The following is a 63,681-nucleotide window of genomic DNA, read 5'->3' as shown; positions in this document are numbered from 1 at the left end:
GCCCGAGGGCTCACAGTCTCGAGCACAGGCCCGAGAGTCAGGAGGCCGTGAGTTCGAATCCCGGCTCCACCGCATTCATTCATCCAGGCGTACCCACTGAGTGCTTACCATGTGCAGAGCACCGTACTAAGCGCCTGTGGCTCCGTGGAGAAGAGCCCGGGCTCAGGAGCGAGAGGGCATGGGTTCTAATCCCGGTTCCGCCACCTGTCGGCTGTGCGCCTTCGGGCGAGTCGCCTGACCTCTCAGTGCCTCAGCGACCTCATCTGTAAAATGGGGATGAGGACCGGGAGCCTCACGTGGGACGACCCTGGATCTCCCCCAGCGCTTAGAACGGCGCTCGGCGCACAGGGAGCGCTTAGACGAATACCAACCTTGTTGTTACCGTTAAATGGGATTATAGACGTACCTTCAGCAAGGCTCCGAAGGAAGTAGGGGGAGAGTAATCTGAGAAGGAAGGGCGTTGCAGGCCGGAGGCCGGCCGGGGGCCGGCGGCGAGACGGACGAGGTGGAGGCCCGGCGGGGGGGGGGGGGGGGGTGAGCGGCGGCAGGGGAGCGGAGCGTGCGGGCTGGGAGGGAGAAGGAGAGAAGGGAGGGCAGGGAGGAGGGGGCGAGGGGACGGAGAACTCAACTTTAAAGGCAAGAGCGAGGGGTTTTCGGGTGATACGGAGGTGAACCGACAACCACTGGAGATTTTCACGGGAGGGGGGGTGACGCGTACCGAACGTTTCTGTAGAAAGGAGATCCGGGCAGCGTTGCCCTCTCCCAGCTGCTTAGCACAGTACTCCACACGCACAGGAAGGGCTCGGTAAATATGATCGGATTCGTTCATTCATTCAGTAGTATCAATTGAGCGCTTACTCTGTGCAGAGCACCGTACCAAGCGCTCGGAACGAACGAGTCGGCAACGGATAGAGACGGTCCCCGCCGTCCGACGGGCTCACGGTCCGATCGGGGGGAGACGGACGGACGAGGACGACGGCGACGACGAAGAGGGTCGAGGGGAAGACCGTCCCGTGAAAACGGCGGCGACTAAATAGAATCGAGGCCATGTGCATCTCGTTAACAGAATAAACAGGGTGATGAAAATAGATACGGTCGAGCGGACGGGTACGGTGCCGAGGGGACGGGGAGGGAGAAGGGGGGAAAAGAGGGTGTGGAGAGGTGAAAGGGGGCGGTAGAGGGAGTAGGGGGAGAAGGGGAGCTCGGCCTGGGAAGGCCTCTCGGAGGAGGTGAGTTTTAAGTAGGGTTTCGAAGAGGGGAAGAGAATCCGTTTGGCGGAGGCGAGGAGGGAGGGCGTCCCGGGACCGCGGGGGGACGCGGCCCGGGGGTCGACGGCGGGACGGGCGAGACCGGGGGACGGCGGAGGAGCGGAGCGGAGCGTGCGGGGTGGGCGGTGGAAAGAGAGAAGGGAGGAGAGGTGGGAAGGGGCGAGGCGACGGAGAGCCCCCAGGCCCAGAGTGAGGAGTTTCCGTTTGGAGCGGAGGTCGATGGGCGACCACCGGAGGTGTTCGAGAAGGGGAGTGACAGGCCCGCAGCGTTTCTGCGGGAAGATGAGCCGGGCGGCGGAGCGAAGAACAGACCGGAGCGGGGAGAGTCGGGAGGAAGGGAGATCGGAGAGCAGGCCGACACGGTGGTCTAGCCGGGATACGACGAGAGCCCGTAGCGGTAAGGTAGCCGTCCGGGTGGAGAGGAGAGGGCGGATCTTGGCGATATCGTAGAGGTGAGACCGGCGGGTCTCGGTGACGGATCGGATGCGCGGGGCGAACGAGAGAGACGAGTCAAAGGTGACGCCGGGGTCGCGGGCCCGCGAGACGGGAAGGACGGGGACGTCTGGGAGAGGACCGGGCTCGGGAGGGAAGATGAGGAGCTCGGTCTCCCTCGTGTCGAGTTTTAGGTGGCGGGCGGACATCCAGGCGGAGACGTGAAAAGGAGGGGCCGGACCGTGGCTGCCAGCGCCCAGCCAGGGGCCGCTGGCCTCTCACGTTCCTTGACAGAACGGGGGGGGGGAGAGGGATAACAGGCTGACCTAACGATAATAACGATCATCATCGTGATCCCTGGCTCACGTGGGGCTCACGGTCTCTTTACCTCAGGCCGCCGCACTTTCCCTTCCCTCCCATCGCAGCTCTGCCACCTGTCAGCTGTGTGACTTGGGGCGAGTCACTTCACTTCTCTGTACCTCAGCGGCCTCATCTGTAAAATGGGGATTAACCGTGAGCCTCACGTGGGACGACCCGATGACCCTGGATCTACCCCGGCGCTTAGAACGGTGCTCTGCACGTAGTAAGCGCCTGACAAGTACCGACGTTGTCATTCCTCCCTCTCCCCTCTCCCCTCTCCCCTCTCCTCCTTTTCCCTGCCGGAGGCCGCAGCTCGTGCTGTGAACGGATGTTAGTCAGCCGGTGGTATTTACGGAGCACTCGCTCGGCGCGGAGCACTGTACTAAGCGCTCGGGAGAGGACGAGACAACGATCTAACAGACGCGTTCCCTGCCCACAGTGAGCGGACGGTCTAGAAGGGGAGACGGACACGGACGTAAATAGATAAATTACGGATGCGGACGTGAGGGCTGCGGGGCCGGGAGCGGGAAAGGGGGAAAGACGGTGTCACGGTGACGACCCGGTCGTCTCGATGTGCAGTACTGTCACCCGGGGACGCCCAGGAAACTAGTAATTGTGGTATTCGTTGAGCACGTTTTATGTGCCAGGCACTGTACTGAGCGCCGAGGTAGATACAAGACGATCGGATTGGATTTGGTATTTAAGCGCTCACTTTGGGCCGAGCACTTTTCTAAGCCTGGGGTAGACGCCCTGTAATCGGGTTGTCCCACGTAGGGCTCTCGGCGGCGTGGCTCAGCGGAAGGAGTCCGAGGTCATGGGTTCGAATCCCCACTCCGCCGCTTGTCAGCCGTGTGACTGCGGGCGAGTCCCTTCGCTTCTCCGGGCCTCCGTTCCCCCATCTGTAAAATGGGGAGGAAGACCGTGAGCTTCACGTGGGACGACCTGATGACCCTGTATCTCCCCCAGCGCTTAGAACGGCGCGCTGCACGTAGTAAGTGCTTGGCAGATACCGACAGCATTATTATTGTTATTATTAGCCCCCATTTTCCAGGCGAGGTAACTGAGGCCCAGAGAAGTGAAGCGGCTAGCCCAGGGTCGCACGGCAGACAAGCGGCAGAGCCGGGATTAGAACCCACGGCCTCCGGCTCCCAGGCCCGGGCTCTTTTCACTGAGCCACGCTGCTTACGGTCCTTGTCCCACAGGGCGATCTCAGTCTCAGTCCCCAAGAGGTAACCGAGGCCCAGAGCAGTGAATCGACTTGCCCGACGTCGCCCGGCAGACAAGTGGCGGCGCCGGGATTAGAACCCGGGTCCTTCCGACCGCCGGTCCCGGACTCCAGCCACTCGGTAAAGCCGCCTCTCTGAGTCGCCGTGGTGAAGAAACGCGGCCCAGCCGCGGCTGCCCGGGGACGGGGTAGAAGCGTCGGGACCGGAGGTACTTAGTTACGGACGATAGATTGTAAATTACTTATTTACTGATCAGAATGGTGGTATTTGTTAAGCGCTTACTGCGTGCAGAGCACCGTTCTGAGCGCTTGGAATGGACGATTGGGCAACGGACCGAGACGATCCCCGCCCAACGACGGGCTCACGGTCCGGAAGCGGGGAGGCGGACGACAAAATAAGTAGAAAGGCATCAATAGCCTCAAAATAAAGAAATAAAATGCTAGATAACGCAGATTCCAATCTACCTCGTTTTCCCGAATCGTGTTGCAGCCACACCCCGTCACCCGTTAATAATACCGGTGGTATCTGTTAAGCGCTTACTATGTGCAAAGCACCGTTCTAAGCGCCGGGGCCGGGGGGGGGGGGGGATACAAGGCGATCGGGTCGTCCCACGTGGGGCTCACGGTTTTTAATCCCCATTTTACGGATGAGGGAACTGAGGCCCAGAGAAGGGAAGTGACTTGCCCAAAGTCACACAGCTGACACCCGTTAAGAAAGCTGGAGCCTTGGATTCCGTGGCTGGTGTGAAGGAATACCACCCCGCCACCAACTATAACTTCTTCTACAGGGAAGCAGGGCGGCTCAGTGGGAAGAGCCCGGGCTAGGGAGTCAGAGGTCGTGGGTTCTGATCCCGCCTCTGCCCACTTGTCAGCTGGGTGACTTTGTGGGCGAGTCACTTCACTTCTCGGGGCCTCAGTTCCCTCATCCGGAGAACGGGGGTGAAGACCGGGAGCCCCACGTGGGACGACCCGATGAGCTCGTATCTCCCCCGGCGCTCAGAACGGTGCTTGGCGTGGAGTAAGCGCTTAACAGATGCCATCGTCACGATAAATGGCTTCCGCTCCCCCCTTTCCGGGATGAGGTGGAGCCCCCTTTTTGGGCAACTCTGTCCGTCCTCAGCCGTGCAGATCTGTATTTGTATCGCGCTGAAACCTCCCCTATGCTGCGTTGCTGCGACTTGATTTTTTTTTTGGTCGGACTTGACGTATTCACGTCTGTGCCCCCCTCTGTACCGCAAGCTCGCTGTGGGCCGCGAATCAGTCTCCCGACTCTGTTGTACTGTACCCTCCCAAGCGTTTAGTACAGCGTCTGCACCCGGTAAGCGTAACTTAATGGAAAGAGCACAGGCCCGGGAGTCAGAAGACCTGGGTTCGAATCCCAACTCTGCCACTTGGCAGCTGTGTGACTGTGGGCAAGTCACTTCGCTTCTCTGGGCCTCCCTCATCTGGAAAATGGGGATGAAGACCGTGAGCCTCACGTGGGACGACCTGATGACGCTGTATCTCCCCCAGCGCTTAGAACGGTGCTCTGCACAGAGTAAGCGCTCAACAAATACCAACATTATTATTATTATTATTATTTCCCTCTCGCCGGGGCCCCACAGCCGTTTGGTTCAGGATGAAGTATTTTTAGCGGGCCGCTCCGCTGCCTCTCCCCAGTAGCTCAGGTTACCTGCACGAGGAGATGATGGGCTCGATTTCATTCGCACCCCCGTCTCCCGAGTGCAAGACGACCCGTCCCAGCCGCCGAGAGCGAGTCTTTCCGTTTTCGGGGCCCTAGGGCCGCAGCCTAGGGTTATCGCGTGGCCCGGCGGCGCTCGAAGCTTCCAGCCCCAGAGCACTTCAGCACGTAGCCGTCATTTTATTTATTCATTCGTTCATTCCGTCGTATTTACTGAGCGCTCACTACGTGCGGAGCACTGTGCTAAGCGCTTGGAAAGTACAGTTCGGCAACAGGGACGATCCCTGCCCAACAACGGGCTCGCAGTCTGGAATCGTTTATCCCTTTGCCCTTCCCCCTTCCCAGCCCCAAAGCGCTTATGTTCAGTGTACGTATGCACACGTGAAGCAGCGCGGCTCAGTGGAAAGAGCCCGGGGGTGGGAGTCAGGGGTCGTGGGTTCGAATCCCGGCCCCGCCACTCGTCTGCTGTGTGACTTTGGACAAGTCGCTTCACTTCTCTAGGCCTCGGGTCCCTCGTCTGTAAAATGGGCCTTAGACTGTGAGCCCCGCACGGGGCAACCTGATTACCTCGTATCTGCCCCGGTGCTTAGAACAGTGCTTGGCACACGGTAAGCGCTTAACCAATACCAGCGTCATTATATCTGTCGTTTTATTTATTTGTATTGATGCCTGTCTCCCCACCTCTAACTGGGAGCTCTCTGTGGGCGGGGATTGTCACTGTTTATTGTCGTATTGTACTCTCCCAAGCGCTTAGTACAGAGTTTTGCACACAGTAAGCGATCAATAAATGCAACTGAATGAGTTAATAGGGAGGGACTTAATAGTAGTATTAGTGGTAATAATAATGATGGTATTTGTTGAGCGCTTACTATGTGCCTCGCCCCGTTCCAAGCGCTGGGGTAGATGCGCGGTAATCGGGTTGTCCCCCGTGGGGCTCACGGTCTCCATCCCCATTTTACAGATGAGGTAACTGAGGCACAGAGAGGTTAAGTGGCTTGCCCAAGGTCACCCAGCAGACAAGCGGCAGAGCCGGGATTCGAACCCAAGGTCCTCTGACGCCCAAGCCCGGGCCCTTCCCTCTGAGCCACGCTGCTTCTTGGGCCGCACCGCTTGATATGTACCAAGAGCTTACTGTGTGCCGTGCGCTGTACTAAGCACTGGGGATGAATCGAGATAACTGGGTTGGACACGGTCTCTGTCCCGGTGGGGGTGAAGGGCCACGGAAGGAGTCAGCGGGGCCCCGACCCACCCCCTGCAAAGCCACCTTTTCTTTCCTCTGTTGGGCTGGGGGCTCCCTAGTTCTCTAGACTGTGAGCTCGTCGTGGGCAGGGAATAATAATAATAATAATAATAATAATGTTATTTGGTTAATAATAATAATAATAATAATAATGGTGGTATTTGTTAAGCGCTTACTATGTACAAAGCCACCGTTCTAAGCGCTGAGGTAGATACAGGGTCATCAGGTTGAGGCTCACAGTCTTAATCCCCATTTTACAGATAAGGGAACTGAGGCACAGAGAAGTGAAGCGACTTGCCCACAGTCACCCAGCTGAGAGGGATTCGAACCCGCGAGCTCCGACTCCCAGGCCCGGGCTCCTTCTACTGAGCCACGCTGGTTACCGTCGTATCATCCTCCCCCAAGCGCTTAGTACAGTGCTCTGCCCACAGTAAGGCCTCAGTCCACACCGCTGAATGAATGAATCCCCATTTTACAGATTAGGGAACTGAGAGACGGAGGAGTGAGGTGACCTGCCCGAGGTCACACAGCAGACGTGGGGCGGAGCCGGGATTAATGATGTTGCTGTTCGTTAAGCGCTTACTGTGTGCGCAGCGCCGTTCTAAGCGCTGGGGGAGATACGGGGTCATCGGGTTGGCCCACGCGAGGCTCACGGTCTTCATCCCCATTTTACAGACGAGGTAAAACCCTTCCGACCATGAGCTCCTCAGGGAACGTGTCCGGCTATTGTTGCATTATACTCTCCCGAGCGGTTAGTACAGTGCTCTGGCCACAGTAAGTAATCGATAAATACGAATGAAGACCTGTGCTTGATCATCACGCTGCCTCTCCAAGGATATTTCGAAATCTGGCTTTGCCAGTGGCGCCGTGGGACCCGAATCGAGTCAAGGACCGTCAGTGAACCCTCCCCGCGAGAGGAGGAGGGCGGGATACCATCTGGACACCTTTGTAGCAAGCAGGCTGTTAGGAGGACCTGCCTAGAATGGTGGTGATGATGATAATTATTCTCATGGCATTTGTTAAGCGCTTACTACGTTAGCAAAGCGCCGTTCGAAGCGCCGAGGTGGATACAAGGTAAGGACCGGATCTCTGCCAGATTGACCTTGCCCTCCTCTCTTGCAGTGGGGGGGTCCTCTCCCCTGTACTAAGCGCTGGGGTGGATGCAGGCTATAATGAGGTTGTCCCCCCGTGGGGCTCACGCTCTTCATCCCCACTGTACAGATGAGGTAACTGAGGCCCGGAGAAGTCAAGAGGCCTGCCGAAGGTCACACAGCAGATGAGCGGCGGAGCCGGGATTAGCCAAACTCTGGGATCACAGGGAAGCAGCAAGGCCTGGTGGATAAAGCCGGACCCCGGCTCCGCCGCTCGTCTGCTGTGTGACTTTGGGCAAGTCGCTTCACTTCTCTGGGCCTCAGTTTCCCAACTGCAAAATGGGGCTTGAATACCTAGTCTCCTGCCTACTTAGATAGTGAGCCCCACGTGGGCCAGGGACTGTATTTGGCCCGATTAACTTGTATCTCCCCCGGTACTTGGAACAGCGTTTGACACGTGGTAAATTCTTAACAAATTCCATAATAACACAAAGAAACAGGAGACCTCGGCCTTATTCCTATTTCTGTCACTGGCCCGCTGGATCATCTTGCAAAAATACCTTCATTTTTCTTTGACAGCGTGGCTCAGTGGAAGGAGCCCGGGGGTGGGAGTCAGGGGTCGTGGGTTCGAATCCCGGCCCCGCCGCTCGTCTGCTGTGTGACTTTGGGCAAGTCGCTTCACTTCTCTGGGCCTCAGTTACCTCGTCTGTATAACGGGGATTAACTGGGAGCCTCACGTGGGACAACCTGATTACCCAAATACCAATATTAATATAATTAATTAATATGGGCCCTACTTGTGGGGTGATCTGCTAGTTTTTCCAAAAACAAACCCGAAAAGCTTTATCAGACAAACAGTACGAGCTCTGGGTCGCAGCGGGTGCCGTAGAACTACGGAGTATTGAGCCTTACCTCGTGTCTGTTTCCAAAGCAGTGGAAACTCGTCTTCTCGTGTCACGCTACCGAGTCGTCTCCGACCCACGGCGACTCCATGGCCACATCTCTCCTAGAACGCCCCGCTGTCCATCTGCGATCGTTCCGGTGGTGGATCCGTTGAGCTTTCTCGGTCGAAATACGGAAGTGGTTTACCACCGTCTCCTTCCGCGCGGTCAACTCGAATCTCCGCCCTCGACTCTCTCCCGCGCCGCCGCCGCCGCCCGGCACGGGCGAGTTTTGACTCGTAGCCGACGGCCTTCCAGTCGCCAGCCACTGGCCAAGCCGGGAACGGAACGGACGCGCCTCTGCCTGACTCTCCCTCCCGTAGCCGAGACCGATAGAGGACTGGAAACGCTCCGGGTGCCGTCCTGAGAGGGTAATGGAAACTACGCTCCCGAAATGCTGAAAACCGAGGCATCTCAAATGTGACCACGTGCTGCCTGGAGAAAAAAAAATAAACTCAGTGAGATTTAGAAATAAATAAGCGTGGTACGCAATGGAGAAGGCCGGGGACTTCCTTTCAAGTCCAGTGCTTTGTGAGAATTTTATAAATTTTGGAGACTGTTTCCATCGAAGGAAACATTTTCTCCACCAAAAATCTCTCACCGTATTAAGAGAAGCGGCGTGGCTCAGTGGAAAGAGCACGGGCTTTGGAGTCAGAGGTCATGAGTTTGAATCCCAGCTCTGCCACTTGTCAGCCGTGTGACTGTGGGCGAGTCACTTAACTTCTCTGGGCCTCAGTTCCCTCATCTGTAAATTGGGGATGAAGACTGTGAGCCCCACGTGGGACATCCTGGTTCCCCCGTGTCCACCCCGGCGCTTAGAACGGTGCTCGGCACATAGTAAGCGCTTAACGAATACCAACATTATCATTATTATTACAAGGTATCAGCGCCGCCAGGCTAACTCTTCGGAGATCGACGTTTAAAAACGTTCTGATCATTTGTACACACGCGTGTAATCCTTGTGAGCTATGTTTGGAAGCACTGGCTATTAAAAGCCTTCGGCGGCGTGTCACCTCTCGGGGGGGGGAATTCAGATCTTCTGTCCCCGCTGTGGCCGCCGGTTCCGGAGAAGGAAGGTCATGGAGTCAGAATCGCTTTCTGTCGATCTTCTCGCTTCTCCCCCCGTGAAGGTGACGGGGGAGGCTTCCGCTCTGAGGTCCCTGAATGAGACGTTGAACAGGTGATGATGGTGGTATTGGTTAAGCGTTTACTCTGTGCCAAGCGCGGTTCTAAGCTCCGAGCACTGTTCTCAGCGCCGAGCACTGGGCCGGCGGGCGGAGGTTCTGCTTCGTTGGGGTGGGATAAGGGAGAGGAAGAGACAAATCCGCTCCGAGAGCTTCCCGTCAGCAAATTCAATCTCCCAGTTTTTCAAGAGGTGCTGTAATGCAGTTCAGGAGGCCCAGGACACATTCTGGGCTTCCGGGACACCTCAAGAAAAAAATATATATTATATATTTCCATATATAATAATAATGAGGGCATTTGTTAAGCACTTACTATGTGCAAAGCACTGTTCTAAGCACTGGGGAGGTTGCAAGGTGATCGGGTTGTCCCACGTGGGCTCACAGTCTTAATCCCGACTCTGCCCCTTGTCAGCTGTGCGACTGGGGGCCTTGACTCTATTTATCGCCATCGTTCTCGTCCGTCCGTCTCCCCCGATCAGACCGTGAGCCCGTCCAACGGCGGGGACCGTCTCTATCTGTTGCCGACTCGTTCATTCCAAGCGCTTAGTACAGTGCTCTGCACATAGTAAGCGCTCAATAAATACTATTGAATGAATGAATGAAAGTCACTTGACTTCTCTGTGCCTCAGTACCCTCATCTGTAAAATGGGGATGAAGACTGTGAGCCTCACGTGGGGCAACCTCATTCCCTTGTATCTACCCCAGTGCTTAGAACAGTGCTCTGCACATAGTAAGCGCTTAACAGATACCAACGTTATTATCATTATCATTATTACTATTAATAATAACAATCCCCATTTTACACTCGAGGGAACTGAGGCCCAGAGAAGTGAAGTGACTTGCCCAAAGTCACACAGCTGACAGGCAGCCGAGCCGGGATTTGAACCTATGACCTCTGCCTCCCCAGTCCGTGCTCTTTCCGCTAAGCCACGCTGCTTCTTCTGTTCATTAGCCCTACCACCAGAGGAGTGTGTGTGTCTTGTTTATAGTATTTATTAACTACGGAACAGGCACCTTACTAAGCGCTCATTCACTCGTATTTATTGAGCCCTTACTGTGTGCAGAGCACTGTACTAAGCGCTTAGCTATAAGCTAATCAGGTTGGACAAAGCCCAAGCCCCACATGGGAGAGTCTTCGTCCCCCCTCTGCCGATGAGGTAATGAAGATACAGAGAAGCGAAAGGACTTGCCCCAGGTCACACAACAGGTGAATGGTGGAGCTGGGATTAGAACCCAGGTCCTTCTGCCTCAGAGCCCGGGCCTGGGCTCTATCCACCAGGCCACGCCGCTCCTCGTGGTCTTCCGCCATATCCAGAGAGGATTTTCTAATACCCCGCCCCTCACCTCTCCTCAGCTAAGCCCCCTTTTCCCCCCTTTCCCTCTGCTCCTCCCCCCCTCCCTTCCCCTCCCCCCAGCCCTGTGCTCGTCCGCTCAACTGTATATATTTTCATTACCCTATTTATTTTGTTAACGAGATGCACATCACCTCGATTCTGTTTATTTGCTATTGTTTTAATGAGACGTTCATCCCCTCGATTCTGTTTATCGCCATCGTTCTCGTCTGCCCGTCTCCCCCGATTAGACCGTGAGCCCGTCAGAGGGCAGGGACCGTCTCCATCTGTTACCCGTTTGTCCATTCCCAGCGCTTAGTACGGCGCTCTGCACGTAGTAAGCGCTCAATAAATACGATTGAATGAATGAATGAATGAATTTTCTAATGGTGGTATTTCTGAATCAAAGCTCTTGATAAGTGGGCAATTGTGATTCAAAAATATGTTCAATACGCTCAGTTCTGCCCCTCTCAGGGTCGCACCTGGAGACTTTCCAGTCCTCTACCAGTCTCGCCTACGGAGGGAAGGTCAAGCAGAGATGTATCCATTCCATTAAAAATAATAAGGGGTATTTGTTAAGCACTGTACTAAGCACTGGGATGGACAGAAGCGAATCGGGTTGGACACAGTCCCTTCCCCCCCCTGGGGCTCCCAGTCTCGTTCCTCATTTTACAGATGAGGCAGCCGAGATCCAGGGAAGCGACTCGCCCAGGGTCACACAACAGACGAGCGACGGAGCCGGGATTAGAACCCCGGACCTTCTGGCTCCCGGGTCCGGACTCTATCCATTAGGCCACGCTGCTTCTCATTCCCAGCTTGGGCAGCGGCTGGCCGTCTCCTCCAAGCCAAAACTCCCCCGCGCTGGGCAGCAGCGGCCCGGGAGAGAGTCGAGGGCGGAGATTCAAGTTTACTGCACCAAAGAAGGCGACGGTCAACCGCTCGCGTATTTTGACCAAGAAAACGCTCCGCATCCACTTCCGGAACGATGTGGCGTTCTGGGAGAGATGTGGCCTTGGAGTCGCTGCGGGTCAGAAATGACTCGACGGCGTAAGACGAGACCAGACGGTCATTTCTGCCGGAATACGTGTTTCTGCTACGCGTGTTGGGCCGAACACGGTGGCAGAATTAGGCAACGTCCTTCCAACACCACGCTTCTGTCCGGACTGACCGTGACGTGGCACCAAGAGGAACGGATAACCTCCCACGCGTGACGTCGGACACGTTATAACGTGGGCCTTTCTGGTGGCCGGATTCGTCAGGGAAGCGGTGTGGCCCCGTGGTTAGAGCGCAGGCCTGGGAGTCAGAAGGACTTGGTTTCTCATCCCGGCTCTGCCACCTCTTTGCTGTGTGACCTCGGGCAAGTCGCTTCACTTCTCTATGCCTTGGTTACCCCGTCTGTAAAATAGGGATTAAGACCCTAAGCCCCGTGAGGGACGTGGACCGTGTCCAACCTGATTAATTTGTATTAATACGGTGCCTGCCACGCAGTAAGCTCTTAACCAAGACCGTTTAAAAACACGCACGCCCCCTCACCTCACAGGAGAATGGTGTCTACCTGATTTTCTTCGCTCTCACGCCCAACAAAAAATGCATTTTCCAGACTTTTTCCTCCTTCAAGAAAAAGGTATCGGCTGGGAGATTTTCGAGCCACTTCCCCCTTGGAGGCCCGTTCTCCATTCTTAGTCGGGCCCCACTGAGTGATTTCCCGAACGGCGGTTTTCTCTTGGCCACACTGTCTTTCCCCTTCGGTTCCTATAAGGTGAAGCGGCGGTAGGAATCTGGGGCCAGCACACGGCGTCGCTACGGGTCGGAGACGACTCGACGGCGTAAGACAAGACTCTCCCCGCCGAGGACAGGTTTATTCCAGACCCTCCAGGGTGTCACCTCACACCCGCAGAAACCTCGCAGAGCTTTCCGGTGATTTCGGGCCGGATTGGGAATCGGGCCCCATTTAAAGGAAGCGGACGACCATTGATTTTCATGAGGGAATTTGGACCTGACTTTGACCCCTGCCACCCGCAGAGTCGAGCGCAAGCTGGAAACCTTGGAGATTCAGTTCGGGGACCTGGATCGTGCCAAGGAAAACCTGACTCATAAATTTAAGCTTCACGGCGAGACCCTGAGGAGACGGGCGGCCCAGGACGAGATGTGGGTCGCGGTGCTGGACGATAGGTGAGGTCGCGGGAGAAACAGAAGTAGCTTTACCGCCCTCAGGAACCAGATCCGGGGCTTCGTCCGTCGATCGGTCAGTGGTATTTAAGCTCGTCGTGGGCGGGGAAGGCGGTCACCCACCTCTGTTGCTCTGTACTCTCAGTCATTCATTCAATAGTATTAATTGAGCGCTTACTATGTGCAGAGCACCGTACTAAGCGCTTGGAATGTACAAATCGCCAACAGATAGAGACCATCCCTGCCCAGTGACGCGCTCACGGTCTAATCGGGGGAGACGGGCAGACGAGAACGATGGCGATAAACAGAGTCGAGGGGAAGAACGTCTCGTAAAAACTGTGGCAAATAAATAGAATCGGGGTGATGTACATCTCATTAAACGAAATAAATAGGGTGATGAAGATATATACGGTCGAGCGGACGAGTACAGTGCCGAGGGAGTGGGACGGGAGAGGGGGAGGAGGAGAGGGAAACGGGGGAGGAGAGGGTTCAGCTGCGGAGAGGTGAAGGGGGGGGTAGAGGGAGCAGAGGGAAAAAGGGGGGAGCTCAGTCTGGGAAGGCCTCTCGGAGGAGGTGAGCTTTAAGTAGGGATTTGAAGAGGGGAAGAGAATCAGATTGACGGAGGTGAGGAGGGAGGGCGTTCCGGGACCGCGGGGGGACGCGGCCCGGGGGTCGACGGCGGGACGGGCGAGCCCGGGGGACGGCGAGGAGGAGGGCGGCGGAGGAGCGCAGCGTGCGGGCTGGACGGTAGAAAGAGAGGAGGGAGGAGAGGCAGGAAGGGGCGAAGTGACGGAGAGCCTCGAAGCCCAGAGTGAGGAGTTTCTGTTTGGAGCGGAGGTCGATAGGCGACCACCGGAGGTGTTCAAGAAGGGGAGTGACAGGCCCGGAGCGTTTCTGCGGGAAGATGAGCCGGGCGGCGGAGCGAAGAATAGACCGGAGCGGGGCGAGAGAGGAGGAAGGGAGGTCAGAGAGAAGGCCGACACGGTAGTGTAGCCGGGATATTACGTTCATCGATTGAATGTGTGTAGAGCTCTGTGCTAAGCGCTTGGGAACATAGAGCTCATCTCTAGACCGTGAGCTTGTTGTGGGCAGGGAATTTGTCGTTGTGCTGTCCCAACTGCCTTGGACAGTGCTTTGCACACAGTAAACTCTCAATAAATCAGATGGAATGAATGGAGAGAATACAATAGAATTGGAAATAATAATAATAATGATGATGATGTCATTTGTTAAGCGCTTACTACGTGCAAAGCACTGTTCTAAGCGCTGGGAAGGATACAAGGTGATCAGGTTGTCCCACGAGGGGTTCACAGTCTTAATCCCCATTTTAGGGTTGAGGGAACTGAGGCCCAGAGAATAATAATGTTGGTATTTGTTAAGCGCTTACTATGTGCAGAACACTGTTCTAAGCGCTGGGGTAGATACAGGGTCATCAGGTTGTCCCACGTGAGGCTCACAATTAATCTCCATTTTACAGATGAGGGAACTGAGGCACAGAGAAGTTAAGTGACTTGCCCACAGTCACACAGCTAAGTGGCAGAGCTGGGATTCGAACTCTTGACCCCTGGCTCCGAAGCCCGTGCTCTTTCCACTGAGTCACGCTGCTTCTCTCGTGAGAAGTGAAGTGATTTGCCCAAAGTCACACAGCTGACAAGCGGCGGAGGCAGGATTAGAACCCATGACCTCTTAGTCCCCAGCCCGGGCTCTTTCCACTGAGCCGCGATCCCCGCCAACAGGGAGCTCACAACCCAGCCGTCCTTCCCAATTTTGCTCCAAAAGAGGTCCCACTTTTTTTTATAGTATTTGTTAAACACTTATTCTGTGCCAAGCACGGTACTAAGCGCTGGGTTAGATAATGATAATAATAGTATTTATTAAGCACTCGCTATATGTCAGGGACCGTTCTAAGCGCTGGGGTAGATAATAATGCTAATAATAATGTTGGTATTTGTTAAGCGCTTGCTATGTGCAGAGCGCTGTTCTAAGCGCTGGGGTAGATAATAATACGAATAATAATGTTGGTATTTGTTAAGCGCTTACTATGTGCAGAGCGCTGTTCTAAGCGCTGGGGTAGATACAGGGTTGGTATTTGTTAAGCGCTTGCTACGTGCAGAGCGCTGTTCTCAGCGCTGGGGTAGATATAGGGTAATCAGGTTGTCCCACGTGAGGCTCACAGTTAATCCCCATTTGACAGATGAGGGAGCTGAGGCCCAGAGAAGGGAAGTGACTTGCCCACAGTCACACAGCTGACAAGTGGCAGAGCTGGGATTCGAACTCATGACCTCTGCCTCCCAAGCCCGTGCTCTTTCCACCGAGCCACGCCGCACAGTCCCTGTTGCACATGGGGCTCATAGTTTCAATCCCCATTTACCAGATGACGAAACTGAGGCACAGAGTCGCACACAGCAAACGAGCGGCGGAGACGGCGGCGGAACCCAGGTCCTGCTGACTCCCGGACCTGTGCTCTCTCCGCTAGGCCACGCTGCCTCTCGCCTTTTACCTTCCCTGAGTTAACTGAGGGCAGAACAATCCCTTTCTCCACTTGCCCCTTCTTAAAGTAAGCTTTGCCGCCACTGAGTGAGGCGGCTCAACGGCTCCTTTGACGTCGTAAGAGAGGGCGCCTTTCTCAAGTCGTCTCGACGCCCATCCGGCCGCCCGTCTCTCGGAACGAGTCCCGTCTCTCAAAGTCTTCTCCTTTTCAGGCTCGCAGCCCTGGAGCTGAACGTCTTGTACGGCTACGTCGTCGAGCTGTTTCACTACTTGCATTCCCAGGTGCTGGAGAAGGTCCCCGACCTGAGGGAGTCTCTTCCCACCTTCACCTCCATCCTCAGGCGCAAAGACAAGAACAGACGGATTGGCGACGTCTGGGAGTCGGTGCTGGAGGTCCTCGGGTGGCAGGAGGGACACGTTCGAGCTCTCTGCGCCTTCTTCGTCGCTCGCGGCCGCGAGGCCCGATACTGTCGCCCTAGTCGGAGGCTGTTGGCCGCGAGCGAGGTTACCGCCGTGATGACCGATGGGATAAAAAACCCACTTCTGCGAGAAAGTTTGCTCAGAGCCGTTCAAACTATAGAGAAGGGGAGAACGACCGGGGCCCCTATGTAGCAAAAGAGATCCCTAAAACCCGTGGTATCCGGAGCCCCAGTTTACCCTACCCGTTTGATAGGTTGGGGATCGTGCGTGTGTGTGTCCCCGTCTGTGTATTTTCCACCTTGCATCCGTCTCATACTGATAATAATAGTATCGGTATCTGTTAGGCGCTTACTGTGTGCCAGGCGCCGTCTGAAGCACTGGGGCGGATTCAGGCAAATGGAGTTGGACCCAGTCCGTGTCCCCTATGGGGCCCACAGGCTCCATCCCCGTTTTGCAGATGAGGGAACTGAGGCACAGAGAAGTGAAGGGATTTCCGCCGTCACCCGGCTCACGGCAGCACGAGTGACGGAACGGGGATTAGAACCCGTGACCTTCTGATTCCCAGGCCTCTGCTCTTCCCGCTGGGCTACGCTGCTTCTCGTATCTACCTGTATCTATGGACCTCATCTATCTCCCCTCCGGCCTCTTGCCCGTGTCCCGAACGCCTTCCCTCCTCATATCTGGCAGACGATGACTCTCCCCCCGCCCATCAAAACCTTATTGAAGGCCCACCTCCTCCAAGAGGCCTTCCCTGATTAAGCCCTCCTTTCCTCTTCTCCCCCTCCCTCCTGCCTCACCCTGACTCGCTCCCTTTCTTCATCCCCTCTCCCGACCCCTCAGCGCTCTGTCCGGATCGGGAATCGATCTATTTATAGTCACGTCTGCCTCCCGCTCTAGACTGTAAGCTCGCTGTGGGCAGAGAATTTGTCTGTTGTATGGTGATTTGGGGCTTTCCAAGCGCTCAGTATGGTGCTCTGCACACAGTAGGCGCTCAATAAATACGATTGACTGCCTGACTGACTATTTAGACCAACAAGCAAACTTTGGCACACATTTACCTTTTGAAATAACACGCACGTGTCTGGAGTGCAAGATAGATCCCACCGTAGAAGCAGCACAGAAGAAGCTTGGCCTAGTGGCTAGAGCCCGGGCCTGGGAGTCGGAAGGTCATGGGTTCTAATTCCGGCTCTGCCCTTTGTCTGCTGGGTGACCTCGGGCCAGTCACTTCACCTCTCTGGGCCTCAGTTCCCCCATCTGCAAAATGGAGATTAAGACTGTGATCCCCCCGTGGGACAGGGACAGTGTCCAATCCCATTACCTTGACTCTACCCCAGCGCCGAGAACGGGGCCCGGCACGTAGTAAGTGCTTAACCAATACCGTCATCATTATTATCATCACAGACGCCGTCTTGAGACGCCGGTCAGGATTCTCGTTCCCACGGTTTTGCAGCCGTCGGAGCACAACCCTCGTTTCCTCATCTAAAGCCTTTCGGTCCGGCCTGCCAGCTTCGTTCGAGCCGGGTCGCCACCGAGATCTGAGAGCGGCTGGGGCTGAAGAGCTGGAAAGATTCTAAAAGTCCGTAAAGCCCACGTGCCTCTCCCTCATTTCCTCTTCTCCCACTTCCTTCTGTGTCATCCTTGCAACTTGGATTTGCAACTCCCTCTATTCACCCTTCCCTCACCCCCACGGCACTGACGTCCGTTATCCGGAATTTATCCGTAGAGAAGCAGCGTAGCTTAGTGGCTCGAGCACGGGCCTGGGAGTCAGAGGACCTGAGTTCCGATCCCAGCTCCGCCACTTGTCCGCTGTGTGACCTTGGGCAAGTCTCTTCGCATTCTGGGCCTCAGTTTCCCCATCTGTAAAAGGGGGAATTAAGACGGTGAGCCCCACGTGGGCTAGGGACTGTCTCCAACCTGGGGAAGCAGCACGGCATAAAGGACAGCGCACGGGGCTGGGAGTCATCAGTTCTAATTCCAGCTCCTCTACTTGCCTGCAAGTTGTTTCACTTCTCTGTGCCTCAGTTGCCTCATCTGGAAAATGGGGAGTGAGACTTTGAGCCCCACGTGGGACAGGGACCGAAACCAACTTGATTTGCTTGTATCCACTCCAGGGCTTAGTACACGTACCACATAGCAAGCGCTTAACAGACGCCATCATAATTATTATTAGCTTGTCTCTATCCCAGCACTTAATTCAGTGCCTGGCACATAGTAAATTCATTCATTCATTCGATCGTATTTATTGAGTGCTTACTCTGTGCAGAGCGCTGTACGAAGCGCTTGGAATGTACAATTCAGCAGCAGAGAGAGACAGTCCCCGCCCAACAACAGGCTCACAGTCTTAAAGGGGGAGACAGACAACAAAACAAAACAAGTAGTCAGGCGTCAGTACCATCAAAATAGATAAATAGAAACATAGATATATACGTCATTAATAAAATAGCTTAATAAATATATACAAATATACACAAGTGCTGTGGGGAGGGGATGGGGAAGAGCAGAGGGAGGGAGTCGGGGCGATGGGGAGGGGAGGAGGAGCAGAGACAAAGGGAGGGCTCAGTCTGGGAAGGCCTCCTGGAGGAGGGGAGCTCTCGGTAGGGCTTGGAAAGGGGAAAGAGAGCTGGTTTGGCAGATGTGAAGTGGGAGGGCGTTCCGGGCCAGAGGGAGAACGTGGGAATGAGGCCCAGCGAGGAGGTGAGCGGCGGCGGAGGAGCGGAGCGTGCGGGCTGGGATGGAGAAGGAGAGAAGGGAGGTGAGGTAGGAGGGGGCGGGAGGAAGGGCAGCTCTGAAGCCAAGAGTGAGCAGTTTTCGCTTCATGCGAAGGTCGATAGGCAACCACTGGAAGTTTTTGAGGAAGGGAGTGACATGCCCGGTGCTTAACAAATGCCACAATTACTAGTATTATTATTTGTTTATATTAATGTCTGCCTCTCCCTCTAGACTGTAAAGAAGTTCATTATGGGCAGAGAATGTGTCTACCAACTCTGTTATGTCATACTCTCCCGTGCACTTAGTACCGTGCACGCAGTCAGTGCTCAATGAATATGATTGATTGATTGATCATGAGAAGCAGCGTGGCTCAGGGGAAAGAGCACGGGCTTTGGAGTCAGAGGTCACGGGTTCAAATCCCAGCTCGGCCACTTGTCAGCTGTGTGACTTTGGGCAAGCCACCTCACTTCTCGGTGCCTCAGTTCCCTCATCTGTAAAATGGGGATGAAGACTGTGAGCCCCACGTGGGACAACCAGATTCCCCTGTGTCTACCCCAGCGCTTAGAACAGTGCTCGGCACATAGTAAGCGCTTGACAGATACCAACGTTATTATGATCTCCCCAGCTGTATTCCACTTATCCCACCCCCTGAAAAAAGTCTAGTCGCAAGGAAGCAGCATGGCCTGATGGAAAGAGTACGGGCCTGTGAGTCAAAAGACCCGGTTTCTAATCCCGGGTCTGCCACATGTTTGCTGTTCTTGTTTTTGGACGTCGCTTTATTCATTCATTCAATAGTATTTATCGAGCGCTTACTACGTGCAGAGCACCGTACTGAGCGACTGGAATGTACAATTCGGCAACGGATAGAGGCGATCCCTGCTCATCGACGGGCTCACAGTCTAATCGGGGGAGACAGACGGAGAAAAACAATAGCAATAAATAGAATCAAGGGGATGGACATCTCATTCTGCCTCAGTTACCCGATCTGTAAAATGAGGATTAAGGCCGTGAGCCCCATGTGGGACAGAGACTCTTTCCAACCTGATGACCTTGTGTCTACCGCAGCGCTTAGAAGAGTGCGTGGCTCATAGTAAGCGCTTACTAAATACCACAGTTATTAATAGTGGTCGTAGTGATAGTATTTACAAAGCACTTACGGTGTGCACAGCATAATAATAATAATAGTTATTATTGTTATCTACTCTACCCCCTTCCCCTCCCCACAGCACTTGTGTATATTTGTGTATATTATCTATTAGTCTATTTTGTTAATGATGTTTATATCTCTAGGAGTCTATTGATCTATTTTGATGATACTGATGCCTGACTACTTGTTTCGTTTTGCTGTCTGTCTCCTCCGTTTAGACTGAGAGCCCGTTGTTGGGTAGGGACTGTACATTCCAAGTGCTTAGTACAGGGCTCTGCACACGGTCAACGCTCAATAAATGCTATTGAACGAATACTATTGAATACCGAGAAGCGGCGTGGCCCAGTGGAAAGAGCGTGAGCTTTGGAGTCCGAGGTCATGGGTTCGAATGCCGGCTCTGCCACCTGTCAGCTGGGTGACTGTGGGCGAGTCACTTCACTTCTCTGTGCCTCAGTTCCCTCATCTGTAAAATGGGGATGAAGACTGTGAGCCCCACGTGGGACTACCTGATTCCCCTGTGTCTCCCCCAGCGCTTAGAACAGTGCTCTGCACATAGCGCTTAAATACCAACATTATAAAAATATAATTATAATTAATTATAATAATAACGTTGGTATTTGTTAAGTGCTAACTATGCGCTGGGGGGGGGGGAGATACAAATTGATCAGGTTGTCCCACGTGGGGCTCACAGTCTTCATCCCCGTTTTACAGATGAGGTCACTGAGGCCCAGAGAAGTAAGTGACTTGCCCAAAGTCACACAGCTGACAAGCGGCGAAGCCAGGATTAGCATGATACTAAGACCTTGGGAGAGTACAATATAACAGGGTCGGTAGAAGCAGCGTGAGAAGCAGCGTGGCTCAGCGGAAAGAGCACGGGCTTGGGAGTCAGAGGTCATGGGTTTGAATCCCGGCTCGGCCACTTGTCAGCTGTGTGACTGTGGGCGAGTCACTTCACTTCTCTGGGCCTCAGTTACCTCATCCGTAAAATGGGGATTAACTGTGAGCCCCATGGGGGACAACCTGATGACCCTGTATCCACCCCAGCGCTTAGAACAGTGCTCTGCGCATAGTAAGCGCTTAACAAATACCAACATTATTATTATTATTATTATTATTAGACACAGTCCCTGCCCACGTTGAACTTACAGTCTAGAGGGGGAGGCAGACATTAATATAAACAGCTCACCTCCTCCAGCAGGCCTTCCCCGACTAAGCCCCCTTTCCCCTCTCCTCCTCCTCTCCTCCCCATCGCCAGCTCCCTCCCTCTGCTCTCCCCCACTCCCTGCCCCACAGCACTTGTGTATATATGTCCATATTTATTATTCTATGTATTTGATTAATCATGTATATATATATATATCTATAATTCTATTTATATTGATGCCATTAATGCCTGTATTCTTGTTTTGTTTTGTTGTCTGTCCCCCGCCTTCTAGACTGTGAGCCCATTGTTGGGCAGGGATGGTCTCTATCTGTTGCCAAATTGTACTTTCCAAGTGCTTATTTCAGTGCTCTGCACGCAGTAAGCGCTCTATATATATGATTGATTGAATGAATGAACAAACAAATAATAATAATAGTAGTAATTGCTGGGAGAGAACCCACAGGTTGGGACTTAGACAGAGTCCCTGGTCCTTGTAAGGTTCTCTACCCCATTTTCTACCCATACTCACTAGAGTGTAAGCTCGTTGTGGGCAGGGAATGTGTCTCTTAGATTGTCATAGTGTTCCCAAGCGCTTAGTACAGTGCTCTGCGCACAGTAAGCACTCAATAAATACGATTGACTGACCGACTCACGATGAAAAACTGGTACCTAGGTATACAAATCGACTAAACCCAGGAGAAAACCCAATTATTACATTGTTCCCTGGAAAGCGGGCCAAGTGTTGCCGATTTTATACAAGCAAATCTTTCATCCCTCATCTGTATCTGCTCCCCACTTCCAGCTCACTTTTCTGTTATTTCCCGTTTTGCTGATGGAACTTCCTAACGTTAACGGACAACACGTCCTTTACTCACGGTCGTGATCACCGCGGTACGCACTCAGGTCGGGCCACCCAACTTGAACGCAAATCAAGGCTTCCTTAACCAGAAGATTTAGAGCGATAAGAGAATATAATCACTAAAAGGGCTTCGATTTTGTAGGAGGGAATATCAATATGTCGCCCCCACACTCCCTGTAGAAATTGATGACATTGGCTCCTTGCTGCTTTGGGGTTGATTTTGTTTGACAAAAAAACCCTTTTCAATTTTTCCCATTTTACTGCTTTTCCTTTTTTGTCGAGGAGTGGTGACTGTAAGCTCGTTGTGGGCGGGGAGTGTATCGGCGTCTCCTATGGTGCCTTCTCCCTAGTGCTTAGTACAGTGCTCCGCACGGAGTAAGCACTCGATAAGATCGACTGAGTAGGACATATGACTTTAGCAAAAATTTTACTCCTCAGAAACATCTGGCACGGTGCTCCGCCTCACATTCTCTCTCAAATTTTTTAACCCTTCTCTCCATTAGTTGCTAAAATAGTTGTGATTAGGTGACAACTGATGCTTCTTGAATGGTGCTTCTTGACAATTACGATCACCTCCCCCGGAAGCAGCGTGGCTCAGTGGAAAGGGCGCTGGCTTGGGAGTCAGAGGTCAGGGGTTCGAATCCCGGCTCTGCCATTCGTCAGCTGTGTGACTGTGGGCAAGTCACTTCACTGCTCTGTGCCTCAGTGACCTCATCTGGAAAATGGGGATGAAGACTGTGAGCCTCACGTGGGACAGCCTGATTACCCTGTATCTACCCCAGTGCTTAGAACAGCGCACATCGTAAGCGCTTAACAAATACCAACATTATTATTATTAGGCTGCATCGACCCACTCTGTTGGATTGTACCTTCCCAAGGGCTTAATACGGTGCTCTGCACACAGTGAGCGTTCATTAAATACCATTAATAGATTGATTAATGGCCACATTCTGTCATGACCTCATTGGCCAGTCATCGCGATGCCCCTAATCAATCAACCAGTCGTAGGTGTCAGTTGTGGGCTTACTGTGTCGGGATCAAGAATTTTCATATCAGGTAACTGACGTTGGACGCAACTGATGATGTATCTTTCCTCCTCACGGAGACCGTCACAGAAAAGTCGCTCCAGGCAGCTCTCGGACTTAAAACGCAATCGGTTCTTGAAAAGTGGGTTGCACCTTGGCAACAGTTTTCTCCTAAGAACAGTTTTTAAAATGGGGAATTGGGTGGGCTGGAAATCCTTTTCTTACCCAAATTAGGCAGATCGTTGTGCATAATCAATTATAGAGTAATTACATGAATGCAGTCATGTTACACATAGCAACCATACTGGTAGAAAAATCACATATAAAGTTAAAACGTACACAGAGAAATGTAGTTCTGTAAATAGGCTCTAACCTGCAAATATTCTGAGTTATCGGTATAGCTGTAAATACCATGGGGTGACAGTGTGTTGAATATCAAGTGCTTAGAAAAGCGGCGTGGCTCAGTGGAAAGAGCCCGGGCTTGGGAGCCAGAGGTCATGGGTTCAGATCCCGGTTCAGCCGCTTGTCAGCTGTGTGACTTTGGGCAAGTCACTTAACTTCTCTGGCCCTCAGTTACTTCATCTGTAAAATGGGGATAGAAACTGTGAGCCCCACGTTGGACAACCTGATCACCTTGCTTTGTGCTTTGCACATAGTAAGCACTTAACAAATGCCATTATTATTATTATTATTATTACTAAGGGATAGAGATGCAAGTGCATCGATGACGTAGAGATGATGGCTTAGTCAGGGAAGGCTCCTTGGAGGAGGTAGAATTTTAAGCAAAAGGTGACACAGAACGGTGGGGGAGAAGAGGAGAGGAGGACTAAGGAAAGGCCTCTCGTAGGAGACGGTGCTTGTAATAAGGCACGGTGAAGGTAGGGAGAGTGACGGACTGTCGGCCATGAAGAGGGAAGGCGTTCCAGGCCAGAGGCGGGACGTGGGCCAAGGGTCGGAAGAGAGGTGGGTGAGAGGGAGGAAGAGTGAGTCGGTCGACATTAGGAGAGGAGAAGCGACTCGGCCAAGGTCACACAGCAGGCAGATGGCACAGCCGCCGTTCCGGGCCTCTGACTGCCGGGCCCCTGCTCGGGCGTTTTCTTTACATCTCAGGAGGGTACTTTCTGCTTTCAATGGAAGGATTGTTAATGTATAAATATGTATCAAGTGCCATGTATTTTTCACCGTGTTACTTCACAATTCATGTTCTGAAATCTGGTGCCTTGGTATTGATTTTTTTAGTTGTGAACTTCTTTTTTCCTTAATGAAGTTTGGATTTATTTGGTACTTTCGATTATTGTCCTACTCAGCGTCGACTTTTCACATCATTCTCCCACCTTATTTGTTCAGCCACGTAAGAATTACGGCTCCACCTTTACCATACCAGAGAAATAAGTCAACTTCGGGAAGATTTCCTTTAGCCCGTGGCTTGTGAAGCCATTTATTTTTGTTGAAGTCATCAGAACAGTAGATAAGGGCAGGGATCATTCCTTACCTTTAGTGGACTTTCCAAAACCCTTTAATTACAGTGATCTGGACGCTGGCACTCAAATACCCGTGATCGAGCTAGCAAAATAAAATTACTTATCCGCAAGGCCAGCAGAACGAAATAGATGAGGAGTTTGTGGAAGCCATATGTTTAACAGGTAAGCAGTAAGCTTTTAGCTTACTCTCCCTCCCCTCCCCCACTTCTTAGTTGTATTCTTTAAAAATGTAGATTTGAATTGATCAGATAGAATGGTTATTGTAATCCAGCTTTTGTGGGGCCTCTGTCATCAGCTTTCCCAATTAAGCCCCCTTTCCCTTTGCTCCCCTTCCCCTCTCCATCTCACCCGCTGCTGCTCCTCCCGCTTCCCCCTTCCCTCCCCTCAGCACTGTGCTCATTTGTATATATTAGACAAATATCAGAGAAGCGGCGTGGCTCAGGGGAAGAGCCCGGGCTTGGGAGTCAGAGGTCATGGGTTCGAATCCAGCTCTGCCACTTGGCAGCTGTGTGAGAGTGGGCAAGTCACTTCACTTCTCTGGGCCTCGGTTCCCTCATCTGTAAAATGGGGATGAAGACTGGGGAGCCTCACGTGGGACGACCTGATGACCCCGTATCTACCCCAGCGCTTAGAACAGTGCTCGGCACATAGTAAGCGCTTAACGAACACCAACGTTATTATTCTACGAGGCTGCGCTGTTAAGTTGGAATGTGGTGCCACTCATCTTAAGCAGAGCAACAGGCTCTGTTCTCTTGAGAGAAAGGCATCCCAAGCCTCTTCTTTAGGGATCAGTCGATCAGTTGCATCGATTGAACCCTTACTGCGTGCAGAGCGCTGTACAGAGCACTTGGAAGAATACAATAGAACAATGTAACAGAGTTGGTAGACTCATTCCATCCCCACAGGCAGCGTATAGTGAGCTCCTGCTGAGAGCTCACCTCCTCCGGAAGGCCTTCCCAGACTGAACTTCCCCTTTTCCCTCTGCTCCCTCTGCTGCCTCTCTGGCCCCCCTTCAAATCCCCTCAGCTAAGCCCCTTTTTCCCCCCCTTTCCCACTGCTCCTCTCCCTTCCCCTCCCCTCAGCACTGGGCTCATTGGTCTATATTTTTATTCCCCTATTTATTTTGTTAATGAGGTGTACATCCCCTTCATTCTATTTATCGTGATTAAGTTGTCTTGTTTTTGTCCGTCTGTCTCCCCCGATTAGACTGTGAGCCCGTCAGTGGGCAGGGATGGTCTCTGTCTGTTGCCGAATTGTCCATTCCAAGCGCTTAGTACAGTGCTCTGCACATAGTAAGCGCTCAATAAATACTACTGAATGCATGAATGAAGGTGGGGAGAGTGGCGGTTTGTCGGCTATGAAGGGGCAGGGAGTTCCGGGTCGAGAGAGGACCGGACAAGGGAATCGGCAATAAGACAGGCGAAATCAAGGTACAGTGAGTAGGTTGGCTAGAGAAGCAGCGTGGCTGAGTGGAAAGAGCCCGGGCTTGGGAGTCAGAGTCATGGGTTCGAATACCGGTTCTGCCACGTATCAACCGTGTGACTTTGGGTAAGTCACGTCACTTCTCTGTGCCTCAGTTCCCTCATCTGTAAAATGGGGATTAAGACCGTGAGCCCCACGAGGGACAACCTGATTACCTTGTATCTACCCCAGCGCTTAGAACGGTGACTGGCACATCGTAAGCGCTTAACAGATACCATCATCATTATTGTTGTTATTATTTAGAGGAGCAAAGGGTATGGTCTGAGGAAGTCATCTAGGTAAGGTGGGCAGTGGACGAAGTGTTGAGTGCCTTAAATACCAACATTATTATTATTAAATCCGATGGTAAGACATTCCTCTTCGACGCGGAGGTGAACGGACAACAGTTGGAGGTTTTTTGAGGAGTGGGGAGATACGGACCGAACTTTTTTTTAGAGAGATGATTCAGGCAGCAGAGTGAAATACGGACCGGAGAGGGCAGAGGCGGGAGGCCGGGAAATCTGCGAAGAGGCTGAAGGAAGAGCCTAGGTGCGATGTAAGTACTCGGGTCAGTGTGGATGGAGAGCAAAGGGTAGATTATAGCGATGCTGTGAAATTCGAACCGACGGGATTTGGCGACAGGTTGAATATGTGGGTTGAATGAGAGGGGTTCGTTTGGGGAAATGAGGAGCTCTGTCGTGGACGTGCTAAGTTTGAGGTGTCAGCGGGACATCCAGATAGGCGGAAGGAAATGTGAGACTGCAGGGTAGGAGAGAGATCAGGGTTAGAGAGGTAGATCGGGGAGTCATCCGCATAGAGGTGGTAATTGAAGCAGCCGTGGGAGCGAATGAGTTCTCCAGGGGAGTGGGTGGAGATGGAGAAGAGAAGGGGACTCAGAACTGAGCCTTGAGGGACCCCCACAGTTAGGGGGTGGGGGGCAGAGGAGGGGCCTGTGAAAGAGAGGAAGAATGGACTTATCAGTTACCCTTGAGAATGTGATGCCAGAAACTCATTAACATTTTCTGGTGCACTGCCCAAATTGAGTTATCTGCCTCTTCTACCAACATTTTTTGGAGCGATTTTGAAAGTCAGCCATTTACCCTGACATCTTCCCCTGAAATCTAGAAATTAGGCCAGTTAGCCCAGGCTTTAAAACATAGAAACCACCTACTGCTTGCCTTAAGAGTTTAGCATTGAAATTTTCCTTCTTTCTAAAGACTGCTAGAATTTTCTAAACTTGTACCAAAACTAACAGGGTTATTTTGGTTCTCCAACCATATAATGAGTGGTTTCTCCACCTGACCAGTAAGTCCCACACAAGGCTAATTTGTTATAGTCAGTTGCATAGGAGCTCAACCCTTTGCGTTACACCTTAAGAAGGCTAGAGCTTTTATCCAAGCTCTACTGCTCCGACTTGGCGTCTCTGCTTTTAAGCGACATGGCCTAGTAGCAAGAACACGGGCTGGGGAGTCAGAGGAAGTGGGTTTTAATCCCGGCTCCGCCACTTGTCAGCTGTGTGACCTTAGGCAAGTCACTTAACTTCTCTGTGCCTCGGTTACCTCATCTGTAAAACGGGGATTAAGGCTGTTGTCCCGAGGTGACCCTGGGGTACCGACCATCTCAAGGCCAAACGCTATCCCGTGACCTCCTGAGCCAACAGGCGGAACTCGGACGTGAGGGTGGAACACCACCCCCACAACCCAAACTGCCAGATTGACAGCCCAAGCTGGGAGTACGGAAGGTGCCCCTCGCCCCCGTGCCAATCGAATTAGGAATGGAGGAGGGGGGAGGGCAGAGATTGGATAAACTGAGGCCGGAAGCTGGAACGGCCCAAGGGCACAGGTGATAAATACCTGCCGCCTCTAACCTCCCGGGCAGAGGAACGGGACTCGCCGCAGCAGCCGGCTGCGGGTCGCACCGAGTGAGGAGCCGTGGGATGGGTGAGTGTCCCGTCCTGCCGAGCGCTCGTGGGGTTGGAAGCCAGACGCTTCCCCGTGAGTAGGTAACCTCTAAGTGGATTTGATGTCTAAATGGGTGCCTCCCCAGTGGGACGTGAACAGGGTGGGAGCTAGCCGTCTCACCACGTGCGAGTAGCGCCTAGGTGAACTTAATGCATAAGTGGTTTTTAACGTACAAGTGGGTCTAACGCATGAGTGGGTTTTAACGCATAAGTGTATTTAACGCAAAACTGGATTCCTCCTGGGTGCGGCGCGCACATGGTGGGAGCCGGCCGCCTCACCACGTTGCGAGTAAATCGTAAGTGGGCTCGCGTGTCCGGCCACGCGCGAGTAACATACCAGTGTATTCCTCCCGTCAGGGAAGCTTTAACACCATATTGCTCCCAAAAGGGAAGGCCGATTTGTCGCGTCTAAATAACTAATTAATTCAATTCGCCCCATGGAATAAATTCTATACGAAATTCAGGTTTTCCATCCCCGGCCTCTCTCTCTCTCTCTCTCTCTCGCCGCGCCGAGTCCAAAAGAACCTGTCTCTGGCGACGGGTGACGGCTGTGAGCTCCAAATGGGACAACCTGATGACCTTGTAATACTAATAATAATGATGGTATTTGTTGAGCGCTTACTATGTGCCAAGCATTGTTCTAAGCGCTGGGGTAGATACAAGGCAAGCAGTTGGTCTCACATGGGGCTCACAGTCTTAATCCCCATTTTACAGATGAGGTAACCGAGGCACAGAGAAGTTAAATGACCGGCCCAAAGTCACACAGCTGATAAGTGTGAGCCCGTTGGGTAGGGATGGTCTCTACCTGTTGCCAAATTGTACTTTCCAAGCGCTCAGTACAGTGCTCTGCACACAGTAAGCGCTCAATAAATGCGATTGACTGAATCAATAAGTGGCGGAGCGGGGATTAGAACCCACGTCCTCTGACTCCCAAGCCCTTGCTCTTGCCACTAAGCCGCGCAGTGCTTAGAAGAGCGCTCGACACTTAGCGAGTGCTCGGCAGATAGCATAATTTTGATAATTATTTTATTCGTCTTTTTCCATTTTTCATAGTAATTGCTCATTTCTTAAGAAGGAACAACACCTGTTTGGAAATCTATTGTCTGAACAGCTATAGCTCTTCAGTCAGACAGATCAGCGCCCTAAACTCTGGTGGACACAAAGCACGTGGATCTTGTTTGCTGAAATATCATTTTGACGGCCCTGGGGCCGTGAGGGTTGTGTGGTAAGCCTCATTCATTCAATTGTATTTATTGAGCGCTTACTCTGTGCAGATCACCGAACTAAGCGCTTGGGAGAGTACAACAATCGACAACCAGTGTCGAAAAGTCAAAGCTGAATTGATGTATAAACGTTGGAAATGCTATTCCTCTACCATTCAAAAGTCGAAGAATTGAGGTCTGCCTGTTCAGCGCTCCCAACCCTTACTAAACGCCACAGGGAAAGACGAGACCGTCTCTCTGCCGCGTCTTATGCCTTTGAGGTTTATCGTGACGATGCCATTTAAGCTGGGGGAAGGGCACATAATAATAGTGATGTTGGTATTTGTTAAGTGCTTAGTATGTGCCGAGCACTGCTCTAAGCGCTGGGAGAAATACAGGGTAATCAGGTTGTCCCTCGTGGGACTCACAATCTTAATCCCCATTTTACAGATGAGGGAACTGAGGCATAGAGAAGTGAAGTGACTTGCCCACATGCTTACTGTGTGCAGAGCACTGTACTAAGTGCTTGGGAGAGTACGATGCAGCAATGAACAGTCACATTCCCTGCCCACAACGCCCTAGACCGTAAGCTCCTGAAGGGGCCGGGACCAAGTCCACCAGCATTGTTATATTGTATTCTCTCAAGTGCTTAGCACAGTGTTCTGCACACGGGAAACAATAAATATGATTGATTAATTGATGGATTGAAATGGATGCCAATTTTCGCTGCCTTTTTTGCTACAGACCCAGCAACCCAGGGGCACCAAGCACCCCCATCCTAAAGACTCCTAGTGGCGCAGGGGACAGAGAGGTGGACCGGAAAGGAGGAAATCCTTATTTTAGCCAACATTAATAATCAGTCCATAGTTGAAGGGAAAACCTGGACTAATGGGTAGGGCCACAGGGGATTGAGGAAGCGGGAACCTTGGATGAATGGCCCATTACCCAAAATCCAGATTGGGACCACTGTCCTGTTTCCCCAGTTGTTCTCACAGAGTGATTTGCAGATGGCAAGGCGCGTGTGTGTTGGAGGAAGACTGAGAAGAACCTTGTTGTCAGTCCATCCAGCAGGGATCGCATGGGCCGGGAACAGAGGAAGGACTCCCCAAGAACCCCCAAACTAAACCTCTCCAAATGGCTCCCCAGCCAGACCATCAAGTACTCTCCCCCGCTTCAAAGTTTTACTGAAGGCCCTTCTCCTCCAAGAGGCCTTCCCTGACTAAGCCCTCCTTTCCTCTTCTCCCACTCCATTCTGAGTCACCTTGACTTGCTCCCTTTCTACATCCCCTCTCTCAGCTCCACAGCACAAGGATACATAGAAGCAGCGTGGCGCAGTGGAAAGAGCACGGGCTTTGGAGTCAGGGCTCATGAGTTCGAATCCCAGCTCTGCCACTTGTCAGCTGTGTGACTGTGGGCAAGTCACTTAACTTCTCTGTGCCTCAGTTCCCTCATCTGTAAAATGGGGATTAAGACTGTGAGCCCCACGTGGGACAACCTGATTCCCCTGTGTTTACCCCAGCGCTTAGAACAGTGCTCTGCACATAGTAAGCGCTTAACAAATACCAACATTATTATTATTATATCTATAATTTATTTATTTATATTCATATCTATCTGTCCCTCTAGACTTTAAGCTCGTTGTGGGGAGGGAATGTGTCTATTACACTGTCATATTCAACTCTCCCGAGCGTTTAGTATGGTGCTTGGCACATAGTAAGCACTCAATAAATACGATAGGCTAAATAATAATAATGTTGGTATTTGTTAAGCGCTTACTATGTGCAGAGCACTGTTCTAAGCGCTGGGGGAGACACAGGGGAATCAGGTTGTCCCCACGTGGGGCTCACAGTCTTCATCCCCATTTTACAGATGAGGGAACTGAGGCCCAGAGAAGTGAAGTGACTTGCCCTGACTGTATCAACCCCAGTACATAAGCGCTCAACAAATACTATTATAAGGTAACATAAATTCAGGGGACGTCTAATCAAGCCCGAGAAAACAGAAAGCGTTTATTTTTTCGCTTTGAGGCTTACCTTTTCCTTGGGGCCATTCAAGTGTCTTGTTTGGCCCTATCATACTTGGCTGGAAAGTATTTTAACTGCCCTGGGACCTTGGTAATATCTTATGTCTCCTCATCCCTAAAATGGGGATTTAAGGCCTCTTCTCCCTCTCACTTAGTCAGTGAGCTCTGTGTGGGATAGGGACGGTGTCTGAGGTGACTATCTTGTGTCTGCCCCAGTGCTTAACCATATCACGATTATTATTCTCTTGGAATGAAACGTTGGTGGGGACAACTGATATAGGCCTGGAGATGGTCGGCGTGCCCGAGAAGCCAGGAGGGTGGGCGGGTCCACCTCCGGGTTGCAGCCCCCCTCTACCTGCACCACGACCGGGTGTGCGGTTGTGTAGCTAGTTGTACAGGCACAAAGCAGCCTCCACACGCTAAATAGGAGAGGGGAAGGAGAGAGCAGTGGCGTGGCTTAGTGGTTAGAGCCTGGGCCTGGGAGTCAGAAGGTTGTGGGTTCTAATCCTGGCTCCGTCACTTTGCTGCGTGACCCTGGGCAACTCGCTTCACTTCTCTGGGCCTCAGTTACCTCACCTATAAAATGGGGCCCCACGAGAGACAGGGACTGTGTCCAACCTGATTAATAGAGTGTCTGGCCCGTAAAAAATAATATTGGTACTCGTTAAATGCTTACTATGTGCCGGGCACTGTACTAGGCGCTGGAATGGATACAAGCAAATCGAGTTAGACACAGTCCCTGTCCCATGGGGGGCTCACAGCCTCAATCTCCATTTTACAGAAGAGGGAACTGAGGCCCTGCGAAGTAAAGTGACTTGACCAAAGTCACAGAGCAGACAGGTGGTGGAGCCGGGATTGGAACCCATGACCTTCTGACTCCCGGGCCTGCGCTCTAGCCACTACACCATGCTGTTTAATAAATGCCATTTTTAAAAAGGAAGGGGGGGAGAAAGTAGGGAGGGAGAAAGGGAAAGAGGAGGAAGAGGACGAGGGAAAAGGGAGGGAAGGGGGGAAAAGTGGGGAGAAGGGCTCGTGGCGAGGAGAGAATGGGTGATGTTATAGTATGTCAATAGTAATAATAATGATAATAATAATGGTATTTGTTAAGTGCTTTGATCCTTCCCCCTTCTCCATCCGCTCCCTCCCCCAACCCTCTCCTCTACTCTCCCATCCTCCCCTGCAGTATCCTCAGAGGAGATCTCCCTCCTCGCGAGTGCCACCCCCTCCACCTGTGCTTTGGACCCCATTCCCGCTCACCTTATAAAAACCGTCGCCCCTTCCCTCCTTAACTTCCATCTTTAACCACTCACTCTCCAATGGCTTCTTCCCCTCTGCTTTCAAACATGCCCACGTCTCCCCCATCCTAAAAAAACCCTCTCTCGACCCCACCTCCCCTTCCAGTTATCGTCCCATCTCCCTCCTACCCCTCCTTTCCAAACTCCTAGAACGAGTCGTCTACACTCGCTGCCTCGAATTCCTCAACTCCGACTCCCTCCCGGGCCCCCTCCGATCCGGCTCCCGTCCCCTCCGCTCTACCGAGACTGCCCTCTCTGAGGTCACCCGTGACCTCCTTCTCGCCAAATCCGATGGCTCCTACTCCATCCTGATCCTCCTCGACCTCTCGGCTGCCTTTGACAACTGTCGACCATCCCCTCCTCCTTCACAGCTTATCTCACCTCGGCTTCACGGACTCCGTCCTCTCCCGGTTCTCCTCTCATCTCTCTGGCCGGTCATTTTCGGTCTCCTTCGCCGGCTCCTCCTCCCCCTCCCATCCTCTAACTGTCGGGGTTCCCCAAGGGTCAGTTCTTGGCCCTCTTCTGTTCTCCGTCTACACTCACTCCCTCGGTGAACTCATCCGCTCTCACGGCTTCGACTACCATCTCTATGCCGATGACACGCAGATCTTCATTCATTCATTCATTCAATAGTATTTATTGAGCGCTTACTATGTGCAGAGCACTGTACTAAGCGCTTGGGATGAACAAGTCGGCAACAGATAGAGACGGTCCCTGCCGTTTGATGGGCTTACGGTCTAATCGGGGGAGACGGACAGACAAGAACAATGGCACTAAACAGCGTCAAGGGGAAGAACATCTCGTAAAAACCGATGGCAAATAAATAGAATCGAGGCGATGTACAATTCATTAACAAAATAAATAGGGTAACGAAAATATATACAGTTGAGCGGACGAGTACGGTGCCGTGGGGATGGGAAGGGAGAGGTGGAGGAGCAGAGGGAAAAGGGGAAAATGAGGCTTTAGCTGTGGAGAGGTAAAGGGGGGATGGCAGAGGGAGTAGAGGGGGAAGAGGCTCAGTCTGGGAACGCCTCTAGGAGGAGGTGATTTCTACATCTCCTCCCCTGTCCTCTCCCCCTCCCTTCAGACTCGCATCTCCTCCTGCCTCAAGACGTCTCCACCAGGATGTCTGCCCGCCACCTAAAACTCAACATGAGCGAGACTGAGCTCCTCATCTTCCCTCCCGAGCCCTGTCCTCTCCCTGACTTCCCCGTCACCGTGGACGGCACCACCATCCTTCCCGTCTCTCGGGCCCGCGACCTCGGTGTCATCCTTGACTCTGCTCTCTCATTCCCCCCACACATCCGATCTGTCACCGAGGCCTGCCGGCCTCACCTTTACAGTATCGCCAAGATCCGCCCTTTCCTCTCCATCCAAACTGCTACCTTGCGGGTACAGGCTCTCGTAATATCCCGGCTGGATGATCGTGTCAGCCTTCTCTCTGATCTCCCTTCCTCCTCTCTCGCCCCGCTCCAGTCTATTCTTCACCCCGCTGCCCGGCTCATCTTCCTGCAGAAACGCTCTGGGCCTGTCACTCCCCTCCTCGAAAACCTCCAGTGGTTGCCTGTCAACCTTCGCAAGAAACAAAAACTCTTCACTCGTGGCTTCAAAGCTCTCCATCCCCTCACCCCCTCCTACCTCTCCTCCCTTCTCTCTTTCCACCGCCGACCCCGCACGCTCCGCTCCTCCGCCGCCCGCCTCCTCGCCGTCCCCCGGTCTCGCCCGTCCCGCCGTCGACCCCCGGCCCCCGTCCTCCCGCGGTCCCGGAACGCCCTCCCTCCTCACCTCCGCCAAACTGACGCTCTTCCCCTCTTCCAAGCCCTACCGAGAGCTCCCCTCCTCCAGGAGGCCTTCCAGACTGAGCCCTCCCTTTCCCTCTGCTCCTCTTCCCTTCCCCGTTCCCCATTCTCCCGCCCTCTGCTCTTCCCCCTTCCCCTCCCCACAATACTGTGCATATTTGTATATATTATTACTCTATTTTATTATTGATGTGTATATATCTATGATTCCATTTATCTTGATGATATCTAAACCAGACTACTTGTTTCATTTTGCTTTGTTGTCCGTCTCCTCCGTTTAGAGTGTGAGCCCGTCATTGGGCAGGGACTGTCTCCGTTGCTGAATCGTACATTCCAAGTGCTTAGTACAGTGCCCTGCACAAAGTAAGCACTCAATAAATACGATTGAACGAATGAAAAATAATATCAATCATTGTATTTAAGTGCTTACTATGTGCCCCGCATTTTTCTGAGCACTGGGGTAGGTACAGGATAATCACGCTATCCCACTTGGGGGTCACAATCTTCATCCCCATTTCACAGATGAGGGAACTGAGGCAAGAGAAGTGAAGCGGCTTGCCCAAGGTCACACAGCAGACAGATGGCGGGCCTGGAATCAGAACCCACGTCCCCTGTCTCCCAAACCCGGGCTCTTTCCATTAAGCCAAGTGCTTAGTATAGTGCACACAGTAAGTGTTCAATAAATAGGACTGAATGAAGGAAAGGAGGGAGACAGGGTGAAAGGGGGGGGGAGGAAAAAAAGGGGGGGAAGAGAGGGAGGGAGAAAGAGGGAGAAAGGGAAAGAGGGAGAAGAGAGGGAGAGAAGGAGGGGAGAGGGAGAGAGGGAGGGGAGAGGGAGAGAGAGAAAGGGAAGAGAAAGAGAGCAGAGGGAGAGAGAAAGGGAAAGAGAAGGAGAGGAGAGGGAGAAAGGGAAAGAGGGAGAGGAGAGGAAGAGAGAGAGGAAAAGGGAGAGAGAGGGGGAGGGGAGAGGGAGGGGGAGAGAGAGAGAGAGAGAAAGGGAAAGAGAGGGAGAGAGGAAGAGGGAGAGAGAGAGGGAGGGAAAAAGGGAAAGAGAGGGAGAGAGGGAGGGGAGAAGGGAGAGGGAGGGAGAGAGGGAGAAAGAGAGGGAGGGGGAGGAGAGGGGAAGGGGGGAGAAAAAGAGAGGGAGGGGAGGGGGGGGAGAGAGGGAAGAAAGGGAAAGAGAGGAGGGGGGAGAGGGAAAGAGAAACAGAGAAAGGGAGAGGAGAGAGGGGAAGAGAGAGGGGGAGGGGGGAGAAAGGGAGAGAGAGAAAGGGAAGGGGAGAGGGAGGGAGAGAGAGAAAGGGGGGAGAGGGAGGGGAGAGAGGGAAAAAGAGAGGGAGGAGGGGGAGAGACAAAAAGGAGAAAGAGGGAGGAGGGAGGGAGGAGGGGAGAGGGAGGGGGGAGGGGAGAAGGAGGGAGAGAGGGAAAAATAGAGAGGGAGGAGGGGGAGAGACAGAAAAGGAGAAAGAGGGAGGGAGGAGGGAGGGAGGAGGGGAGAGGGAGGGGGAGGGAGGGAGGAGGGGAGAGGGAGGGGGAGGGGAGAGGGAGGGAGAGAGGGAAAAAGAGAGAGGGAGGAGGGGGAGAGACAGAAAAGGAGAAAGAGGGAGGGAGGGAGGAGGGGAGAGGGAGGAAGGAGGGGGAGAGACAGAAAAGGAGAAAGAGGGAGGGAGGAGGGGAGAGGGAGGAGGGGAGAGGGAGGGAGGAGGTGGGGGGGGCTCTGCTCTGCCCGGCCCCGCCCCTTCCGCCCGGCCAGTGTGACGTCACCCGGGGCGGGGCCGGAAGGGCGCGCGGGGCCCCGCACAAAGAGGGGTGGGCGCGCGCTGGTGCCGGCGCCGCGGTGGCGGGAATTCCTTCAGGCCGCGCGGCCCCGCGCAAGCGCAGTGCGGCCCCGCCCCCGCCCGGCCCGGCCCGGCCCGGCCTCCTCCTCCCCCTCCCCTCGGCCCCCTCCCAAACAACGGCCCCGACGCGCCTCAGGTAAACCGCCCCGACACACCGACGGACGGGCGGACGGGCGGGCGGACGGGCGGGCGGGCTTCGTCCGCGCACATACAGCCATGCGATTGAAGGCCTCCGAGGGGCGCGGGAGGGAAGGCCGGCTGAGGAAGACGACGGGCGCGCAGGCTGGGAAGGCCTCTTGGAGGAGGAGGAGGAGGAGGGGGGCCCTTACCCCGGGCACGGCACTGGGCCGAGCGCTTGGAAGGGGAGAAGACCTTCGTGTTGGCCCTCTCCCCAGCGCTTAGTGCAATGTTGGGCTCCGCAGATAGGACTGGCCGAGGACGGGCCTCGTCCTGTCACTCATTCATTCATTCAATAGTATTTATTGAGCGCTTACTATGTGCAGGGCACTGTCCTGTCTGGCGAGCCCTTACCCTGTGCGCAGCACTGTGCTGAGCGCTTGGAGGGGGAGAAGACCTTCGTGTTGGCCCTCTCCCCAGCGCTTCGTGCAGTGTTGGGCTCCGCAGATAGGACTGGCCGAGGACAGGCCGTGGCCAACCAAAGCCCAGGCCCAAGCCTCCACCTGTCACTCATTGCATCCTGTCTGGCGAGCCCTTTCCGTGCGCACAGCGCTGTGCTAAGCGCTTGGGGGAGGACGACAGCCAGCAGACACGTCCCCCGCCCACGGCGAGGTGACCCAGCCCGCTCACCCGTGGCCCCGCCGAAGGACGGACCCAGGAGGAGGCTCCGGGGGAAGAAATTGCAAGCTGATTCGGTCAGTCGGGCCCCTCGGGCGCTTACCGGGTGCCAGCACTGGACTAAGCGCTGGGGAGAGGACACTAGAACAACAGTCATTTAATAATAATAATAATAATGATGGCATTGGTTGAGCGCCTACCACGTGCGCAGCGCTGGACTACGCTGGGAAGAGACACTAGAACAACATTCAATCACATTTATTAATAATAATAATAATGATGGCATTCGTTTAGCGCTTGCTACGTGCACAGCGCTGGACTAAGTGCTGGGGAGGGGACACTAGAACAGCCCTCATTCATTCAATCATATTTATTAATAATGATGCCATTTGTTAAGCGTTTAACTGTATGCACAGCACTGGACTAAGCGCTGCGGAGAGGACACTAGAACAACATTAATTCATTCATTTAATCGCATTTAATAATGATAATGATGGCATTTGTTAAGCGCTTACTTCGTGCACAGCGCTGGACCCCGCTGGGAAGAGGACACTAGAACAACATTCATTCAATCACATTTATTATTAATAATAATTAATGATGGCATTCGTTTAGCGCTTGCTACGTGCACAGCACTGGACTAAGCACTGGGAAGAGGACACTAGAGCAACCTTCATTCATTCAATCATATTTATTAATTATAATGATGCCATTTGTTAAGCGTTTACTGTGTGCGCAGCACTGGACTAAGCGCTGGGGAGAGGACACTAGAATGACATTAATTCATTCATTTAATTGCATTTAATAATGATGATAATGATGGCATTTGTTAAGCGCTTACTTCGTGCACAGCGCTGGACTAAGCGCTGGGAAAAGGGCATTAGAACAACATTCATTCACTCAATCACATTAATAACAATAATAATAATAATAGTAATGAGGGCATTTCTTAAGCGCTTACTACGTGCACAGCACTGGACTAAGCTCTGGGGAGAGGACACTAGAACAACCTTTCATTCAGTTGTATTTATTAATAATAATGATGATGGCATTTGTTAAGCGCTTATTATGTGCACAGCACTGGATTAAGCACTAGGGAGAGAACACTAGAACAACATTCATTCATTCGCTAGCATTTAATAGTAATGATGATGATGGCATTTGTTAAGCGCTTACTATGTGCACAGCGCTGGGGAGAGGACACTAGAACAGCATTCATTCATTCAGTCATATATATTAATAATAATAATGATGGCATTGCTTAAGCGCTTACTATGTACACAGCACTGGACTGGACTAAGCGCTGTGGAGAAGACACTAGAACAACCTTCATTCAATCATATTTATTAATAATAATAATAATAATACTGATGGCATTTCTTAAGCCTTTACTGTGTGGACAGCACTGGACTGGGGAGAGGACACTAGAACAACCATTCACTCATTTGTATTTATTAATAATAATAATGGCATTTAAGCACTTACTATGTGCACAGCACTGGACTGAACGCCGAGGAGAGGACACTAGAACAAACTTCATTCAGTCGTATTTAATAATGATGATGGCATTGGTTAAGCGCTTACTAGGTGCATAGCACTGTTCTAAGCGCTGGAGAGGGTACAAGGTGAACAGGTTGTCCCACGTGGAGGGTCACAGTCTTCATCCCCATTTTACAGATGAGGTAACTGAGGCAGCACGGAGAAGCGAAGTGACTTGCCCAAAGTCACACAGCTGACCAGCGGCGGAGCCGGGATTAGAACCCACGACCTCTGACTCCCAAGCCCGGGCTCCAGTATTAAGTACTTACTGGGCGCAGAGCACTGCGCCAAGCTGTGGGGAAAGACTGTCATCGTCGTCCCGCCTTAGACTGCAAGCCCGTTGTGGGCAGAGACGATCCCCGTCTCTCTCTTTTGCTGTATTGTCCTCTTCCAAGGGCTTAGTACAATTAAGAGAAGCAGCGTGGCTCAGTGGAAAGAGCCCGGGCTCAGGGGTCATGGGTTCGAATCCCCGCTCCGCCCCCTGTCAGCTGTGTGACTGTGGGCAAGTCACTTCTCGGTGCCTCAGTTCCCTCATCTCTAAGATGGGGATGAAGACGGTAAGCCTCCCATGGGACAACCTGATTACCCCGGATCTACCCCGGCGCTTAGAACGGTGCTCGGCACATAGTAAGCGCTTAACAAATACCAGCATTATCATTATTATTACAGTGTTCTGCGCATAGAAAGCGCTCAATAAATATGTCTGAATGAATACAGCAGTCAAGAATAACAGCTCCTGTCCACCATGAGCTCACAGACTGTGAGCCCGTCATTGGGCAGGGATTGTATCTGTTGCCGCATTGTACATTCCCAGCGCTTAGTACAGTGCCCTGCACATAGTAAGCGCTCAATAAATGCGATTGAATGAACACCTCCAGGTTTATTCCTCCATCTTCCCCACCTTCCGAGCCTTATGGAAGGCCCATCTCCTCCAAGAAGCCTTCCCTGACTAAGCCCTGCTTTCCTCTTCTCCCACTCCCTTCTGCCTCACCCTGACTTGCTCCCTTTAGAGAAGCAGCGTGGCTCAGTGGAAAGAGCCCGGGCTTGGGAGTCAGAGGTCATGGGTTCGAATCCCGGCTCTGCCACTTGTCAACTGGGTGACTGTGGGCAAGTCCCTTAACTTCTCTGGGCCTCAGGTACCTCATCTGTAAAATGGGGATGAAGACCGTGAGCCTCACGTGGGACGACCTGATGACCCTGTATCTCCCCCAGCGCTTAAGACAGTGCTCTGCACATAGTAAGCGCTTAACAAATACCAACATTATCATTCACTCGGCCTCATCCCAAAACACTTATGTTTTCTGTCATTCTGTCAATAAATATGTCATTTATTTAGATTCATATCCGTCTCTCCGCCCCTGTAGCCTGTAAGCCCGTTACGGGCAGGAGGATGTGTCTGCTTATTGTATCGTGCTCTCCCAAGCGCTTAGTACAGCTCTGAGCACACGGTAAGCGCTCAGTAAATACCGTCGAGTGACTGAATATTCCATGAGCCGAGCGGTCTAATGATGTTGCTATTTGTTTAAGCGCTGACTATGTGCAGAGCACTGTTCTAAGCGCTGGGGCAGATACAGGGTCATCAGGTGAGGCTCACAGGTAATCCCCATTTTACAGATGAGGTCACCGAGGCACAGAGAAGTCAAGTGACTGGCCCACAGTCACACAGCTACCTGCCCAAGCTTTCTTTCCTCGTAAAAACCGTGCTCTCTCAGCGTTCTCGGATCGCGGCCCGAGGAATCGCGCGGCCACGAACGCCGTTATAGGGGTCGCGACTTTTCGCGTCCTCGGGGTAGAGAGCGTCTCGGGTTCTCTTTTCAGGTTTTGATGCCGCGCTAGCCTCGTTCCCATACCAGGATGGCCAAACTCTCCGACGCCCCTCTGTCCTTATCCGACTGCCAGTGCCAGATATGTACGGAAATCCTCATAGAACCGGTCACCCTGCCCTGTAACCACACGCTCTGCAGATCGTGTTTCCAGTTAACGGTGGAGAAGGCCAATCTGTACTGCCCGTTCTGTCGCCGGCGGGTCTCTACCTGGGCCCGCTACCACGCCCGCAGTAACACGCTGATCGACTCGGAGCTCTGGGAGAGGATTCAGAAGAACTATCCCGAGGAATGCCGAAGGAGAGCCAGCGGGCAGGAAACACAGCCGGAAGGTGAGTGGAAAGCTGGACCCGTCCTCCCTTAAAACGACAATCCACAGCGACCGAACGAGGGCCGGTACCCGTCCGAGTCGTTATTTAGACCTCGAGGATTGGTCTCGGGCAGGTTCGGTTTTCACCCGGAGCCAGGGTTGACGGAGACGATCTTGGCGTGATGTCGCAGAATTGGCCGAGCCCGGTCACTGGGTTAAAAAGTTGGACTCTGCCGGGTTTGTTTTGTAAGCCGAGGGGCCGGGCGGAGCTTTTCAAGAGCGCTGTTGTCGTTCTTTCGACCGGGAGACTGACTACCTCAGAGGTATTTTCTCCGGTATGGTAAAGTGAAATACGTGGGTCATAATAATGCCAAATGGGCGATAAGAAAATAGTAAGTCTAGTATAGGAGTGCTTGCTGTGGACCAGCACCGTACTAGGCTCTGGCATAGTCCTGTATTATATTCTCACTTAGCTCTGATGTGAAGAAATCCAGATAATGGCTTTATTATTCAATTCGCCACGAGAAGCAGCGTGGCTCTGTGGAAAGAGCACGGGCTTTGGAGTCGGAGGTCACGGGTTCGAATCCCGGCTCGGCCACTTGGCAGCTGCGCGACTTTGGGCAAGTCGCTTCACTTCTCCGTGCCTCAGTGACCTCATCTGTAAAATGGGGATGCAGACCGTGAGCCCCACGTGGGACAACCCGATTCCCCTGTGTCTACCCCAGCGCTTAGAACAGGGCTCGGCACATAGTAAGCGCTTAACAGATACCAACATTATTATTATTATGATTTGGTCGATCGTGTTTATGGACCGCCTACTGCGTGCAAAGCACTGTACTAAGTCTCTGGGAGAGTACAATGCTTTATTACTAATACGAGCCCACAATGCTTTATTACTAACGCATCTTCTGGGATCCCCGCCAGTCTCACAAATACGCGGCTAATGAGAAAATTCTAAATCATTTAAGACGAGCATATTTTCTCTCTCGGTCTGAAACAGTTGATTCACGTCAGCCCGAACGAAGGTTAAGCAAACCCGGAGAATTGAGGCAGGAATATGAAGAGGAGATCAGCAAGGTAGGTCCCAAATCGATCATTTTTCTAGCCAATAGAAAAATAAAAAAGAGCCAGTTTGTCGTACTGACCACGTGGGAGGTAGTCTTGCAAGGGAGCCAGAGACTAAAATAAATTACAGGTAAGGGGAAGCAGCGGAGTTTGAGGGTAGGTGCGTGCGTGCTACTGGGAGAGGGGGCGAGGAGGCGGTTAGGAGATTTGGAAGTGCTGAAGTGACGGTAGTGAGTTGAGGATTTGAGAGATTAATCAGAGGAGACCTCCTGGAAATTAGGGAGAGCTCCGAAAGCGGGGAGAGTAATGGACTGCCAGGTGGGAAGGGGATTGGAAGTTGCAGGAAGGAAGGGGGACGTCAGCAAGAGGTCAGTGCTTGAGCTGGGTTGTAGTGGGAGAAGAGGGAGAATAAATAGGGGGGAGAGAGTTGAATGAGCGCCTTAAAGCTGATGGTCGGGACTCTCTGCCTGGGCAGACCGTTGGAGGATTTAGAGGAGCGGGCAGGGGCACACAAGATAATGTTTTAGAAAAATGATCTGGTCAGGAAAGTGAGGTGCGGACTGGAGAAGAGACAGAGACAAGAGGCAGCGAGATCTGCGTCGAGACAAGTCGGGATCCCCACGTTCTTGAACCAGCGTGATGGCAGGTGGCATGGAGATTTAAAAAAAAACCAAACACGTGGATCCAAGTAAATAAGAGGCAGGGAGCTGGCTTGGAAACCAGTGGTCAGGAATTATACAGAGAGAAACGAGGGACTGTCGGAGCCTTTTTTGAGAAATGAAGAAATCCGTGCCAGATTCCTTTTTTTAGAGAGATGATTCTGGCCACAGACCGGAAAGGGAAAATGCAGAAAATAGGTAGACCAGTGAGGAGGCTGATTTGAATACTCTGCAGTCAGGATGTGACGAGTACCTTTATCACGACGGGTGCTGTTTAGGGAATGGAGGAAGGAGCAGATCCTGAAAACGTCAAAACCCACAGGATAAACTGACACGCTGAATGTGAGGGTTAAAAGAAAGGGGAAGCAAGGGCTACCTAAGCGGCGAGAGAAGCACTGTGGCCTAGTGGAAGGAGCGTGGGTCTGGGAGTCAGAAGGATCTCGGTTTTAATTCCGGTTCCACCGCCTGTCTGCTGCGTGACCCTGGGCAAGTCACTCTGCTTCTCTTTGTCGCGGTGCCTTCGGTAAAATGGGGATCGAGACTGTGAGCCCCTCGTGGGACATGGAGTGTGTACAGCCTGAATTTTTTTTACCTACCCCAGCGATTAGTACAGTGCCTAGCAACCAATAAGTGCTTAACGAAAATCTTTTTTTTTTTTAAAGAAAAAAGAGCTATTTCCCTTTTTTGTGAGAAAAAGTCTTTTCCTCACCACCTCCGCGACCATAATATAGGGGTCAGAAACAGCGCCTCGCCCCTCTGCTAAAAAGCCCAGCTGACTTTCTGCGCTTAACCAAGACAGGAGTGTCCTGGAGTATGTGTGCCTTTGTCTCTCCGTTCAGTTTGGGAGTCAGAGGACGTGGGTTCTAATCCCGGCTCCGCCACTTGTCTGCTGTGTGACCTTGGGCAAGCCACTTCACTTCTCTGTGCCTCAGTTACCTCATCTGAAGACTTTGAGCCCCACGTGGGGCAACCTGATTACCTTGTATCTACCCCAGCGCTTGAAAGAGTGCTTGGCCCATAGTAAGCGCTTCAAAGGGGCCGTTATTATGATTATTAAAAGGAAGAAGGGGGTGTAAAAGCTCCATCGGGCCATTTGTAACCCTGGCAGTACATCAGGAGCAGGGGCCCGTGAGCCACAGAGGAATACCCTTGGTAAGGCCTGAAAAAGTTGATTGCAGCCTTCCACAAGCGGCCCCGGAAGTCTCAGCCAGCCCATGGAATTGTGGCTGGACCTCAGATGGAGGAAAGAAGAATATATCGCTTCACCGGAGGAGCAGCGTGGCTTAGGGGAAAGAGCACGGACCTGGGTTCTGATCTCGGCCCTGCCACTTGCCTGCTCTGTGACCTTGGGCAACTACTCCGTTCCCCCGGTTTCCTCATCTGTAAAATGGGGATTCCATTCCTGTCTTCCCTCCTACTTAGACTGTAAACCCCGTGTTGGACAGGAACTGCGTCCTACCTGAGTAACCTGCATCCACCCCAGCATTAAGGATGGTGCTTTTCATATAATAATAATAATTTGGTATTTGTTAAGCGCTTACTATGTGCCAAGCACCGTGAGCATTTAACACATGCCACAAGAATAACAATCACAAGCCCAACTCGAGGAAGGCACTAAGTAGCAATTCAAAATACAGTCTCATTTCATGCAAGCGGGGAGGCTCCAGCTGCTCACCACAAACCAAAGACTGAACTGGTGGCTGAGCACAACCCAAGGTGTCTCGGCACTCTCCCTTCCCTAGTCCTGCCCACTCCCTGGCAGTGCCACCTGCACCAAGGCCCCCCCCCCCCCCCAATTCCCAGCTGTGGCCAGGTCTGGAAGCTACTCCATTTTTATTTTTTTTTTTAATGTTTATTTGCTAAGCGCTTACCATGTGCCAGGCACTGTACTAAGCGATGGGAGAGGTAATAATAATAATGTTGGTATTTGTTAAGCGCTTACTCTGTGCAGAGCACTGTTGTAAGCGCTGGGGGAGATACAGGGTCATCAGGTTGTCCCACGTGAGGCTGAGGTAACTGAGGCCCAGAGAAGTGAAGTGACTTGCCCAGCTGACAAGGGGCAGAGCCGGGAGTCGAACCCATGACCTCTGACTCCGAAGCCCGGGCTCTTTCCACTGAGCCACGCTGCTTCCCAGCTACAAGCTGATCAGGTTGGACAGAGTCCATGCTCCCACATGGGGCTCGCGGTCTTAGTCCCCATTTTACCGATGAGGAAACTACGGCACAGAGATGTTAAGTGATTCGTCCAAAGTCACCCGGCAGACAAGTGGCGGAGCCGGGATTAGAATCCCAGACCTGTGCTGTATCCGGTAGGGGACACTGCTTCCTCCGGAAAACTGTCGTAGTTGTTATTATTATAATTATTATAACTGGCCACCATCCTCTAACCCATGTCCTCCCTCTGGCCTGGAGCCCCCTCCCCACTCAAATCCAACAGACAGTTACTCTCCCCGACCCTACTGAAAGCCCATCTCCTCCAAGAGGCCTTCCCTGACTAAGCCCCACTTTTCCTCATCTCCCACTCCCTCCTGTGTCGCCGACTTCCTCCCTTTCCTCCTCCCCCACCGCCCTTTTGTATATATCTGTCATTTTATTTATCTGTATTGATGTCTGTCCCTCCCCCGCCCCCCAACTATAATCTCTTTGTGGGCAGGGAATGTGACTCTTCTTGTATCTCTGCCAAGCGCTCAGCACAGTGCCCTGCACACAAGCGCTCAATAAATACGATTGAATGAACGAATGATATAATAATAGTGGTTTCCTTATTATGTGCCAAGCACTGTACTAAGCCCTGGGGTGGGGAGAAGATAATCAGGTCCCACCTGGGGCTAATCACAGAAAGAGAAGGGAGACCGGGGATTGGAAAATCCCATTTTACAGATGAGGTGACAGGCACCGAGAAGTTACGCGACGTAATAACGAGGTCACCCGGGCGACAAGTGGCTTGAAGCGCTCACGATGTGCCAAGCGCTGTACTGAGTCCTGGGGTGTATATGCGATGATCAGGTCAGATCGTCCCCGTCTTCTGTGGGGCTCAGAGTCTGCGTACGAGGAAGATTGCGTCCCTCTTTCGCAGATCAGGAAACGGGGGCCAAGAGAAGTGACGTGATTTGACCAGGGGCCCACGGCTGGTGAGCGGCAGAGGCAGGATTAGTATCCAGGCTCTCGTTCATTTATTCAATAGTATTTACTGAGCGCTTACTGTGTACAGAGCACTGTACTGAGCACTCGGAATGTACAGTTTGGCAACAGATAGAGACAGTCCCTGCCCAACGACGGGCTCACAGTCTAATCGGGGGAGACAGACGGAAAAGAACAAGACAACTTAATCGCGATAAATAGAATCAAGGGGATGGACACCTCATTAACAAAATAAATAGGGTAATAAAAATATAGACAAATGAGCACAGTGCTGAGGGGAAGGGAGAAGGGGAGGAGCATAGAGGGCACTCCCAGCCCCAGTCATTCATTCAATAGTATTTGTTGAGCGCTTACTATGCGCAGAGCACTGTACTAAGCGCTTGGAATGGACAATTCGGCAACAGATAGAGACAGTCCCTGCCCATGCTCTTCCCACTAGGCCACACGGCCTCTCGGCCTTAGATGAGCATTCAAGTACTGTCGTCTTGATCACCCTCTACATACACGCAGCAGTTTCCTCTGAGGCTGCATTGCTCTATAATAAGGGAATACTAATAGCAATGATATAATAAAAACCCTTATTCTCTGTCATTTTTTTCTTGTCACATGGTATTTGTTAAGCGCTTACGTTATGCCAGGCACGGTACTAAGCACTGGTGTAGATACCGGCTAATCGGGTTGGACACGGTCCCTGTCCCACACGTGGGGCTCCTAGTCTTAATCCCCATTTTACCGATGAGGGAACTGAGGCACAGAGAAGTCTAATTGACATTCCCAAGGTCACACAGCAGACGAGTGGCGGAGCCAGGATTAGAACCCAGGTCCTTCTGACTCCCAGGCCCGTGTTCCGTCCACTAGGCCAAGCTGCCTCTTCAAAGATATGTATGTGGAAGAACTGCTCCCGCTGGACTCAGAACAGGGCCAGGTGTAGAGTTCAGGAGGAGGAGGATGATGGTATTTGCTAAGCGTTTACTGTGTGCCAAGCGCTGTTCTAAGCGCTGGGGAAGCTACAAGGTCCTCAGCTTGTCCCGCATGGAGCTCACAGTCTTAATCCTCACTTTCCAGATGAGGAAACTGAGGCACAGAGAAGCAAAGTGGCTTGCCCAAGGCCACCCAGCAGACAGGTGGTGGAGCCGGGATTAGAACCCACGTCCTCTGCCTCCCAGGCCTGGGCTCTTGCCACTGAGCCACGCTGCTTTGGGGAGGAGTCCCTGAGACCAGGCCTTAAACCTGGGAGAGCGAGACTCTCGGAACCACCCCTCCTTGGCGAGACGTGTGACGGGTGTAGAGGCAGCAGCGTGGCTCAGTGGAAAGAGCCCGGGCTTGGGAGTCAGAGGTCATGGGTTCGAATCCCAGCCCTGCCACTTGTCAGCTGTGTGACTGTGGGCGAGTCACTTCCCTTCTCTGGGCCTCAGTTCCCTCGTCTGTAAAATGGGGATGAAGACTGTGAGCCTCCCGTGGGACGACCTGATTACCCTGGATCTTCCCCAGCGCTTGGTACAGTGCTCGGCAAGACTGTAAGCCCGTCAAAGGGCAGGGACCGTCTCTATCTGTTCCCGATCTGTACATTCCAAGCGCTCAGTGCAGTGCTCTGCACATAGTAAGCGCCCAATAAATACTATTGAATGAATGAACAGTAAGCGCTTAGCAAATGCCAACATTATTAAGTCAGTGCTATGTATTGAGCGCTTACGGTGTGCCGAGCGCTGCGCTGAGCAGTTGTTGGAGTAGAATAGACATGACCCCTGCCCTTGAGGTGCTTACAGTCTAGCGGGGGTGACAGAGGTGAAAATAAATTACAGCTAGGGGAAGCAGCTGAGTATAAGAATACGGACACAAGGGCGGTGGGTATCCAAGTGCTTGGGCGGGGGGGGTCCCAAGGGAGGGCAGAGACGGTGGGGAGAAGAGAGGTTAATCAGGGCAGGTTTCCTGGATGTTGTCTTGTTTTTGTCCGTCTCTCTCCCCCGATTAGACTGTGAGCCCGGCATTGAGCAGGGATTGTCTCTATCTGTTGCCGCATTGTCCTTTCCAAGCGTTTAGTACAGTGCTCTGCAAAGGGTGAGCGCTCAATAAATACTGTTGAATGAATGGAGAAGGTGAAAAAGTCCTCGCTCTGAGAATTGGTTCGAGATCAATCGCACCGAGCGCCGACCCTGCGCAGAGCCTGTTCTGCGCGCTTGGGAGAATACAGTGCGCCCAAGTCGGTAGGCCCATCTGTGCAGGGAAGTCGAGGCAGGGTGCGCGCCGTTGCCTCCCCTCCCTCGGCACAGACTCCCTGCGTGGAGGTTGGTGGTTGGAGCTCTCTGGGGTCCACATCCCCCCCAAGGGGAAGCGAGTGGGCTCCGTTTGGAAACGAACGGGGGGTGAGGTTGCCCGCGGAGCGGCCAGCCTCTCGGGAAAGGGGCTCAGACCTCGGGTGTGGGGGTTCTGAGAAAGATCTCTCGCTGAGCCCGAGTCCCAAGAAGTCGTAGGGCTTTCGTCCCTTCACCTTTCCCCTTCCAGGTCTCTCTCTCGTCCGTGATGTTTTCTGCCTCTGCCCGGTAGCACTAGCCATTTCCTCCTTCAGAAGTTAATAATGTTAATAATGTTGGTATTCATTAAGCGCTTACTATGCGCAGAGCACTGTTCTAAGCGCTGGGGGAGATACAGGGTCATCGGGTCGTCCCACGTGAGGCTCGCAGTTAATCCCCGTTTTCCAGATGAGGGAACTGAGGCACAGAGAGGTGAAGTGACTCGCCCACAGTCACACAGCTGACGAGTGGCGGAGCCGGGAGCCGAACCCATGACCTCTGACGCCGAAGCCCAGGCTCTTTCCGCTGAGCCACGCTGCTTCCGCCCTGCAGATGACAGCTCTAGAGTCTGGGATTTTGAATCGGGAGACCCGCATTCTAATCCCCGCTCGACCACCAGCCCGCCGTCCCACCAGGAGCAGGTCGCCTACCCCCTCCGTGCCTCAGTTTCCTCACCTGAGGAATGCGGATAATAGTCCTTCTTAGATTGTGAGCCCGCAACAGGGCAGGGACTGATGTAATAATAATAATGATGTTGGTATTTGTTAAGCGCTTACTATGTGCAGAGCACCGTTCTAAGCGCCGGGGTAGATAGAGGGTCATCGGGTCGTCCCACGTGGGGCTCACAGTTAATCCTCATTTTACAGATGAGGTAACTGAGGCCCAGAGGAGTGAAGTGACTCGCCCACAGTCACACAGCTGACAGGTGGCAGAGCCGGGAGTCGAACTCATGACCTCTGACTCCCAAGCCCAGGCTCTTTCCGCCGAGCCACGCTGCTTCACTGTGTGATGATCTCGTATCTACCCCGATGCTGCGCGCAGCGCTCGGAGTTTAGGAAGCACTTAATAAACAGCGCGGTCGTCTTTGCCGCTGTTATCGACGGTCAGTAACATTCTGGCGGCCTGGATTCCGCCGTCGCTTCTCTAAGGTGGAGGCAGAGCGGCGAGCCTACGAAGAAGAGGAGAGAAAGGCCAGTGCAGAATACATTCGGAGACTCCTAAAAGAGGAGGAGGAGGAAGAACAAAGACAAGCGGAACAGAGGCGAAGGGAAATGGAGAAACAGTTGAAACAAGATGAAGAGATTGCACGTCAATTGAGCATCAACCTGGTGAGTCCCAGTGACGAAGCGAAACATTTTTCCGTATCGGGCCTCAGTGGAGCGTCGTTTTCGCCTGAGGAAGTGAAGCGGCCAATCGGTGGTACTTCTTAAGCGCTCACCGTGCGCCGAGCACTGTATTAAGCAGGTCGGGGGAGGGAGGTACAGTACGTAAGAGTCGATCGACCTGTTCTCTGCCCACGAGGAGTTTACGGTCGAGAGGGGAAGACAGACATTAAAGAAATCGATTTATGGATATGGACAGAAGTGCGGCGGGGCTGAGGGGGAGGGGTGCTTAGAGAAGCGGCGCGGCTCAGTGGAAAGAGCCCGGGCTGGGGAGTCGGAGGTCGTGGGTTCACATCCCGGCTCTGCCGCTTGTCGGCTGGGTGACTCAGGGCAGGTCACTTCACTTCTCTGGGCCTCGGTGACCTCATCTGGAAAATGGGGATGAAGACCGTGAGCCCCACGGGGGACAACCTGAGCACCTTGGATCCTCCCCGGCTCTCAGAACGGTGCTTTGCACGTAGTCAGTGCTTGACAAACGTCATTATTATTATCAATAATAATAAAAGGTGCAAATCGAAGTTCAAGGGTAAAGCAGAAGGGAGGGGGAGAAGAGGAAATGAGGGCTTAGTTAGGGAGAGGCCCTGGAAGGAGAGAATTATCAAGCAACTGCACACAAACTAAGCTGGATTTTGAATTAAGCCTTCTCTTTCACGTGACTCACGGGTGAAATTTAAAGAGAGCTAAGAGAGTTAAATTCAAATTCTCGAAGGTGCATTATCCAAGAAGTCCCCCAATCCATGACCCTAATAATAATTGGAACACTGATTAACCTAAGTCAGTCGGTCAGTCGTATTTATTGAGCGCTTACTGTGCGGAGAGCACTGTACTAAGCGCTTGGGAGAGTACAGTATAACAGTACAACAGACCCATTCCCTGCCCGCAACAGGCTTACAGTCTAGGGCCGGGAAGACAGGAATAGAAATAAATAAATTAGAGCTATGTACATAAGTGCTGTGGGGCTGGGAGGGGGGATGAATAAAGGGAGCAAGTCAGGGAGACAAAGAAGGGAGCGGGAGAAGAGGAAAGGAGGGCGGAGTCAGGGAAGGCCTCTCCGAGGCCTGTTGGGACATTTGTGGTGTTCTATTCATTTATTCAGTAGTATTTATTGAGCGCTTACTATGTGCAGAGCACTGTACTAAGTGCTCGGCGTGTACAGTTCAGCAACAGATAGAGACAATCCCTGCCCATTGACGGGCTCACAGTCTAGCGTTGGGGTAGATAGGAGATATTCAGATGACCCACAATCCCTGCCCTAAACAGAATTTACAGACTAGGAGTCTTTCATAGGCAACTTATTCCCATTTTACAGATGAGGAAACTAAGGCAAGGGAAGCGACTTGCCCGAGGTCACCCAGGAGGGCATTGGCAGAGCTGGTATTAGAATCCAGGTCGCCGCGACTCCCGGTTACGTGCTCTATTCACTAAGCAGTGTGTTTCTTCAATCAAGTCCAGCAGATGTTTGGGGGCCAGAACTAGGATTTGCTTGTCTTCATCCCAGTGCTTAGAACAGTGCCTGGCACATGGTAAACGCTTAACAAATACTATTATTACTATTATTATTAGGATGGGCCTGCCCTTTGTAGGAAGTCCAAACATCCTCCCCGAGGAAGCCGTCCGCACAGGTCTGTCACTAGTTAGGGGAAAAGGGAGCCTCGGGATCGATCCTTCATCTCCTGTGTGACCTTGGGCAAGTTGGTATTTGCGAAGCACTTACTGTGTGCGGAGCACTGTTCTAAGCGCTGGGGTAGATACAGGGTCATCAGGTCGTCCCACGTGAGGCTCACAGTCTTCATCCCCATATTACAGATGAGGGAACTGAGGCGCAGAGAAGTGAAGTGACTCGCCCACAGTCACGCAGCTGACAGGTGGCAGAGCTGGGATTCGAACCCATGACCTCTGACTCCCAAGCCCGGGCTCTTTCCGCCGAGCCACAGGTCACTTCTCTGGGCCTCAGTTACCTCATCTGTAAAATGAGGATTAAGACCGTGAGCCCCAGGCAGGACAGGGAGTGTGTCCGACCCGATTTGCTCGTATCCACCCCAGCGCTTAGTAGAGTGCCTGGCACGTAGTAAGCGCTTACCAGATACCATTCATTCCGTCGTATTTATCGAGCGCTTACTGTGTGCGAAGCATTGTACTAAGCATTTGGGAGAGTACAGTATTGCAACAGACACACTCCTGCCCATAACGAGCTCACATCTAGAGGGGGGAAGCAGACATTAATATAAATAAATATACAGATATATGTGATGTGGGGATGGGAGGGAGGTTGAATGAAGGAGTAAGAGCAGCGCAGAAGGAAGTGGGAGAGGAAGGTTTAGTCAGGGAAGGTTTCTCGGAGGAGATGTGCCTTCAGTAAGGCTTTGAATACCACAATTATTATTATTATCTTCCCTGCCTCTCTGCTGTCCCGACCTCCCTGCCTCCCGCCCCCGGCAGGAGAAAATTAAAGATTCTGGGGACATTCCCTCGGACGTTTCGCCCAACATTTTTTTTTTTTAACATAACTCCCGGAGCCCAGTCCCCTTCTGGGGTCGGATCGAAGGGCAGCCAGACGAACCTTCGGGCTCCAACAGGGATTCGTGAAGGAGAAGAAGTGTTAGTTGCCCTTGGCATTCATCGTGTCCCTTAAGAACGCACACAGTCCAAGGGCCAGTTTGACCGCCGATGCCCCGAATTTTTCCTTCTGCCAATCCCCGAACTCCGGTCTCGCTCTCAGTCGGCCGAGTAGTCTAGTGGTTAGAGCCTGGCTTCTGGAGCCTGGAGACTTGGGTTCTCGCTGCCGGGCTTCCGTGGGGCGGTCGTTGCACCTCTGCGCTTCGGTTTCCCCGTCTGGAAAATGGGATTAGTTACCTCCTCTTAAGCTGTGAATCTTAGTCGGAAAGGGGACCGTGGCCGTTCCGGTTTATCCTGTGCCTTCCCCCGCACCTGGCCCGGAGTGAACCCTTAAGGAATGCAAGGTGCCGGGTAGATCACTTCTCTGTGCCTCATTCATTCAGTCGTATTTATTGAGCGCTTACTGTGTGCAGAGCACTCTGCTAAGCGCTTGGAATGTACAGTTCGGCCACGGATAGAGACAGACCCTGCCCTGCGACGGGCTTGCAATCTAAAAGACCCTTACCTCAGTTACCGCATATGTAAAAGCAGAGAAGCAGCGCGGCTCGGTGGAAAGAGCCCGGGCTTGGGAGTCAGAGGTCGTGGGTTCGAATTGCGGCTCTGCCGCTTGTCAGCTGTGTGACTGTGGGCGAGTCACTTCATTTCTCTGGGCCTCAGTGACCTCATCTGGAAAATGGGCATTCGGACTCTGAGCCCCACGGGGGACAACCTGATGACCTTGTATCGACCCCAGCGCTTAGAACAGTGTTCTGCACATAGTAAGCGCTTAACAAATACCGACATTAATTAACGTTAATTAAAATGAGGATTAGGACTGTTGAGCCCCACCTGGGCCGTGTCCAACCTGATTAGCTTCTGTCTACGCCAGTGCTTAGTACACTGCCTGGCCCATAGTAAGCACTTAACAGACACGATAAAAAAGCGCAAGAACTAATAATAGCCCTGCAGCTGTTTTCGTACTAGACCGTTTTCGTCATGTTTTCCTGTGGAAGCAGCTTCATTTCTCCAACTGTTTTGGTGGTTCTTCCCTTTCTGTCTCCTAAAGGATATTGTAGTTTCTCCTCGCCAAGTTTCGTAGCCATTTTAGGAGTTTTTAGAGCCCTTTTTTTTAATGGCATTTGTTAAGCACTGGTGTAGACACAAGCTAATCAGGTTGGACCCAATCCATGTCCCACGTGGGGCTCCCGGTCTTAATCCCCGTCGTTACAGATGAGGTAACTGAGGCCCAGAGAAGCGACGTGACTTGCCCAAGGTCACAGGGCCGAAGACGTGTTGGAGCCGGGATTAGAACCCAGGTCCTCTGACTTCCACGCCTTGTGCTCTTTCCACGAGGCCACGCTGCTGCTTGGAGGCACTGCTGCCTTGTGTCCAGTTTGGCCTGTGGGCACAACAGTCCTAATAATGATAATAATAATGGTATTGGTTATGTGCCAGGCACTGTTCTAAGCACTGGGGTAGATACAAGATCATTGGACTGGACACAGTCCCTGTCCCACATAGTAATATCAATAATAATGATGGCATTTAAGCGCTTACAATGTGCCAAGCACTGTTCTGAGCACTTGGGGGAGATACAAGGTGATCAGGTTGTCCCACGTGGGGCTCACAGTCTTCATCCCCATCTTCCAGATGAGGTCACTGAGGCACAGAGCAGTGAAGCGACTAGCCCGAAGCCACCCAACTGACAAGCGGCAGAGCCGGGTTTAGAACCCACGACCTCTGACTCCCAAGCCCGGGCCGTTGCCACCGAGCCACGCTGCTTCTCGCAGGGCTCACGGTCTTCGTCCCCATTTTCCAGATGAGGGAACTGAGGCCCTGAGAAGGGAAGTGACCACAGCAGACAAGTGGCAGCGCCGGGATGAGAACCCACGACCTTCTGACTCCCAGACCTGGGCTCTCTCCTGTAGGCCATGCCACTTGTCACTGGGTGGGTCCCGGGGTGGGGGAGCAGGGCAGAGGGCCAGCTTGGCACCGCCTCATACACAGCCCACTCAAGTGAGAGACCGGAAGCAGTCGTTTGGGTGGTGATGCCAACCTCCTCGTCGTGCCTCAGTCTCGCTGCCAGCCCCTTGCCCACGTCCCGCCTCTGCCCTTGAACGCCCTCCCTCCTCCAATCTGACAGTGACCCTCTCCCCCTTCAAAGCCTCACTGAAGACCCACCTCCTCCAAGAGGCCTTCCCAGACTAACCCCCCCTTCCTCTTCTCCCACTCCCTTCTGCGTCGCCCCGATTGCTCCCTTCGTTCTTCCCCCCCCATCCCCACAGCGCTCAGGTACGTATCTGTCATTTATATTAATGTCCGTCGCCCCCCACCCCAGGCCGTGAGCTTGTCGTGGGCGGGGAATGTGTTGTATTGTCCTCTCCCAGTCGCTTAGTACGGTGCTCTGCACACGGTAAGCGCTCAATAAATACCATCGAATGAATGAACGAGTGGGCCGAGAAACCTAGGGAGGAGAGCTCTCTGCGTAGATGTAGCGATGGGGGGGGTCTCGGAGAGGGGAAACTGGGAAGAGGAGTGGCTGGAGGAGGCCCGGTAAGTCGTTTTGACGGTGGTGCTGTGAAACTAGTAATAATAACGGGCGGTATTTGTGAAGCACTCACTCTGCCCATCTACCCCAGGGCTTAGCTACAGTCTAAGCTGATCGGACAATCTCTCCCCCACACGGGGCTCCCAGTCTGAGGGAAGAGAACAGTGAGGAAACTGAGGCCCAGAGAAGTTAAGTGGAATTAGAACCCAGGTCTAATGTTGGTATTTGTTAAGCGCTTACTGTGTGCAGAGCACTGTTCTAAGCGCTGGGGTAGATCCAGGGTAATCAGGTTGTCCCGCGTGAGGCTCACAGTCTTCATCCCCATTTTGCAGAGGAGGGAACTGAGGCGCAGAGAAGTGAAGTGACTTGCCCACAGTCACACAGCTGACAAGTGGCAGGTCCGGGATTCGAACCCATGACCTCTGACTCCCAAGCCCAGCCTCTTTCTACTGAGCCACGCCGTCTCAACCCTCTCTTCCCCACTGGCTCCTGGCTCCCAGTGGAAAGTGGCTCTTTCCACTAGGCCGTGAGGGTTCTCACTCCCTCTCTTCCTCCTTGCCCCTCTCTAAAAAAAAGCCTTGCAAATGAACAAGAGTTGGTGAGAAGGAAGAATGGACAGCGATTCCAAGAAAGACAGAAAGGGAAGGAGGAGGAGAGGAACGTCATCTGGTTAAACAATGGGTATTTCTACGCATTCATATATAATAATCATAGTGATGGCGTTTGTTAAGCGCTTACTATGTGCCAAGCCCTGGGCTAGATACAAGGTAATCAGGTCGTCCCACTTGGGGCTCACGCTTCTTATTCCCCGTTTTACAGACGAGGTAACTGAGGCACAGAGAAGTTAAGTGACTTGCCTAAAGTCACGCAACAGAGAAGTGGCAGAGCTGGGATTTGAACCCACATCCTCTGTCTCCCAAGCCACTAGACCACACTGCTTCACGATGATTAAATTTGATCAAACCTGAAGAGCCTGGAATTAGGGTTTCGGTCGAAGCTCTTTGGGGATCGTCTCTGCATTCTCTTGCCCCTTTATTCCATTAGCTAATGGAGGACAAGGGCAAGAGAAGCAGTCTCGAGCTTAGAAAATTCTCTTCTAATTCATGATGATGTGTATGCGCAATTCCCTTTCTGTGCAGTTGCCAGGTTAAATTGCGATCCATAAAAACGAGATTAGTTCTATCTAGAATATTGTTAATTTATTTGGTGCTATTTCCCTGGATGGATTAGACCCGAACTGCAACTCTGTACTTACGGTCTAATCGATAAGACTGTAAGCCCGTCAGAGGGCGGGGACTGTCTCTATCTGTTACCGATTTGTCCATTCCAAGCGCTTGGTACAGTGCTCTGCACATAGTAAGCGCTCAATAAATACTATTGAATGAATGAATTCTCTTAGTTCCCTCAGGACTACCCAGAAGACAGCGACAGACTCAGAAGCCGGAACATCTTGAGATTAAAAATGCCGCTGAATCATTTCTGGGTTCTTATGATGCATTTGTGGGTAATTGTATAAAGCTGTCCTTACTGATTCCGTCTGTCCATTTTCTATTCTTGAAGAACAAGCCCAAGAATGAGGGAAGTGTCACGAGCTCTCCTTGGACTCCCAAACAAGCTGATCTGACTACACCGAAGGCTCGGAAGACAGGCAAGAACAAACCAAGCAGTGATGGAGACATTCAAAAGTAAGTCCGTCTGCGCGTTGTTTAGTACGTGCCTTAATTCTGTCCCGATTAGACTGCGAGTCCGTCATTGGGCAGGGATGGTCTCTATCTGTTGCCGAATTGTACGTTCCAAGCGCTTTGTACAGTGCTCTGCACCTGTTAAGCGCTCAGTAAATACTTTTGAATGAATTCTGTACGTAAACGGAGAAAAGGTGTGACCGACGTTCGTCTCCTTCTGCGGAAGAGAATGCAGCGCCTCTGCCGTGTCTGCATTCTCTTATCGGGTTGCGCTTTTAACCCGTGTGATATTCAAAGGACAAATAATCAGTACCGTGGGGAAGTAAAAAAGGGCTCTTGTTTTAATTTTTTAATCATCAGACTCCTGCTTTTCTTTTTCTCTCTGTCTCTGCCCCCTCCCCTCCTTTCCTTTCCTTTTTCTCTTTCTCTCTCTCTCTCTGTGTCTCTCCCTTTTAAGGGGAAAAAAGGATGGGTGGATCTGTTCTCCTGGAGAGGATGAAGGCAAGGTCACCCAGCAGTGGGGTTGTCACTGGTTGGATGCAGTCTTTCATTCTTTACCTCCAGCCCCACAGCTTTTCCCAGGGAGGTGGATAACCTGGCTCTTGCAGGGGGAAAACGGTGTGGAGGCGGGAAGCCCGGTCGTTGGCTCCTTTTCTTCCCTGCCCCCGTCCCCGCCAGCAGGTTGTGGTCCTCCCAGCCCCTGGTCTCCACCTACGGGGTTTCTCTTGCCTCCACCCAGCTCTGGGTCGAGCTTGAAAACACCTATTTCTTCAGGCCCGGGGTCAAGGCACCAACGCTTCTGCGGAGGGTGTCGGAGTTTACCCCGGTAAACCCCTCGGGGCCGATGGTGAACTGAGCTCCTCATCTTCCCTCCCAAGCCCTGTCCTCTCCCTGACTTCCCCGTCACCGTGGACGGCACCACAATCCTTCCCATCTGTCGGGCCCGTGACCTCGGTGTCATCTTTGACTCGGCTCTCTCGTTCACCCCACACATCCGATCCGTCGCCAAAACCTGCCGGTCTCACCTTTATAATATCGCCAAGATCCGCCCTCTCCTCTCCACTCAAACGGCTACCTTAATGTTACGGGCTCTCGTCATATCCCGGCTAGGCTACCGTGTCGGCCTTCTCTCCGATCTCCCTTCCTCCTCTCTCGCCCCGCTCCGGTCTATTCCTCGCTCCACTGCCCGGCTCATCTTCCCGCAGAAACGCTCTGGGCATGTCACTCCCCTTCTTAAAAACCTCCAGTGGTTGCCTAACGACCTCAACACAAAACAAAAACTCCTCACTCTAGGCTTCGAGGCCGTCCATCACCTCGCCCCCTCCTACCTCTCCTCCCTTCTCTCTTTCCACCGCCCACCCCGCACGCTCCGCTCCTCCGCCGCCCACCTCCTCGCCGTCCCCCGGTCTCGCCCGTCCCGCCGTCGACCCGCGGTCCCGGGACGCCCTCCCTCCTCACCTCTGCCAAACTGACTCTCTTCCCCTCTTCAAAACCGTACCTACAGCTCACCTCCTCCGAGAGGCCTTCCCAGACTGAGCTCCCCTTCTCCCCCTACTCCCTCTACCGCCCCCCTTCACCTCTCCGCAGCTGAACCCTCTTTTCCCCCCTTTCCCTCTGCTCCTCCCCCTCTCCCGTCCTCTCCCCTCAGCACTGTACTCATCTGCTCGACTGTATATATTTTCATCACCCTATTTATTTTGTTAATGAAATGTACATCGCCTCGATTCTATGTATTTGCTATTATTTTAATGAGACGTTCATCCCCTCGATTCTGTTTATCGCTATTGTTCTCGTGTGTCCGTCTCCCCCGATTAGACCGTGAGCCCGTCAAAGGGCAGGGACCGTCTCTATCTGTTACCCATTTGTCCATTCCAAGCGCTTAGTACGGTGCTCTGCACATAGTAAGCGGTCAATAAATACGATTGAATGAATGATGGTGATGGTAGTGGTGGGCGGGGGGGAAACGGCATGGTGTAGCGGAGAGAGCCCGCTCCCAGGAGTCAGAAGGTCATGGGTTCTAATCTCGGCTCCGCCACTCGTCTGCCGCGTGACCTCGGGCAAGTCACTTCGCTTCTCTGTGCCTCAGTTCCCTCCTCTGTAAAATGGGGATTAAGACTGGGAGCCCTAGGCGGGACCGGGACTGGGTCCAACCCGATCTGCTTGGATCCACCCCAGCGCTTAGTGCAGTCCCAGACACATAGTAAGCGCTTAACAAATACCACAGTCATTTTATTATCATTATTATTGGTGGTGATGGTGACAGCTCCGACATAGTACATTGGAGAGAGCGGTGGGACAGAAAGGTTAAGCTCCCTTCCGTCTCTCTCCACTCCGGTCCGTACTTCGCTCCGCCGCCCGGATCATTTTTCCACAAAAACGTTCAGGCCACGTCTCCCCGCTCCTCAGGAATCTCTAGTGGTCGTCCATCCACCTCCGCATCAAGCAGAGACTCCTTACCGTCGGCTTTAAAGCCCTCAGTCACCCTGCCCCCTTGTAGTAATGATGGTTTTTGTTAAGTGCTTGCTATATTCATTCATTCTTTCGATCGGTCGTATCTATTGAGCGCTTTCTGCGTGCAGAGCACTGTACTAAGCACTTGGAAAGTGCAATTCAGCAACAGAGACAATCCCCGCCCAACAGCGGGCTCACAGTCTAGAAGGGGGTAGACAGGCATCAAAACAAGTAGACAGGCATCAATAGCGGCAATCTAAATACATAGAATTATAGATCTGTGCACATCATTAATAATAATGTTGGTATTAAGCGCTTACTATGTGAAGAGCACTGTTCTAAGGGCTGGGGTAGATACAGGGTAATCAGGTTGTCCCACGTGAGGCTCTCAGTCTTCATCCCCGTTTTACAGATGAGGGAACTGAGGCCCAGAGAAGTGAAGTGACTTGCCCACAGGCACCCAGCTGACAAGTGGCAGAGCCGGGATTCGAACCCGTGACCTCCGACTCCCAAGCCTGGGCTCTTGCCACTGAACCACGCCGCTTCTCTAATAAATAAAAAATAATAAAATACAGAATAATATGTACATATATACACAAGTGCCGAGGGGCGGGGAGGGGGTAGAGCAGAGGGAGTGAATCGGGGCGATGGGACGGGAAGGAGGAAAAGGGGGGCTTAATCTAGGAAGGCCTCCTGGAGGGGGAGAGCTTTCAGTAGGGATACGTGCCAGGCACTGTACTAAGCGCTGGGGTGGACACGAGCAAATCGAGCCCCAGGCGGGGCTCACAGCCTCAGTGCCCATTTTACAGGTGAGGTGACTGAGGCACAGAGAAGTCGTGACTTGCCCAAGGTCGCACAGCAGGCAAGGGGCTGTAAGAACCGGAGAGAATGCGCCGACTCGAGGAAGGGACTTGCAGGGTTAGGAACGAAAAGCAAACCCCGTATTCCCCCTCCCCGAATCGGCCAACCTCAGGGAGCAGCAGACCCTTACCCTGAGGTATCCGTACCCTCCCTCTTAAATTCCGCAGAGGAGATGATCAAAACTCGAGCCACAACCCGGATGGTAACACCTCCTGCCGGGAAACGGGAAGCATTAACTAACTGATGGCATTTGTTAAGCGCTTACTATGTGCAGAGCACTGTTCTGAGCGCTGGGGTAGATCCAAGGTGATCAGGTTGTCCCACGTGGGGCTCACAGTCTTCATCCCCATTTTACAGATGGGGTAACCGAGGCACAGAGAAGTAAAGTGACTTGGCCGCAGTCACACGGCTGACAAGTGGCCGAGTCGGGGTTTGAACCCACGACCTCCGACTCCCAAGCCCGGGCTCTTTCCACTGAGCCACGCTACTTCCCGAAGCAATCGGACAACCTTAACTGTAACGCCTTAGTGCGGGTTCGCTGTCGATTCCGTCCGGCCTCTTTCTTCCAGTGAACTCGAGGGCTTTCCTCCGCAACCTTTCAGACTTTAATTTGTCGCCTTTGTTTTATCGAAAGGTATCTGTCGCCCAAATCCCAAAGTTCCTCTGTTCCGGCCTTGCAGTCTGATCCCGCAAAGGAAGGCACGAGTAGCTCCACGTCACAGGTACGTTATCCTCTCCTGGAACGTCTCACCAGCGACGGTATTGAGTGCCTGTCTCTTTATGCAGTCAATTAACGGTATTTATTGAGTGCTTCCTCCGTGCAGAGAGTCGTGCCGAGGATTTAGGAGAGTTCATTAGAGATGGTAGACCCTGATGCCTGCCCTTGAGGAGTTTACTATTCTAGTGGGAGAGCCAGACATTTAAAATAAATTACGGTTAGGGGGAGCAACAGATTATAAAGGGGCAGGGTGAAAATCAAAGTGCTTAGCAGGGAGAGATTTAAGCACCGAGGTGGCACAGAAGGGAGGGAGAATTGGGTGGGGAGATGAGAGGCCGATCGGGGAAGCCTTCCTGGAGGAAGCGAAACCAGCGTCCTCATCACTGGAGGGGAACGTACAGAAGAAGTCAAATAGGTGGGCTCTACCTTTTAAGAAATCTACACTCTGGCCAGGGGAGCGAAAGAGGCATAAGTTGGTCCCCCGATTAGGCCGTAAGCCCGTCAAAGGGCAGGGATTGTCACTATCCGTTACCGATTTGTTCATTCCAAGCGCTTAGTACAGTGCTCTGCTCATAGTAAGAGCTCAATAAGTACTACTGAATGAATGAATGGACATATGCTGATAAAAGCCTAAGAATAGGGAACGGATGACGAACACAAGTGACCGATGGGGTGCCGTGAGTGGGAAGACGATGAATACATGATGAGGTCGTATTTTAAAGAACTCTTAATGGGGGTGGGGAGGGGCACTTTTAAGAAGGTTGTGAATTAGGAAAACGTCAGACTCTAATGAAGGCAGTGTTCCCTAAAGAAATCTTAGCGTTTTCTTCTGTGATGCCAGGCCAGAGGCACGGATGCTGTTTTGCAGCCCCTGCTCCTGTGAAGAGAGGTTTGCATTTTGGAGTGGTGACTGAGAATTGGATTGGAATTTTAAGGGGAAAAAGAGACTGTGATTCAAGCCACTGAAGGAAGATGTTTCTTACGAGGAAAACCCTTCTATGTTTAGCGCGTCCATATCGAAAGAAGACAACCTCTAGTTCCCAGTGAAATCTGACCGAACCACATTCGATCGGTTGCACTGATACTGCCTTATCTTTGTTTCTGCAGGACCACGGCGGCGATAATACAGCTAGCCCAGGGTGGCAGGAAGAAGAGGAGGAAGAGGAGGAGGAGGAGGAGGAGGAGGAAGGAATGCCTACATTATCTCCACAAACGTTCCTCGGAGTTCAGGACAGAAACAGTACGGATTCTCCTGTAGACTCACCTATGCCTCAGTTACGTGCCTTTAGCGCGGCGGAGTGTCTCGAGGGAGAGCGTGAACGGATGCCAGGCCATCCCGGTCAGAGCCCGAGCACCGACGCGAAAGCCGAGGTGGGATCTCCTCCCGCGGGGGCGGCCGAGCCCGCTGCCGAAACGGACAACGGACCCACGCCGAGCCGTCCGGCGCGGACGAGGGCGCGCCGCCCCGGGGAGGCCGACAGCGGAGAGACGAGGCAGCCCGTCGCCAAGGACGCCTTGAAAAGAAAAGACCAGGGGTTGCCTCCCGGAACAGCCGACGACGTGCCTTCCTCTGGGAAGAAAAGGAAAACCTGCCCGGAAGCCGCCGCGGACCAAGAGGAAACACAGAGCAGCCTCGCCCGGAAACTGGTGGACTTAGAGCGCCTGCTGTTTGAGCGGCATAAGCAAGAGGAGGAGGATCGGTTACTGGCCTTGCAGCTGCAGAGAGAAGTGGATAGAGAGCAGCAGCTGAACAGGCAGAAAGGCTCTCCGGACGAATATCTCCTCCGCACCAAACCGCCCGCGTCTCGAGACGAACCGATGAACGGGCAGAGGAGTCGTTCCAGAGAAAGGGGCTCAAAGAGACAGAACGGAGCCGAGCACCAGAAGCCGTGGAGGGGCCCTAAGGATGAAAATTGGCAACCTCCTCCGAAGAGCCAGTTGAAACCGGGAGGGAAGGTGCCGGGTTCTGTGCGGAACAACCGTAACTTATCGAAAGATGCCCAGTCACTCCGGCCTTGCAACTCGCAAAAAAAAATATTTCAGATGTTTCAGAGATCTGCAAAGTGATGAGTAGGGAGTAAGGAGTAAATTTCCTGTTACAACGCTCTGTCCCGTGCCACTCCCAAGTCCTCTTTCCCGGCGGGATCGGTGGCGAGCGCTGCGTCTTCGCCATTCAAGGGACCCGACGGGATAGATGCGTCGACGGGGTTTGGGGGCCGGTCCGGGTCGGTCTCCGGCTTCCGGTGTGGGACGGTCCTGGTCTGAAAGTTGTCGTATTTCCCGGTCGGGTCCGTGGCCCTTCCCACCATCCTCTCCCGCTTGCGTAATCGGCTCACCCGGTCCCCGACCCGTGCTTAACTAAGGGAGAAGAGGAAAACGTATTTTTCCCCTTTCGCTTCTCCAAACGTCCAGTTGCACTTTAGCTTCACTCTTACTGCCACGAAATGTCCTGAACTACTTCCCACTCCCTTCCCATTATTCGTGAGAACCGTAAGTAATTCCAGAGCAGAGGGCCAATCAGTTGAGCCAGAATATTCTTTCTAGGTAAAAACTATTATTCCGGACAGCTTTGGCCAAATAACGTTATCGGTGGGATCCGGTCAGTGCTACGGGGCAAAGACCTTCAATGCACATGCGTGGGCTTACGTGTTGGAATATGGTTTTTCATTCTGAGGGAACACCCCGAGTTGAAATTCGAAAGGGTCGAACCGCAGGGCTCGCGTCTCCTCGAAACATCAAGAGGTTACCCTCGAGGTTCATTCGCGCTTATGAAACAGAGCCGAGTTTAATCGGAAACTTTAAATAAGAGGCAGATCCCCTCAAAAGTCCTGACCTTTAGTACACTGGCGTAGTCGGATGAGGGTTGAGAGAGCCTAGTAAGGGAAAAGCCGCTTGACGTCGCAAATCACTCGTGGTTTTACGGACGATGGAGCCTGGAGGTGGTGGAGTGGGGAAAGCCCGGAGTAAAACGCTCGAGACCTGGTTGATTAGCAGCAGAAAGATTCTTCCAACCAGTCCGTGGTTTACTCTCATTAACCCAGCTGCTGATTTCTTTTTCCTGTGACCTTTCAGACCACCTTCAGAAGCCAGCGGGTCAGTTACCGGTCTTGGGATTGTAAAGGCAGCCAGGAAAATGGAAAACCAACTTTCGAGCTGGGGAGAGCGAAGAGGGATGAGCAGTGGGAGGGGGAGAAAGAGAGAGAGGTTGCTAAGTAGCCTCTGATGCTTGCCTGGTTGTCTGGTTGTATTATCTGGGGAAGATTCAGTTTCGGTGTGGAAAGGCACCTCAAACGATGAGTTGGCTTTGTTTTTTTTTGTGTGTGTGTGTGTGTTTGCTGTATAAAAATTAAGTCTAAAATGAGACTGGAGCAGTGATATTAAGAAATCTTTACCCACGGCATGTTCCAGGTTTTGTTAAGTATTCCGTGTGTGATGGCACATTTAAGTAATAAAGTTAAATGTCAATCCAAGGTTAGATTATCGCTATATATTTGGAATAACCAGTTCCTAAAGTCCGATCGCAGAACGTGCAGTAAGTGATTAATATTTTCACTTCTTCCAGACCAGAAGCTCTGAAGCTCAAGTTGCTCCCAGTCCACAGTGGACAACTTTTTTTTCTGACTTTCCCTCCGTTCTGAGGTAACTGAGGCCCAGAGAGGTGAAGTGACTCGCCCACAGTCACACAGCTGACAAGTGGCGGAGCACGGATTTGAACCCATGACCTCTGACTCCCAAGCCCGGGCTCTTTCCACTGAGCCACACTGCTTTGGCACGTTCAGATCAGACATCATCCCTGTCCCAGAGTCTGCGGCAGAAAGAACAAAATAATGATAATGATCCTGGCATTTAAGGGCTTACTAGGTGCCAGGCACTGTACCGAGCGCTGGGGTGAATCCAAGCAAATGGGGTTGGACACGGTCCCTGTCCCACCTGGGGCTCACCGTCTCAATCCCCATTTTACAGCTGAGGTAACCGAGGCGCAGAGAAGGGAATTAGAACCCACGACCTTCCGACTGCCGGGTCTGCGCTCCGTCCATTAATACTAA

The 63,681-nt window shown here is 52.6% G+C and overlaps 2 protein-coding genes and 1 long non-coding RNA gene across 3 annotated transcripts; all 3 read left to right on the top strand.

Annotated features, from left to right (window-relative positions):
• Positions 1–3,305: 3,305 nt before the first annotated feature.
• On the top strand, positions 3,306–8,444 carry LOC114809594. Its single transcript, XR_003757374.2, has 3 exons — positions 3,306–3,494; positions 6,882–7,280; positions 8,229–8,444. It is a non-coding gene; the product is annotated as an uncharacterized LOC114809594 (long non-coding RNA).
• Positions 8,445–12,743: 4,299 nt separating this feature from the next.
• On the top strand, positions 12,744–16,212 carry SMCO1 (single-pass membrane protein with coiled-coil domains 1; the record flags this gene model as incomplete). Its single annotated transcript, XM_029062923.2, has 2 exons — positions 12,744–12,925; positions 15,625–16,212. Coding segments are annotated over 2 exons (582 nt in total), but the record flags the coding sequence as incomplete, so codon positions are not given.
• A 19,627-nt stretch (positions 16,213–35,839) lies between these two features.
• Positions 35,840–63,105, top strand: RNF168 (ring finger protein 168). The gene is made up of 7 exons (XM_029058876.1): positions 35,840–35,911; positions 39,928–40,264; positions 41,243–41,319; positions 48,547–48,726; positions 55,484–55,608; positions 59,552–59,639; positions 60,743–63,105. Exons 2-7 carry the CDS (start codon positions 39,964–39,966, stop codon positions 61,700–61,702), a joined length of 1,731 nt encoding a protein of 576 aa, XP_028914709.1. The 5' UTR covers positions 35,840–35,911; positions 39,928–39,963; the 3' UTR covers positions 61,703–63,105.
• The last annotated feature ends 576 nt before the right edge of the window (positions 63,106–63,681 follow it).

This window comes from Ornithorhynchus anatinus, chromosome 1 (assembly GCF_004115215.2).
Source record: "Ornithorhynchus anatinus isolate Pmale09 chromosome 1, mOrnAna1.pri.v4, whole genome shotgun sequence".
In the NCBI taxonomy this organism is placed as follows: domain Eukaryota; kingdom Metazoa; phylum Chordata; class Mammalia; order Monotremata; family Ornithorhynchidae; genus Ornithorhynchus; species Ornithorhynchus anatinus.
The sequence above is the reverse complement of the archived record's forward strand: the minus strand, read 5'-3'. Positions and strand labels throughout refer to the sequence as shown.

What these genes read in the sequence shown, in the direction of transcription:
- RNF168 (XM_029058876.1), top strand. Translation starts at nt 39,964, where the DNA reads ATGGCCAAACTCTCCGACGCCCCTCTGTCCTTATCCGACTGCCAGTGC. An exon ending in GTCAATTGAGCATCAACCTG is followed by an intron (nt 48,727 to 55,483) that starts GTGAGTCCCAGT and finishes CTATTCTTGAAG; the next exon opens with AACAAGCCCAAGAATGAGGG. An exon ending in AGTGATGGAGACATTCAAAA is followed by an intron (nt 55,609 to 59,551) that starts GTAAGTCCGTCT and finishes TTTTATCGAAAG; the next exon opens with GTATCTGTCGCCCAAATCCC.